General features: G+C 38.5%; 1 protein-coding gene and 1 long non-coding RNA gene across 2 annotated transcripts; one reads left to right on the forward strand and one right to left on the reverse strand.

Moving 5' to 3' along the window:
* Nucleotides 1-3506: 3506 nt before the first annotated feature.
* On the reverse strand, nucleotides 3507-18792 carry LOC122422119 (alcohol dehydrogenase 6-like). The gene is made up of 9 exons (XM_043438384.1): nucleotides 18586-18792; nucleotides 16610-16711; nucleotides 13481-13625; nucleotides 10869-10956; nucleotides 10544-10760; nucleotides 8860-9120; nucleotides 6991-7123; nucleotides 4460-4598; nucleotides 3507-3789 (listed from the first exon to the last, which is right to left on the reverse strand). Exons 1-9 carry the CDS (start codon nucleotides 18601-18603, stop codon nucleotides 3765-3767), a joined length of 1128 nt encoding a protein of 375 aa, XP_043294319.1. The 5' UTR covers nucleotides 18604-18792; the 3' UTR covers nucleotides 3507-3764.
* Nucleotides 18793-31424: 12632 nt separating this feature from the next.
* LOC122422123 lies at nucleotides 31425-47932 on the forward strand. Its single transcript, XR_006263734.1, has 3 exons — nucleotides 31425-31534; nucleotides 32886-33025; nucleotides 47834-47932. It is a non-coding gene; the product is annotated as an uncharacterized LOC122422123 (long non-coding RNA).
* The last annotated feature ends 6572 nt before the right edge of the window (nucleotides 47933-54504 follow it).

Genomic DNA, 54504 nt, shown 5'->3' on the forward strand with positions numbered 1-54504 from the left:
TTCCTCCTTGGATGCCCATTGTTATTATATTGCCCTTCCTAATGGAGCCAGATAGCTCTCATATTATTTTTTCATTTTGAAAAGATGTTTGTTCCCGCTCCTCTTTTACCTGTATCACTTCTAGGTTTCTGTCTTCATGGCCGCTGATTCTCTCATTAGTTTAGTACTTTCTAATGCAGACTTCATCTCATTTATTGAGTTCTTTGGTTCCAGAATTTATTTGATTCTTTATTTGAGAGGTCGAATCTCTTTGGAAAAGTATTCCTTCTGTTTATTAATTTTATTCCTGAGATCACTGAACTTCCTTTCTGAGTTTTCTTATAGCTAATTGAGTTTTTTCATGACAGCTATTTTGAAATTTCTATCAGTAAGATCACAGTATTTGCTGACCCTAAGTTTGATTTTTGGAGACTTATTAATTTCTTTCTGTGATTTCATGTTATCATGGTTTTTCATGGTGCTTGATGGGATGTCCCTCTGTGGGTGCATTTGAAGTAGCAAACATCTGTAAGCTTTTTAATTTTTTTAACTCGAATCTAATAATTTGATAAATTGTAATTAAAGGCCTTTTTTTTTAACCAACAAAACAGATTTATGTTTATGAAATATAACTCTATGGGTGGGAATATAGTCCAACTTTTTTATTTTTCTTACATAAGCTGCCTCTGGCTATATTTGAGAGATTCCCACTCTGCATTGTCCCTGCCAGAGGTGTTGCCCAGTACCCTTGTTGATACTGCTTATGCCTTTGGGGTTGCTGGTGTCACTGGCATCACTGCCTGGGGCACTGGATTGTTTGGGGCCTCCACCACATCTGGGATCACCTGAGTCGCCACCATAGGGAGAGAAGGAGGGTGGGAGGCAGAGCTAAGGTTTGAGGTCCCTCTGCTGCATCTGTGCTTTTGAAGTTCCCAGGAGCTGCCATCGTGGATGATGGTGAGCTGGAGTCACGGGTGCTTTCAGGGACAGAGTCGCGGGCCCCACTGATGCATAGCCAGAAGACTGGGGTCGTCTGTGTCACCTCTCCTGTTGCTACCAGGTTCCCTGCGGCTGCAGGCTGAGCCGCCATAGCTGGTGAGCTAGGGTCACAGGGACTGCCTCCACAGTTTCTTCAGTTCCGCCTCCTCTGTGTGTTCCAGTCTACTGACTTTTAGATGTACAGATGTGGAAATCTCTGACATCCTCGTGAGTTGGGCAGAGGGACTTTTGTTGAGTTATGGATGTTTTACTGGTTGTAGACTGAAGGGGAGAGACGAAGGGATGCTCACGTGATGCTGACATCACTCCTTTCTAAACCTGTTGGCTTCTTCCAAAGCGTTTATGGTATCTTCATTTCATTTATTGTAAGGCCTTATTTTTCCTCCAAGCTTTGAGGAGCCATTCCACTAGCACAGAACTGACTCCAGATGTCCTTCTCAGGGATTAAATCATGAGTTATAAGAGACTGCTCCTATTCCAACAATCTCTCCCTTATAGTCTCTGGTTTAGAATGCTTATGATTGATTTAAACATGTTTTTCTAATTCTTGCTAGTACACGTGAGCCAGATTTTGCAGTTTTTTTAAAAAAATAAACTATTTCCCTAGTCAAACTGAGATTTGAATGCATTTATTGGCCTAGAAATCTTGAGGAGAAGTAAAGATATACCTTTAAGGAGGCAAGCATCATTTTACGAGGCATTCACCTTAGTAAGGCTCCTTGTGGTCTCCAGGCAAGGAGAGGCTACTACCTGTGGCAAGGGGGAGTGGCACCCTTCTTTAGGCCTATAGCATTTAGGAGAATCTGCAGTTCAAAGTTAAGATAGTCCCATTCAGTTTTAAGATATCATCCCTTTCCTATCATTGCCCTGGTTTTAGTGATAGATTTATAGATGAAAACTTCTCTGCAATTTTGCTAATATCATAATTAAATCATTGGCCTGATTTTTCAGCCCAATTTGTCTTCTAGTTGTAGCAGATAAGGGGACATTTAAATGCTGCTATAGAAGTCTTGTGGTTGTTAGTCATACTCTTGGTTGATTGTTGTCTGACTCAAGCCTATCATTTTTTTCCTTCAATGTATTGATGACACTTAATAACCAGATCCACAGTCCTCATAATTACATTACCATCTTATCTCTCAAGTGCTAATCATACTGCACAAGGCAGCACATATCCTATAATCTGTATCCCATCCAAATTAATCATAGGAGACTCACAGTAATTTTATCCCAAGAGCATGCCAAGAGACTCTATCTCACTTGCTGCTGCTGCTAAGTCGCTTCCGTCATGTCCGACTCTATGCGACCCCATAGACGGCAGCCCACCAGGCTCCCCCATCCCTGGGATTCTCCAGGCAAGAACACTGGAGTGGGTTGCCATTTCCTTCTCCAATGCATGAAAGTGAAAAGTGAAAGTGAAGTCGCTCAGTCGTGTCTGACGCTTCGTGACCCCATGGACCACAGCCTACCAGGCTCCTCCATTCATGGGATTTTCCAGGCAAGAGTACTGGAGTGGGGTGCCATTGCCTTCTCCATCTGTCTCACTTACTACCAGTATATTAGTTATCTGTTGCTTAGTGCTTTAAAACAAGCATTTGTGTTCTCAAAGTGTCTATTAGTCAGGAATCAGGGAACAGCTGAGCTGAGTGGTTTGGTTCAGGGTTTCTCACAAAGCTGTAATTGAGGTATTGGCCAGGGCTGGTCATCTCAAAGCTTGGCTCAGAAAGAATGTTCTTCCAGTTTCACTTACATAGTTGTTCACAGGCCTCAGAAGATCCATTTCTAAGCTCAGGCCCTCTCCTCAGGCTGCTTCTTGATGTACCTGCTGACTTCTCCCAGAACAAGCAATCGAAGAGAGACACTCCCCAGATGGAATAGAACTCCATTTCAGAAATGATATCTCATCATTTCTGCTGTGAAAATTGAGTCATTAAGTCCAACCCACATTTAAGGAGAGGGGATCACACAAGGGCATGAATACCAGAAGGTGGGGATCATTGGGGTCCATCTAAAATGGGGTCCAGCTCACAATTGTACTTGCATAACTGATTTTTTTTCACTTAGCATAATGTCTTTCATCCATGTTATCACCCATGTGTCAGAGTTTCCTTCCTTTTAGGGGTGAATATAATTCCATTATGTGTACGTGCACAATTTTTTTTTATCCATCATCTGTTGATGGACACTTGGATTGCCTCCACTTTTTGGCTATTATGAATAATGCTGCTATGCATATGGATGTAAGAGTGTGTTTTTAAAACCGACTATCAAAGTGGACAATTGGAGTTTAATCTTACAGGGATACTCTGTGGACTGTGTGTTTTCTAGCAACTTTTGTCAGTCATTGGCTGAGGGCTTCTTGGGAGGTACAGATTTCCTGGAACTTGTGGCTTATTGAATGTACAATAAGCTCATGAATGGTGAGTTTTGTTTCTTTGGTGTGAAATGAGGCAGAACTCGATGTGGAAGAAAGACAGCGTGCAAGGAAACATGGGCTCAGACATAGAGAAAACGATGAAATGGGAGTATCCTGGGTGAGTCTTGTTTATTTGAAGGGTCTGGGATTGGGTGATTCAAATCAACCTTAATCTAGCTCTAAAAGCGAGGATGTTCCTGGGTGACTCTTGGTCACATAAGAACAATGGTGATGAAGCAGTGACAGCAGAAGCTGTATATGAGCCCATTGCTAAACGAGTCAGAGGCAAGCAGATAGAAACAACGTTGTGTGGATAATTCTTCCACATCGTGAAATTCTGCAAATGGTATTTAGTTGGTGAGCATCATACTTAAAGTAACAGGACACAGCGGACACTGAAAAGAAAGGAAAGGAAAAAAAAAAGTTGAAATGTTTCTAAAGCAACATTTGTTATTTGAATTTCAAATTTTCACTTTGTATACCAATGAATAAATTGGATTCTCTTTCCTTAAGTTTAGGTGAAAATAGGCAGATTAAATCAGTTATGAGATTTTTCAAAATGATGTGACACCCCGAGTAAGGAATATCTAAGTAGGCTTATACTCTCTTGGGGAATATTAATGCCCAGTTTATGGCTAGTGTCTAGTTTGTGGGCCAAAGATAGGTGCTAGAATTTAGAATTCCAGAGATAATTTCTCCTTTGAAATAGAACAACAAAAATAATAATTGTCTTTTTATAAATTATGAACTTAAATTTGGGCTAGAATTTTATGAGCTAACTTCAGTAAGTTAATGTGCATTTAAAGCAATACCAAATTGGAAATAAAATTCTAGTGGTAAGGGTAGGTGATCATTTAAGTATTTTAAGAATTGTGTATTTTATAAAGTAGTAATAAAACAAAATACATAAAGGAAGGAGATTATTTGCAAATTCCTGAAACCTCCTTCAGCTGCCTGTATGTGACTTCTCCAGCCATGACGTCCCTCCCATTGCCTCCCCCACCTCCACACACCCTTTCTCTTGGCCCCAAATACTCAGACATAAAAATTATGTGAGTCACTTGCCATTTTCCAGTTTTCATTAATTCAACTGCTTCATTGATTTTGTCAAAATTCAGAGTATGGGTAATTAGTGCATCTAGGTTAATCTTCTTTGCCATGTAATCAGAAACCAGTTTAGAGGCACCATCTCTGCCTTTCCAGCCTGGAAATACACAGATTAACAATAGATTTTATACATGAGAGCCAGTATACAAGAAAGGCCCTACAATTTGTTGCTGGAGGTGTTAGCTTTGAGGAAATACAAAGATTTCCTGCTAACTTGTCTGGACCATCAGGAGAATGAATGCCTATCCCAGCCATAAACTTTGTGTGGAAGGCTATTATTCTGGAGGAGACCTCTGGGCCTGCAGAAGAGTATTTGTTTACAGCAGCTAGAACGTGGACCTCTTCTTAGAGACGCTTTGTGTGTGTATGTGTGTGTGTGTGTGTGTGTGCGTGTGTGTTGATCTGCAGCTTCATGAAAGAGCCAAATATTTTAAGGGAAGAGAAGAACTTTCACCATGGCAGTGCTCAGTGACAGCTTTTGAAAAATGAATGTTTATAAAGCGAGATAAGAATAAAATGTGCCTTCAGGAAGTAACATTGCACAGGAAAAGATGGGATCAGTTAATATAAAACTTAGCATTGTATTTTCTCTGTTGTTGTGATTCTTTTTTTAAAATTAGTTAATTAATTTATTTTATTTGTGATTCTCAAGAAACGTTGTCTTCATGTTTAGCACTGTGCTGAGCGACATGCCCAGTGAGCCACCGCACAGAATTTGGTGGTCTGCTTATTTCTGCAAAGGGTGAGTGTGTGATTTTGCAAGGAGGCAATAGTGTCCTAAGCAGCTGGTTCTGTGACAGGGTCTTGGCAGTTACTTGCTTTTCTTGGTTCCAGCCCCAGCCAGTTTCTCCAGCCTTCCCAAAACTATTCTCAGCACAATCTAAAACACTTCCAATACATTTATTTTCTGTTTAAGTTGGTTTTAATTATTTGTAATCAAGAATTCTAACTGATGCTCTGTGTTATGACATGAGGCATGGTGTGTTTTTCTATTTGTCTTTATCATTTAAAAAGTTGACGTGTAATTAATATGTAACATATTTGTTTTATATGTATAATATAATGATTATGAAATGATTACTATTAAACTAAGTTTAGTTAACATCCATCACCACACAGTTACCATTTTTTCTTGTGATAACTTTTGATGTCTTTTCTATCTGTTGATTGGTGATCTGATAAAGCATTTTTATACCTATGTAAAGAACACTTTCACTTGTTCTTTGTTTCTTCTTTTAACCAAAAAAACAAACAAACAAAAAAGATGGGTCCAGGAACATAGAACTAGGCTAGATAGTGTTTCTGAACAAGGCCACTAATTTTAGGGGGGTGAATTTTTTCACTGTGTATGTTATAGAAGGTTTAGCAGTCCTGTCATTAGAGGCTATCCTTTAACTGAAAGCCTCTGAAACCAGTGGATTATACTATCTATATAAGGAATTAACTTATGTTCATGACCATTATATGAATGCATAGGTGTTGAGCAAAATAGTTTCCTTGTGAGTTTTGTTTGAAATATTAGTGATCCTATTTTACAAGAGTTAACTGAGTATGTGTATTTGGAATCAACAATTATTGTCTCTGAGGGAAATATTGTCTCTAGAGGAAAATAGCAATGGGTATGTCTAATTATCCCAAATGGGGGAACTGATAATTAAACTGATTTATTTCTTTTTTTTGACTGGCCATGCCATTTATCTACTCTACGCCCATGAATTTGGTAAGATTCCTGATATCTACAGTACACTGCCATAAGTAGTTGGGAGAACACAAGTGGATCACCAGTCCCCAAAATTCAGGTAGCTCCTGGTTCTCATCTCTTTTGTCCAAGAATTCAAATTTCTCCCAAATCTCTGGATAAGCATATTTCTCTTAAGTATCAGTTTTCTTGCTTATGAGCCTACAATCCTACACAGATTTATTTTAGTTTGTTTTCTACTTCCTCAGTAAGAAAACTCTTCTAAAGTCTTTAAAATATATAAGTTCTAAGACAGGTTTAAAGAATGGAAAACCAAGGGATTCTATGAAAAATTTTTTTTCACTTTTATTGGTCATTTCTCTTTTCAATCATGAGTTCATTATGTTTAATGTCTTTGAGTTGTACAATGCCAACTCAATTGTTTTGGGTAAGATTCAACATTAGTTGAACCATTTACTAATAATTCAGTATATTCTCCAAAGAATTCCAGTTGGCCGTCATATAACTGAACTGAATACAGTTATTGATCACAGTATTGCCTTTCCTTTTTGATTTAGAGTTTGCATTAAACTTTGGACACTAATCAATTAAAAAAAACTCTTCCTTTGCATGAGAAAAAAATTACTAAGAAGCAACTGCATACATCAATATTCATCCCCTTATCTTAGATACTTGTGTGTCAAAACAAAAACTATAATCTAAAGCTCTCATTCAAGCATTCATTACACATTTCTCTACTTCCCTCCTCTATAATCCCACACATTTCCATTCTTCCCTGAATCATTCATACCTCCATAAACAGATCCCTTTAAAGTACGTCCTGAGAAGAACAAGTGGCCACTGATGTTGAGTTGGACACCAGTGACCAACCCGATAATCACGCAGACCCCATGGCTCTCATGGCAGGATGCCAGGGCAGCTGCCTGTTGTAAAGCAATGTAAACAACGAGGAGGTTAAAAGGGGTACTGGAGAGCTGGACCTAAGTCTGAATCTCAGCTTGACTGTTCTCTGTGGTCTGTGACTTGCTTTTCTGATGCTCCTTGTCCTCATTTGAAATAACATTTATCTTTTAAGAATGCGCTGAAACATAAATAAGACATATCTGGTGTAATAGATGAAAATCAAAAAATGAAAATAAAGGCACCCATGGTAGTAGTAATAATAATAATGATAGTAATAATTTTTATAAGAACCATTACTGACACTGGTGGTTAGTTAGAGGTGACATATTCATAGGGCTTCCCAGGTAGTCCTAGTGATAAAGAACCCTTCTGCCAATGCAGGAGATGTTAGAGATGAGGGTTCAATCCCTGGGTTGGGAAGATCCCCTGGAGAAGGGAATGGCAACCCACCCCAGTATTTTTGCCTGGAGAATTCCATGCACAGAGGAGCCTGGCAGGCTATAGTCTGTGGGGTTGCAAAGAGTCAGACATGAGTGAAGTGACTTAGCATATTCTTTCAGATACTGAAAAATATAGTTGGCTATTTGTATAGCATCATATATTAGCAAAGTCATATATAAACATGTTCCCATTATTTATTTTCAAATGCTATTTTTTGGAGCAAGACTATCTGCAGGAAAACCTGTGACAAAGATTTTGTTATATCATTTTACAGAGGAGGGGATTTATGTGTAGTGAGGAATGGAAACATTTTGTAAGCTGAGGAAAGGGCCTCAGTTGGAAGAGACAGATCTAGGGTTTTCATGGAGCTGATTAGAAGATGGAGACATGCAACCCAATAGTATGCTATTTCTACAGTCCCAAAGAAATACAGTCTCAAATTGTGAAATAATTTCCTACCCATTTATATTCTTACATAAACCATATTCAGCCAGAAAAATTACCAGTTTTTTCCTTCATTCTTGAAATGAACTCTTTTAATCAAGGTTGGCAAATACTGTTTCTTGGATGATTATCTCAGATCCAACATGAAAGACTGCTGAAAGTGTAGAGCTTTGCAGAGTCATTAATTATTCTTATCACACTTAGATCTTCTGGCTTGGAAGTTATAGTTACTAAGCAGCTCCTTATTATGAAATAATTCAGTTACAATTCCTTACAAAGCTTTTTTTCCCCTGTCTATTGTAGGCTGTCTGCTTATTTGCAGGAATAGTATTGATATAATGGAACAGAGGAAGAAGAAAACTCAGTATGGGAGTTCAGTGCTTGGGATAGTGAATAGATTTATGAGTAGGCAGAAGGGACCAGGTGGGATGTCAGGGGCACAAAGAGAATTAAACAGAAGATTGTGGAGGGAATTTTAGAATTTTCACTCAGTTAAAAATCTAAAATAAAGACTGGGGGCTTCCCTCATGGTCCAATCGATAAGAATCTGCCTTCCAATACAGGGGGCACAGATTCGATACCTGGGCAGGGAAGATCCCACATGCTGTGGCACGACTAAGCCCATGTGCCACAATTTCAGCCCATGTACTGCAACTACTGAAGCCCGGGCGCCTAGAGCCTGTGTTCCACAAGAGAAATCCATGGAAATGAGAAGCCCATGCACCACAATAAAGAGTAGCCCTCACTCACCACAACTAGAGGAAGCCCTATGTGCAGCCATGAAGACCCACCACAGCCAATAAATAAATAAAGTCTAAAAAAAAATGACTGGTAGAAATATTGGTAATTTTCACAATTGGGAATCACATACCACAGTTTCTGGATTTCCAATGACCTCAAAGCTAAAGTCCACACCATCACCTGTCAGGTCAAATAAAACCTCTTGGATGGGTTTCTCATAGTCCTGTGGGTTGATGCACTCCGTGGCACCCACTTCTTTTGCCTTCTCAAATTTGTCTTTGTTGATGTCCACTGCGATGATCCTGGCTGCTCCGGCTGCTTTGCAGCCCATGATAACAGACAGGCCAACCCCTCCCAGGCCAAACACTGCACAGGTGGAGCCTGGGGTCACCTGCAAACCCAAAGGCAGAAAAAAGAGCAAAGGGAACTTATATTGTTACTTAGTTGGACAGACAAGATCTGAATGTACTTTTTCATGAGACATAAACTAAGGCCATTTTCAAATAAAACATGTGACAAGAGAGTTTTAGCTTCTCAACATATTTCTAGATATGGGATACTTTTCCACAGAGGAGCGAAAACTAACCTGTAAAAAGAATTTTAAGTCTCAGGAATTAGGGTAAGTAGAAGAAGTTTAATGAACTTTCATGGACTCTTAAGACTTATTTAACAGAGTATTTAATTTCATATATTTTTGAGTTTTCCACCTTCTTGCAACATTTCCTTTCTCTTTTCTTTTGGATATCCATAAACTTTGCTTCACTTACAATGTCAGTGCCTTACAAAGGTAAAGACTTATTTTTTATTGCATCTAAAATGAGGCTAATTTAAATTGAACCCCATCCTAAGTCTCTGGATAGTATGGGGACTAATGGAGATTGGAAAAAATATAGAACTAAGATTCACTTGGTGCTTCAGCCTGGATGGGAGAGGGCCTTGGGGGAGAGTGGATACATGACCGAGGGCCTTTGCTGTTCACCTAAAACTATCACAACATTGTCAACCGGCTATACTCCAATACAAAATAAGAAATACCAAAAGAAAAAAAAATTAAAAAGGAAATTTATTAGCCACTTAAATAAAGAAGCTAGGCAGGTTTGGGAGATATTCCAGAGACTGTCATTTAACAGTAACCTACTCTAGAGTTCTCCAGTGGCCTAGTGGTTAGGAGTCCAGGCTTTCCCTGCTATGGCTTGTATTCAGTCCCTTGCTGGGAAACTGAGATCCTGCAAGTCAACGTGGCACCACCAAAAAGAAAAAAAAAAAAAATCAAACAAAGCAGTAACCCACTCAACCAGAGTGGGATTACGTGACTAGTCTGTTTTATATACCAACATCTTCTCCATCAATTGGTCTTTTTACTTCCCTTTTGTTTTTATAGGAACTTATCACCATCTGTTATTTGATGCAACGGAATAGAAGCTCAATGGGCACTTTTAGCTGTTGAATCCCAGCACCTGGAGCAGTGAATGGCCCCATAAATGTATGTTGAAAGAAAAAAAGAATTAACTGGAATGTGGAAGGATACATAGTCATTTTTAAACAGTATTATGTTTAACTCCCAGGAATTCCTGATGTCTCCACTTGTGAATGGCATCTAGACTTAATTTACCACATACTACTGACCAAGAGGGAATGGAAAATATGTGCAAGGGAGTATAGGTGACTAAACAATAATAAAGAACTCAAGGATGTTTTGAGGCAGGTTTGCGAGTCTCTCCCAGGCTATATGATCAGACATGGCCCAGATACCTAAGGCCTTCCAACTCCATGTGTCAACAATTACATTCATAATGGATATAAATGCTTCTCACCTTGGCAGTATTGATTGCACCACCATAACCAGTAGAAAAACCACAGCTAACTAGGAATACTTTCTCCAGGGGTGCAGCTGCATCAATCTTGGTGACTGAGATTTCATTTATTACAGTGTATTCAGAGAAAGTGCTTGTATTCGCAAAGTGGTATACTGGTTTCCCCTTGCAGGTAAACCTACTGGTACCATCAGACATCAGGTGGGTTTCTCTCTGTCTTTTATAGACAAAAGCAAACAAGAAACATTTATTTGGAATTAGAAAGTTTAGATTCCTCTTAAGGAAATTGAGTTAATTTTTCAAAAAACTGTTTGTAAAAACTTACTTGAATTTTATACAAAAATTGCCTGCAGAATTAAGGCAAGAGGTGCATTCTCCACACTGTGGTAGAAAGAGTGCGATAACTTTATCTCCTAAAAGAGCAAAATCGTTTATGAAGGCATTATTTTTAAAGTAAAGAGATAGCTGTATCTCAGGAACTCAACAACAAGGCACTCAAGAAAATATAACTAAGAATTAGTTCAACATTTAATTGTGCTTGCTATTGTGGAGAATACTTACAAAAAAGGGGATATCTTTGGCATGTGTGTCTAGCCCTGGGCTCAATGTCTGACTCCCAAGGAGCTGGCCTCAGATTTGCCTCCTTTCCAAGTTCCTCTTGAGGCACCAGAAGACTTTGTCATGTAGCCACCGAGCCAGGTCTTTTCTTACATTTTCTATATAACTTCTGCAGTCAGGAATTGGATTTAAAATTGTACGGATACCACAAACTCACAGAATAAGCTTCTGGATCAGGGAGAAAGGATCGTCTCTGCTACTTTCTGTGTTTTACATCAATCCTTTCTCCAGAGGTAGGCAGTTTTCTCTACTAATGTTCAAAGTATAAGAAGAATATTAGAATAACCTGTCTGTAAGGGACTTACTGACTGCCCCATTGTCTATCCTTGTAAACCAGAGCAATTTCATATTTTCTGTAAAAGTAATTTGTAGAATTTCAGTTATTTTCAGGTTTTTAAAAAAGTAATACATACTCATGGTAAAATTTAAACAGCACAAGTGAAAATTGACATCCAAGTCTCCAGTCTTCCTTATCCCACCCTAAAGACAATTACGTTTATCAATATCCAAGGTATTTTTCAGAGACATAATCCCTTTAGAAATACAAAAACTAGCTGATTCATGTCAGTGTATGGCAAAAACCACTACAATATTGTAAAGTATTTAGCCTCCAACTAATAAAAATAAATGGAAAAAAAAAAACCAAACTAGCATACTATGTTCCCTATCATAGGCCTTGCTTTTTTACTTAACAGTTGATCTTGGAGATTTCTTATCTTAGTATATACAGCATTCTATCATTTATTTAATATTTACATAGTATTCTGTTATATAAATATATCATAATTTATTTAAGCAGCCCCCTGTATACTGACAGACATTTAGGTTGTTTTCTATTTTTATTATTTCTTCCTCCCTGACATGAAAGAGAATAATGCAATAAATATTTTGGGCACACATGGTCTGTGGTAGGCAGAATTTCTAAAATGGCTCACCAAAGATGTCTTATCCTAATTCCCAGAAACTAAACATGTCAAGTTATCATGCCTGTGAATGTTACATGAAAGGAAGAGAGGCTTTGCAGATGTAATTAAGATTACTAAGCAATTGACATTAAAATGGGAGATTATCCTGGGTTATTTAGGTGGACGAAAGATCCATGAAAGGAGACAAGAGGAAAGCAGAAGAGGAAGAAAAAGTGATTCAAAGCATGAGGACTTGATGTGACATTGCTGCTTTGAGGCTAGAAGTGGGTGAAGGGGCCCCATGAGAAGGAATGTGAGCGGCTTCAAGGAGCTGAGGTCTGTAGCCCCAGCTGACAGCCCATCAACTGAGGCTGAGAACTTTGGTCTTAGAACCTTAGAGGTTGTCAGCCCTAAATATTACACTTTCAAGTCTGCTAATTTTTTAGATAAACAGTGTTTTTCTGTTGTTTTTAAAATTTTAATTTATTTAGGGTTTGAGAATAGACATCTTCTCACATGCTTAAAAAGCATTTGTGTGTATATGTGTATGTATCTATATCTCTCTATATATTTCCCTCCAAACTAGATGTATATTTCCTTTGCCAATTTTCATAAGTTAGTGTTAAAGAATTCTTTATAAATTAAAGAAATTTGCCCACTGTCATATTGGCTTGTTGATTTGGGGGGAGGGTATTTTTTTTAACACAGAATTTTAAACTTTATTTTCAAATTTATCGATATGTTATTTTACATCTGAATTTTTTGTGTTGGTTAAAATTTCCTTCCCTTCTCTGAGGTATTTCAAAATGTTCTGTTATAATAATTTATAATACTTCTATTGTTTTTTCACATTTAATTCTTGGATTCATATAACATGTTTCTTTCTATAAAGAATGTAATAGCAACTCAAGTTACTTTTATTCTCCAGAAAACTATCCAGTTGTTTCAATATCATATATTGAAATCCATGTGTCCCCCTCAAATTTGAAAGGCAAACTTAATCCTATATTAAATTCCTATATATATTTGATCCAGTTCTGAACTTCTTCCCTATTTTGTTCACTAATGTGTTCAACTGTTTATCATGGTTGAACTATTTATCATATCCTTCATTTAAACAGTTGTTCAACGGTTTCTCTCAGTTGACTTTTTTGGGGAACTTTTTTGTCTCATTTGCACCTTCTTTCAGGTTCAATTTCAGTGCACTCTGTTTTTTATTTTTATTAATATCAAAATATAAGTATAAAGAATACATTTAGTATTTTTTTGTAATTTATACTTAACCCTCCTTTTCTAAGAAATGAGCAGTATTTTACCTTTTATTTTGCTTAATCTTAACAAAATTTAAGGGATGCTTTTTATTCTTGAGGTGGGTTCCAAGTTGCTGCTATTTCTTCCAGGTTCCAGTTCATACCTGCTTTCACTGTGCTCACTCCTTCTCCCACACTCTCGACTATTCCAGCTCCTTCATGGCCCATAATGATAGGGTAGTATTGATGCTGAAGATTTTTAGTCTTCAACATTTTCATCTCGGTCCCACAGAGCGCCGTGGCCACCATCTGTATGGAAGGCAAAGAGTAATATAGTTTTCTCTGTCTCAGAGATGTTCTAGAATTGTTAACGTTGTAAACTGATTTGGTAGTTTGATATGCTGCATTAATATTAATGCATTCATTTCTTAGTTTTAATTCTGGACAAGGGCCAGTAATGTGTTTCAATCGATGCAATGTTTTTCACTAGCTAGTTTTGGAATCAAATGATGATTTTAAAACTTACTGCAGAGGGTAGGATGGGTTCAGAAGAGATCGTTGTAAAACCACATGTGCTTCACTGGAGCTTGTAAGTGGGAGTGTGGAGGAGCAAGACCAATTATAGAAATGAAGGAATTGGAATACAGGAAGGAGAGGGATAATGCCTCCTATTATAATTGAGGCTTTAATTTATTTCACAGGAGGGCCTTACAGTTGTGTTGTTGGTACAAGTTGTAATTCCACTTTTTGTTGTAAATCAGCCAGATAAAGTGGAGGCACTCAGAGCAGTGGTTACTAAAGAGTTCAGAGCTGAAATCTTGGCTCTGCACCCCCGTTTAACTGTGTGATCAGGAGATAAATTGTCCTTCTGAGTCTCAGTTTCTTCACCTCTAAAATGGGTATGGGGTTGGAATGTATGTGCACACGCACACACACATACACACACATGGCTAACTCAAGAATTGAAATCTATTGAAATTTGACCATGCAAAAGGAGGATAATTTGAAGGCTATAATAAAATTGCTTGTAACCTTACTGTAAGCAGTGCAGTTAGAACTAATGGATCTAGAAATCCATCAAGCAGCCTTTGTCTTCATCTGTCTACTTTGACTCAGTGTGTGTATGGCTGCATTTTCCTATCATTCTCTGCAGACAGGCTTTTTCTTATTTATCATGATCACCTGGTTAAAAATGACTGCCAGCCCTGAGCCCCTCCAGCCTCTCTAGGTCTGTCCATCGCCTGTCTTGCTCAGACTCTGTATCTTGTTCAAATTCTTGAGTGAGAGATTCAGATTTGTAGCTTATCAGATAATGGCTGGATGTCCTTGAGTTCATATCCGTTCACATCTCTCTGTATGAGTTGTGATCCTGTGGGTGGAGAGTGACTAGAGATAGCCAAATGACCTTCTGTGCACTCCATGGATCATATAGGCCAGAGAAAACTTTTTGAAAAGAGGGCATGGATTGCACAGGCAAGGTAACTTAGAAAATGATGATCACTCTGTGATCCATTAATAAACAATACTTATTCATCATTATTAACATTAAATGGTGAAAATTCAAAAGAAACTGAACTAGACGTCAGGTGAACTACCTTCTGGCCTGGTAGCCTCTTATTAGAATCACCTAGCGGAGATTTAAAAACTCTCATGATCAGACTGCGTGCATGCTAAGCTGCTTCAGTCGTGTCCGATACTTTGCAACCCTATAGACTGTAGCCTGCCAAACTCCTCTGTCCAGGGGATTCTCCAGGCAAGAATACTGAGTGGATTGCCATGCCCTCCTCCAGGGAATCTTCCCAACCCAGGGATCAAACCCAGGTCTCCTGCTTGGCAGGAGGGTTCTTTACCACTAGTGCCCCTTGGGAAGCCTGATCAGACTGCACTCCACACCAGATAAATCACAAATTCAAAATGTGTAAGGGTGGGATTCAGTTTTCAGCATTTTTCAGAGCTCCCAAATGATTCCAGACATATAAGCAAGGTTGAGAAAAGCAGCTGAAGTCTCTGTTCTTATTTAACTGCTTGAACAGTCCTGTACATTATTGATTTCAATCTTATTTTTAAAATAACAGGTATCCGTAAGCCCCTTCCAGCTCTAACCTGAATTCCAAAGACTGACTCTTGATTTATCTATAATCAAACAAGATTACATAAAACATACAGTCAGTCCTTCTTATCCATGGGTTTTTCATCCATGGATTCAACCAATAAGGGATTGAAATTATTTTAAAAAATCCAGAAAGTCTCCCAAACAAAACTTGAATTTGCTGCATGCTGGCAACTATTTACATGTCATTTACATTGTATTTACAACAATTTGTATAGCATTTATCGTGTATTAGGTATTTTAAGTAACCTAGGTGCTAGCGGTAAAGAACCCTTCTGCCAATGCAGGAGATATAAGAGACGTGGGTTCGACCCCTGGGTCAGGAAGATCCCCTGGAGGAGGGCACAACAACCTATTCCAGTATTCTTGCCCAGAGAATCCTATGGACAGAGGAGACTGGTGGACTATAGTCCATAGGGTCGCAAAGAGTCAGACACAACTGAAGTGACTTAGCAGAGATGATTTAAAGTATACAGGAGAGTTTCACTTCTTCTTTTCCTATCTGGATTCCTTTTACTTCTTTTTCTGCTCTGATTGCTGTGGCCAAAACTTCCAACACTATGTTGAATAGTAGTGGTGAGAGTGGGCACCCTTGTCTTGTTCCTGATTTCAGGGGAAATGCTTTCAATTTTTCACCATTGAGGGTGATGCTTGCTGTGGGTTTGTCATATATAGCTTTTATTGTGTTGAGGTATGTTCCTTCTATTCCTGCTTTTTGGAGAGTTTTAATCATAAATGAGAGAATGTGTGTAAGTTATATGCAAATACCACACCATTTTATATAAGGAACTTGAGCCTCCTAGGATTTGCTATGGAGTGGGGGAGTCTTAGTACCAAACCCCTGCAGATATAGGGGGAGGACTGTATTTCAAGGTAACTTAAATATCATGAAGAATATCATAAAGAAAATCGAAAGTACGGATTAAAGTATGGTTTGTGGGTAGAAACTTCTTTTAATTAGTAATAGTTAAAAGTAAGTGTCCATTGGGTATGTAGTCTATGCTATACCTTCCTAACTGTTTCTCTGGCTGGATTTGAAGACTAATGGAAATGTTTAATAAAAAAGAAATAGGAGAGTGTGCAGTTTTCTTTCTGAATTGAACATTGTGAAAAGAACCTATAACCTACAGTGAACAGCTCTGAGTTTTGGTGTGGAAATACCATGGATTTTTTTTTTTTTTACCTTTACGCGAACTTCTTTTGCCTTTGGTGGAGCCACTTCTACCTCCTCAATGGAAAATGATCCACCAGGCTTCCAGACTATGGCTGCTCTGCACCTGATAACCTGGGAAGAAGAATGTGGAGGCAGAAAGGGAGACTCCTTAGGCTTGGGAGTTAGAGAATTCCTATATTAATGATTATTAGAAGGTTGTATCCAATTCTTTCACACGCAAGCCTAGATTAAAAAAAAAAAAAGGAAGAAATCTTTGCTTAAATATACTCAGAATGTAGCCTCTTGACCTCAGTTCAACTTTTCTTGTACTATCAGTCCCTGCATTCACATCAGTCTTGCAATTCTGTCTTTACATACTGCTACACAACCAAGAGGATAGATGTCATGCTTTTGATCTTATGATGAACGAGGTCGTTCAGTTTCAGGGTAGAAATGACTTTGCAACGTGAGAGTTATTTGTGGTCCGAGGTATGGGAGAGAATCAGTTTTGGGGTGCAGGCAGGAATGGAGACCATCTAGTTGTGGCATTTCATCCAGTGGTGGTGGTCACTGGCAGACTGAGATTGGAAAGGTTGTTGGTGGTAAGGTAGTCCTTCAAGGGTTCTCACTATAAATTATTGTCCTATGTGATTTCACCTAGCTTTTATAAGATCAACTATTACTTTTATGTAGATGATCTTAGTAACAGACTTGTTACTAAACTTTAGATTCTATTCATTGGCTATTCAAATGTACTGTGTTTATTTTCTCAGTTATGTCCAACTCTTTGTGATCCTTTGGACTGTCCTACAGGTATCTCAAATTCAACATGATAAAACGTGAAGACACTGTTATTTCTTTCTTCCACCCCCCTCACCCTGCCCCCCACCACTTCCTTTGACCGGTGGTGGACACAGCACACAATTTGTTCTTTGCTTTCTCTATTTCAATGAGTTGCCATGGAATCTATTCAATAATACAAGAAAGAAACCTGGAAAGAACCTTGATTTGTCTCTTTCCCTCAACCTCCACAATGTGAAAATTTCTGTGATCTGACCCCTCTTCTCCATTTCTGCTGCCACTGTGTGGTCCAGTCCTCATTGTCTTTCACCTGGCTTGGTTCATCACCTTGAAGTCCATCTTTTATAGCATTGCTGTGCTTAGCTGCTCAGCTGTGTCTGACTCTTTGTGACCCCATGGACTGTAGCACGCTAGGCTCCTCTGTCCATGGGGATTCTCCAGACAAGAATACTGGAGTGGGTTGCCATGCCCCCCTCTAGGGGATCTTCCTAACCCAGACCTGAATTGAACACAGGTCTCCCAATTGCAGGCAGTTTCTTTACTGTCTGAGCCACAGGGAAGCCCTGAACTATAATCCTTTTCATGCTAATTCCCTACCTAAAAATGATATTGTCACCAATTGTTTGTCAGGATCTGTTGACATGGTCTACAAAGCTTTTCATGATCTTCCTGTCAGTCTTTCCAACCTTATTTCTCATCATTTCCTGCCCTCAGGAGCAACAGAAAAATTCTGGATAATTTTCTTCTGTTTTTCCTCATATTTTGTCTACCTGCACAACTGTCTCCTCCTTTCCCTGGTGAATTCTTACATCCATAAATTTTCTTAGATGTCACTTTCTCTGGGAAGCCAGGCAAGATTGGGGGCGATGCCCCTCTCTTTTTTACTACCCTTGGACTCTCTTTCATAGTTACTATGTCTCTCTATGAGATCCTTTAAGGAGAGGATCTATCTTTAACTTTGGAAAGTTTGATATATGGCTTGATATATTACCTATTAAAGGACTGAAAAAAAAAAAAACTGAAGAAAGGCAAGGCACATAAAAGGAATAAAAGAAAAGGGGAAGGAGAAGGAGAGAGATTAAGATTAAGATTGTCTTCCACCTTTAGGAGTATAGAGAGTAGCTGAGTGATGAGGTATTGGTAAATAGACAAGCACCCAGGTTGACACATTTATGATATGACATAAAAAAGAATGCTATACTTACTTTCCCTGTAGTACTCATGCTGATTTTCTCTGTGTTCTTCTGGCCACAGATGAATATACTGAGAAAAGGAGATTCTGGTTACAACTTTCAAAGTCCAAGAGAGTAGAGGTTACTGTTTGATCAAGAGGCTGAGTCCTGTCCTTTGTGTATTAATCAGGTAATTAATAGACCTCATAGCTGTAAACATATTTTCCTGTTCCTTGACGGAACTTCTTAATTATAATATGAAAAAGATTTAGCTCAGTGCAAAAGCACAAAAGGTGAAATTGTGCAAAGTTTTTCTTCTCTTAGTCATGAGGTTCCCCTCTTAGTATCTATTCTGTTGAATTTTAAATTTGGTCTTCTAAATGTCCCAGTTTAAAATTTCTAATAACATGTATAAAATTGTGTCTGTGTTGTTTTTCTAATGCAGATATGGTATCTATGAGTCTAAATTTGAGTAATCTATTGGTTTTCCAAGCTTGTGTCCCATTGTTGAGGAGTTAGGATGTTACTAGCTAGTTTTATCTGGTAGTTTAGCATAAACTCATCTCTTGGTGTGCTGAGCTGGTTACTCAGAGAAATTGAAACCAATTTGGGTAAGAAGCCTAGCAATCAGGATTTGAAGTTGAGCAAATCTCTGTATGTGGATTAAGAGACTTGACCAGGACCCTGATGAACATGAGGAAAAGGAAATACATTCCCAATGAAAGACAACACCAGTAGGCAGGTTTTAGCTAGAAGGCAAGAAAAGATTAAATGCTCTTTCTGTGTCATGATATGAGCATATGATTTCCTTCCTTAGCCTGTGAGATTACAGTGGATTATATTGATTGGTTTTCAAATATTGAACCAGCTTTACATATCTGGAACAAATTCTACTTGGTGTATTAGTTTTCTTTCTTTGCACTGTCTGTCTGATTTTGGTTTCATAGTAAAAATAATTTCATAAAATTATTTCCTCCTCTTCTATTTTCTGGGAGAGATTGTGTAGAATTGATATTAATTCCTTAAATGTTTGGTTGAATTCTTTAGTGAAACCATCTGGGTCTAGAGATTTCTATTTTGGGCTGTTTAAAATTGTGAATTCAATTACCTTCATATTTGTTGGTTGGTTGGTTTGGTTTAGTCTCTAAGTCGTGTCCGACTCTTGCAACTCCATGGACTCTAGCCCACCAGGTTCCTCTGTCCATAGGATTTTCCAGGCAAGAATATATAAACAGCTGAGCCACAGAACTGTTAATAGTATTCCCTTATTACTCTTTTGATGTTTGCAGTGTCTGTAATAATATACTCTGTTTGATTCCTTATTATTGATAATTTGTGTCTTTTTTCTCTTTTCCTTTGTCAGAAGCCACTCTTATATTTCAGGCATTCATCTGATGCTGGGCTAATGATGATGAACGTGGTATTCAGAGTCCACAGTCTCATAGTGTGAATAATAATCAGACAGTTACAATACAGTGTTTGACATGGTATAATGGGGGGAGTAGAGGGTGCAATAGAAACAGAGAGGAAGTATATGTAACCTATATTTCTGGGAGCCCAAGAGTCTTGCTATAATGTGATTTGGACAATGGCTGGGAGTTAGGAATATAGAATTTGGTGGGGATGGGGTTTGGGCATGGATGAGTTCCAGAACAGAGAACTACATGTGTGAAGGCTCACAGACAAGGACTCTGGTATCTTTTGAAGGACAGGAACTGCGGGAAGACTGAAAGAAGTTCAATGTAACTGAGGCATAAGGAATGAAATGAAAGATGTGAGGATATCATGGAAGATTCATGTAGAGAAAGGAATGGTGAGAATGCCAGATTTACTCAGCTGATAATTGGCTATGGAATTCTGGTAAGTCTCTACACTGAACTTCCCTTGGTCTTGATTTTCTTCCCCATAAAATGAAGGTGACTGCCAAATAATCTCAGAAATTACCTCTGCCCACCCCCCAACAAAGCTAAGTCCAATAGGTCCCTTTGCAGAAAGGTTCTACAAATGGCTTCTGATAGTGAGATTGGGAAGGGTTAATAATATTCTAGTCCAGGAATCTGTATAACAACCAGAGCTTGGTCTGCATTTGATTTTTCTCATGAAGGTTCATCCCAGTTTCTTTGCACTCTATTTTGTTCTGTTATCACATGCACTGTTAATACTACAAAGAGTAATGTTATTTACTTCAATGTTTTGTGCCAAAGTCTGATGTTGCTAAATCATAGATAATTATTAAGCCAATTTCAAAAAAGAAAATGTAAAGAAAAGTAACATTTCCTCATACTCCAATTCAGTAATGTAAATTGCTTGAGGACTTTATGAATGAGTTGGGGAAAAACTAACATTTTTCTAGGGTCAAATTCTGAAATAAGGTTTCAGGGTAGGGAAGATGACTATATTAAATTAATACCTATGGCTTCTTTATAGCTACTACCTGTTCAGTTTAGTTCAGTTCAGTCACTCAGTCGTGTCTGACTCTTTGCGACCCCATGAATCACAGCACGCCAGGCCTCCCTGTCCATCACCAACTCCCTGAGTCTACTCAAACCCATGTCCATCGAGTTGGTGATGCCATCCAGCCATCTCATCCTCTGTCGTCCCCTTTTCCTCCTGCCCTCAATCCCTCCCAGCATCAGGGTTTTTCCAATGAGTCAACTCTTTGCATGAGGTGGCCAAAGTACTGGAGTTTCAGCTTCAGCATCAATGCTTCCAATGAACACCCAGGACTGATCTCCTTTAGGATGGACTGGTTGGATCTCCTTGAGTCCAAGGGACTCTCAAGAGTATTCTCCAACACCACAGTTCAAAAGCATCAATTCTTTGGTGCTCAGCTTTCTTCACAGTCCAACTCTCACATCCATACATGACCACTGGAAAAACCATAGCCTTGACTAGACAGATTTTTGCTGGCAAAGCAATGCCTCTGCTTTTTAATATGCTATCCAGGTTGGTCATAACTTTCCTTCCAAGGAGAAAGCATTTTTTAATTTCATGGCTCAATCACCATCTGCAGTGATTTTGGAGCCCCCCAAAATAAAGTCTGACACTGTTTCCACTGTCTCCCCATCTATTTGCCATGAAGTGATGGGACCAGATGCCATGATCTTAGTTTTCTGAATGTTAAGCTTTAAGCCAACTTTTTCACTCTCCTCTTTCACTTTCATTTAGTAATATTTAATGTGAAGAGCAGAAATAGCAATTGTTCTGACTTTTTATGTGCTTGTAAACTCTGCAAAAGTGGCCAATTCAGCATATTCTCTATCAAATTAGCATCAATACCTATTTCATCTCGGTTCGTTTCCAAGGCAAAGCATTCAATATCACAGTAATCCAAACCTATGCCCCAACCACTAATGCCGAAGAAGCTGAAGTAGAACAGTTCTATGAAGGCCTACAAGACCTTCTAAAACTAACACCAAAAATATATGCCCTTCTCATCCCAGGCGATTGGAATGCAAATGTAGGAAGTCAAGAGGTAACCTGGAGTAACAGGCAAGTTTGGCCTTGGAGTACAAAATGAAGCAGAGCAAAGGTTAACAGAGTTTTGCCAGGAGAACACACCGATCATAACAAACACCCTCTTCCAACAACACAAGAGATGACTCTATAAATGGACACCCCAGATGGTCAGTACCAAAATCAGACTGACTCTGTTCTTTTCAGCTAAAGGTAGAGAAACTATACAGTCAGCAAAAATAAGACCAGGAAGCTGACTGTGGCTCAGATCATGAACTCATCTTTGCAAAATTCAGGCTTAAACTGAAGAAATGAGGGAAAACCTCTAGGTAATTCAGTATAACCTAAATCAAATCCCTTATAATTATACAGTAAAAGTGACAAATAGATTCAAGGGGTTAGATCTGTTAGACAGACTACCTGAAGATCTATGGATGGAGGTTCATAACATTGTATAGGAGGCAAGGATCAAAACCACCCCAAAGAAAAAGAAATGCAAGAAGACAAAATGGTTGTCTGAGGAGGCCTTACAAATAGCTGACAAAAGAAGAGAAGTGAAAGGCAAAAGAGAAAAGGAAAGATATATCCATCTGAATGCAGAGTTCCAAAGAATAGTAAGGAGAGATAAGAAAGTCTTCTTAAGTCAACAGTTCAAAGAAAAAGAGGAAAACAATAGAATGGGAATGACTAGAGACCTCTTCAAGAAAATTAGACATATCAAGGAAACATTTCATGCAAAGATGGGCACAATAAAGGAGAGAAATGGCAAGGACCTAATAGAAGCAGAAGAGATAAAAGATGGCAAGAATACACAGAAGAACTATACAAAAAAGTCTTAATGACCCGATAACCATGATGATGGGATCACTCACCTAGAGCCAGACATTATGGAATGTGAAGTCAAGTGGGCCTTAGGAAGCCTTACTACAAGCAAAGCTAGTGGAGGTGACAAAATTCCATTTGAGCTATTTCAAATCCTAAAAGATAATGCTGTGAAAGTGCTGCACTCAATATACCAGCAAATTTGGAAAATTCAGCAATGGCCACAGGACTGGAAAAGGTCAGTCTTCATTCCAATTGCAAAGAAGAGCAATGACAAAGAATGTTCAAACAACCAGACAATTGCACTCATTTCATATGCTAGGAGGAGAAGGCAATGGCAAGCCACTCCAGTACTCTTGTCTGGAGAATCCCGTGGATGGAGGAGCCTGGTAGGCTGCAGTCAGTGGGGTCACTTAGAGTCGGACACGACAGAGCGACTTCATTTTCACTTTTCACTTTCATGCATTGGAGAAGGAAATGGCAACCCACTTCACTGTTCTTGCCTGGAGAATCCCAGGGAAGGGGAAGCCTGGTGGGCTGCCGTCTATGGGGTTGCACAGAGTCGGACACGGTTGAAGTGACTTAGCAGCAGCAACAGCATATGCTAGGAAGATAATGCTCAAAATCTTTCAAGTTAGGCTTCAACAGTACATGAACCAAGAACTGCCAGACATACAAGCTTGATTTAGAAAAGGCAGAGGAACCAGAGATCAAATTGCCAACATCTGTTGGATCATAGAAAAAACAATATAATTCCAGAAAAACATCTACTTCTACTTCATTGTCTGCTCTAAACCCTTTGACTGTGTGGATCACAACAGGCTGTGGAAAATTCTTCAAGAGATGGGAATAACAGGCCATCTTACCTGCCTCCTGAGAAACCTGGATGCAGGTCAAGAAGCAACAGTTAGAACTGAACATGGAACAGTGGAATGGTTCCAAATTGGGAAAGGAGTTCATCACGGTTGTATATTGTTACCCTGTTTATTTATCTTATATGTGGAGTAGATAATGCAAAATGCCAGGCTGGATGAATTACAAGCTGGAACCAAGAGGCCAGGAGAAATAGCAACAACCTCAGATATGCAGATGATACCACACTAATGGTAGAAAGTGAAGAGAAACTAAAGACCTCTTGGTGAAGGTGAAAGAGGAGAATGAAAAAGATGGCTTAAAACTCAACATTCAAAAAAAGAAGATCATGGCAGCTGGTCCTATCTCTTCATGGCAAATAGATGGGGAAAAAATGGACACAGTGGTAAATTTTGTTTTCTTGGGCTCCAAAATCACTGTGGATGGTGACTGCAGCCACAAAATTAAAGGACACTTGCTCCTTGAAAGAAAAGCTATGACAAAACTCAGTTCTGTTCAGTTGAGATGTTCAGTCGTGTCTGACTCTTTGCGATTCCATCAACAGGCATGCCAGGCTTCCCTGTCCATCATCAAATCCCAGAGCTTTCTCAAACTCATGTCCATCGAGTTGGTGATGCAATCCAACCATCTCATCCTCTATCGTCCCCTTTTCCTTATGCCTTCAGTCTTTCCCAGCATCAGAGTCTTCTCTAATGAGTCAGTTCTTTACATCAGGGGGCCAAAATATTGGAGCTTCAGCTTCAGCATCAGTCTTTCCAGTGGATGTTCAGGACTGATTTCCTTTAGGATTGTCTGGTTTAATCTCCTTGAGGTCCAAGAGACTCTCAAGAGTCTTCCCCAACACCATAGTTCAAAAGCATCAATTCTTCAGCACTTAACTTTCCTTATGGTCCAACCCTCACATCCATACATGACTACTGGAAAAACCATAGCTTTGACTAGATGGACTTTTGTCAGGAAAGTAATGCCTCTGCTTCTTAATATGCTGTCTGGGTTTGTCATAGTTTTTCTTCTAAGGAATAAGCATCTTTTAATTTCATGGCTTTGGTCACCACTTGCAGTGATTTTGGAGCTCAAGAAAATAAAATTTGTCACTGTTTCCATTTTCCCCCAACTATTTGCCATGAAGTGATGGGACTGAATGCCATGGTCTTCTGCTGGGAGCCAGCACACGAGATCCCACCCATGACAAGGTCATGAGGAGAAAACCTGATAAGCAAGGCAGATCAGGATCCCAGGGATTTCAAAAAGCTGCCCCCGGCCCTCACCCTAAAGATGATATCTGTCTTTCTGATGTTAGCTTTAATAGACTACTTAATAGATCGGGGAAGAAGGCCTTCCCCGATTTCTTTCCAATTAGAACTTTAACCAATATGTCTCCCGGGTGGTGGTATCTTATGAGATTATCCAGGATGAAAGGAGTGTTTCAATTCAAACTCCTTCGCTGGCATTCTAGTTTGTTTAGCAAATGCGTCCATTCCCTTGGTACTAATATGCGTGATTGCTCATAATACCTTAATCATAAAACAGCATAAAGAACCTGATCATATAAAGGCTCTAATAGACATAGAGCCCTTTGGGGGGGTGAGGAAGCCCTATTAGAAAACACAAGAAAAATTATTCTAAAAGTGGTTATTGGGTTAACGTTTGCTTGCTGTGTTTTTGCTCTTAATGTGCTAAGGTTGTGTTATGGAAACCATTGTTAATATAGTTAAAGATCTAGAAAAATAAGAGCTCAGCCCTAGTGTGGTAACAATGAGACGGTTGTTAATTGTTAGCCAGGAGTGCTAGGCAGAGGCTGCCTCACTGAAGCTGCAGAGTCTGTGTGGGATAAACCTCATAGATACATTTAACTGACAGCTTCTGGAGAAAAATTGACCTTTGTATTAACAAGGTTATCCTTCTACTATGTTGTGACATGCTGTACTGTTGCCTTGTGAGACTGCAACTTTTCTGTTAAGATCACCACAGAAACGGAAAATAGGTTTACATTCACCTGACTTGCATAAAATGTTAATAGGCCCCAAGGTCAGAAGATACTGTGCAAAAATTTATTATAGAAATAGAATGCAGAAAACAACCTAGTTTCATGACAGACAAGCTGATGTAATGTTAAACTATCTTCCCCTCAGAAATGTACTAACTTAGGGTATAAAAGCTACGGTAAAGAATAAAGCATTGCCAGACTCTGCTGCACACCCCCAGTCTGGTCTCTCTCTCTTTCTCTTTCTCTCTCTCTCTCGCTGATGCCATTCATCCTGAGGGTACCCCTGGATCCTGCCGAGGCTGGACCTCGGCAGTCTTCATTTCTTGAATGTTGCATTTTAAGACAGGTTTTCACTCTCCTTTTTCACCTGCATCAAGAGGTCTATAGTTCTTCTTCACTTTCTGCCTAATGGTGGTGTCATCTGCATATCTGAGTTTATTGGTATTTCTCCCAGCAGTCTTGATTCCAGTTGTGTTTCATCAAGCCCAGCATTTCTCAAGATGTACTCTGCATATAAGTTAAATAAGCAGGGTGACAATATACAGACTTGATGTACTCCTTTTCCGATTTGGAACCAGTCTGTTTTTCCATGTCCAGTTCTAACTGTTGCTTCTTGACCTGCATACAGATTTCTCAGGAGGCAGATCAGTTGGTCTGGTATTCCCAACTCTTGAAGAATTTTCCACAGTTTGTTGTGATCCACACAGTTAAAGGCTTTAGTATAGTCAATGAAGCAGAAGAAGATATTTTTCTGGAACTCTTTTGCTGTTTCAATGATCCAATGGATGTTGGCAATTTGATCTCTGGTTCCTCTGCCTTTTCTAAATCCAACTTGAACATCTGGCAGTTCTTGGTTCATGTACTGTTGAAGCCTAGCTTAGAGAATTTTCAGTATTACTTTGCTAATGTGTGAGATGAGTGCAGTTGTGGGGTAGTTTGAACATTCTTTGACATTGCCTGTCTTTGGGATTGGAATGAAAACTGACCTTTTCCAGTCCCGTGGCCATTGCTGAGCTTTCCAAATTTGCTGGCATATTGAGTGCAGCACTTCCACAGCATTATCTTTTAGGATTTGAAATAGTTCAAATGGAATTTCATCACCTCCACTAGCTTTGTTCATAGTGATGCTTCCTAAGGCCTACTTGACTTCACTCTCCGTGATGTCTGGCTATAGGTGAGTGAACACACCATTGTGGTTATCTGGATCATTAAGATCTTTTTTGTACAGTTCTTTTGTGTATTCTTGCCACCTTTTCTTAATATTTTCTACTTCTGTTTGGTCCTTGCCATTTGTATCTTTAATTGTGCCCATCTTTGCATGAAATGTTCTCTTGAGAGCTCTAATTTTCTTGAAGAAATTTCTAGTCTTTCCCATTTCACATTTAATATGATGACAAACCTAGACATCATATTAGGTTTAAAACTTACATTCTTCTCCATTTGAGGCATGAGGCTAATGCAATGTTTCATACAATGGTGTATGCAAGAAAATATAAACTGAAGGTTAAATAACAAAGATTTTCAAGCATTGTAAATTTAGTGTTCTCAAAAAATTTAAAGGCCAACGTCTCCATATTGTGGGTGAAAATGCAAAAGGTGAATCTAATTTCTTGTCCTTGTTGTTGCTGTTCAGTCGCTAAGTTGTGTCTGACTTTTGCAACCCCAAGGACTGCAGCATGCCAGGCTTAAGACATTGTATTAAAAAGCAGACATCACTTTGCCAATGAAGGTCCATGTTGTCAAAGCTATGGTTTTCCCAGTAGTCATGAACAGATGTGAAATTTGTACCATAAAGAATGCTGAGTACCAATGAATTGATGCTTTCAAACTGTTGTGCTGGAGAAGACTCTTGAGAGTCCCTTGGACAGCAAGGAGACCAAACTAGTTAATCTTAAAGGAAATCAACCCTGAATATTCATTGGAAAGACATACAAAGCTGAAGCTCCAGTTTTTTGCCATCAGATGCTGACTTATAGAAAAGATCCTTATACTGGGAAAGACTGAGGGCAGGAGAAGGGGACAACAGAGGATTTGATTATTGGATAGCATCACCGACTCAGTTGACATGAGCTTGAGCAAACTCAGGGAGATAGTGATGGACAGGGAAGCCTGGCATGCTGCAGTCCTTGGGGTAGCAAAAGTCAGACACAACTTACTGACTAAACAGCAACAACAAGAAATTAAACTTTTGCATTTTCACCCACAATATGGTGATGTTGGTCTTTAAATTTTTTGAGAACACTAAATTTAAAATGCTTGAAAATCTATGTGTTATTTAATTTTCAGATTATATTTTCTTGCATGCACCATTGTATATAACATTGCATTAGCCTTATGCTTCAAATGGAGAAGAATGTAAGTTTTAAATTCTCAGCATGCTTATCTTTTCTTATCAAAGTGAAGCTTCAGTCCACCGTCAATAATGTAGGCACTATTGTTTTTCTAGGCTAATGATGAGTGAATTTTGGTACTCTCTTACTACTAATAACCAATAGGATACTTTTATTTGAATACTGCCTGTGGATAGGAGTGAGCTATTCGTTAAAGAATTTTACAGGGGACCTATTTAAGGGTCAGTTTCAGAATTCTATAAAAATTATTTGGGTCATGTTGTTTCAGAACCCATAACCCTAGTCCCATCAGCTCTGCACTCATTGAACAGAGATGCACGGATGGACTCATAGAGCTAGAAAGTGGCTTCAAGGTCAAACACTACAATACTGTTTTTCAGATGCTTTGTAACTGACTGATTTTAGTCAGTCTACCAATCACGCTTTAATAATTTCAACCAAACTTATTGTTAGTTTATATCAGTCACCACTATTGCTATGCAATATCATATAGTCAGGCTCAGGAAAGGGAATACAGTATCCTAGGAAAACCCAGTTCTCTTTAAATGTAAACATTCTTGCACTCTTACTTGTTTACATGGAAAATATTTTGCAGTCAAGACCTTTAAACTCACTCATTACTCTACACAAACACAACCTGGCCCTTGCAAAATAAATTTTTCCTGCTTACTATATGGAAGGTTTTTTCTCTCTTTTATGGGTTCCTATGCACAGTTCCAATTCCTACAATGTCTTTTACCCCGTTGTTCATGTTGTAGTTAAACAGTCTCCCAAGGCCCAACTTGGGACTGACCTGCTCTCAGAGGGCTTCCCCAGTCTTCCAGTCAGAAATGAGGTCTCTCTGCCTTGGATCTATAGTCTTTTGGATTGTCTGACCAGACGTTACATCCAGTCCTGTATTGTAGTTCTTTTTGTACGAGTATCTTATAGTGCTGAACCATCAGTGACCCGAAGGCAGTGGTTACTTTTATATCTTTTTCCACTTTGTCTACCACAGTGTTGTTATTAAATGTTTAGTAAATGTATGCTGAAGAGAAATACTACTGAAGTATCAAATCGTAAGCTATTGATTAAAAATAAACCCATAAAAGCAGCACAAATTGTACTTTGTAAATAAATAAATAACTCTCTGGAGGAATTTAGATCATTTCAAAAGTGTGTTAGTTATAAGTGGGTTGTTAATTAAGTTGTACTGTAATTTAATTTAACTTATGACATGACTGAACGACTAACCCTTGACTTTGACTTCAGGGTCACACAATGACTGCTTAAAGGGTTCGTCACAACTGATTTAAAGCTCTTGTATCTACATGGTTTCCTACAACCACTCTCTTTTATACTTGATTGGAGACCTCTCATTTTTCATAAAATTTTGGATGTAAGAGTCATATGTATAAGATATCACACAGAGCTACATTACATAAACATACACACATACACACAAACACCAGTTTTCATCTTGGAGCAATTCAAATGCCTTATTCATTTCTTGCAAAAGGCAAGTTATAGGTTATAAGTAGGTCTATGTTATTTATTTTTTTATCTGCAAGTAGTCAGTTACCAATTTTGGAGAAGGAAATGGCAACCTACTCCAGTATTCTTGCTTGGAGGATCACATGGATAGAGGGGACTGGTAGGCTACAGTCCATGGGGTCGCTAAGAGTCGGACATGACTGAGCAACTTCACTTTCACTTTTCCCTTTCTTGCATTGGAGAAGGAAATGGCAACCCACTCCAGTATTCTTGCCTGGAGAATCCCACGGACAGAGGAGCCTGGTGGGCTGCTGTCTATGGGGTCGCACAGATTTGGACATGACTGAAGCGACTTAGCAGCAGCAGCAGTTGCCAGTTTAGTAATAGAATCTCTGGTTTTAAATTCTGTAGAAGGAAATGTCAATAATAAAATGGCTTAAATTAAAAAAACCTAATCAAAGAATCAAATGAACTGTTTATGTATAAAATTGGAAAAAGCATTCATGGGGATAGCAAACCATTTACTTTTTGACTCTTTTCCTCCTCATCAAAAGCAAGGTAATTTAATTCATCGTAGAGTGCAGTTACACTCATAGTACCTAGATTACCAATATGGTAGATGAGCCCTACATGGGCCATAGGGGACTGTTGGAATAGATTCAGTACAGCCATGATCACAGACCATCGGCCTGCAGCTCTCCTTTGTGCCTAGGACACCCATAATTTCCTGTAGCAGCTTACCCTCCAGCTAGTATGATTTGAGCTACCACATACCTACTCCCTCCCTCTCAGGCTCTAGATATGTCTCCTTCACAAACCAAATGTCTCAACCTCAAAAATAAATTTCTGCACTTTAGTTATATTTTGAGAGAAATGTAGTCAAGTAGTTGCAGAATATGCTAGTGGCACCCTGCCTAGACCCCATTTATTAGGTGATCACTGTGAGTAGGACAAAAACAGACATTATTTTCCCCATTTTTATAACTTTGAGAGAACTGAGGTTTCAGGAAGTTAAGTATTTGTCACTGATTGTATTTATTATGTTTTTCATTTTTTTTTAATACTTTACACTTTGATATCTTGGGACCTTGCAGACCCAGGGAGAGACTGCCTCTCCCAGGATTACTTAATTTCTAGAGATAGCAAATAGCTTGCTTCAGTATCTCTTTGATATGCAAGCCAACCAACCTCAGGTTCGTATCCCCCAACCACCTCCTTTTATTGTTGCCAACTGTCTGGGATGTTATCCTCCTGCCCTAAATCACTCCAAGGCCAGTTACCAGATAACTGGAGACCACCCTTATGGCTCAGAATCCACTGAAGCTCACTTAGCCTTGCCTATCCCACCTTGCCTACTCCTTTTCCTGAAATCCACAATAAAGGCTCTGGTCCATGCTTTTCCCTACCCCTTTCTGTCTTCTTGACTGACCCTGCATAGCATAGCATGCTCCTTCCTTTGGGGGGAACTGTGAGTAATAAATTCTTTTAAGGCAGTTGTCTATATGTCTGTCACCATCCATATCTGATTAAGTTAAATCCTGGGTATATTTTAAGACACTAATGCATACCTATAAATTTGCAGAGCTGAACCTAGAACCTAGGTCTTTATATTCCTAGCAAGGTTTTGTTTCTACAACATTAGGTTATTTGTAAGTGTCATGTTAAATTGCATTTAAGGCTTTTTTGAAAAGTTAGGATATGGTTACAGGCATTATTTTAGGAAAAAGGTTGTGTTCTCTTTATAAAAGATGGCTAATATTCTTTATCAGATCCTTGACCTCAAATATTTTGTTGCTTAACAGGACAAGTTTCACTAAAATATTTGAGTATTAGGTAATTGTTAGGCAAGATTTTGAGTGACTTAGAAACTTGTCAGCATGGAATTGAATGATAGGAAAAGCCCATCACAGATTTTTTTCCATCCAGAACAAGAATCTTAAGGGTGATTTCCTCAATGTGCTTGCTGCACGTAGTGAGGGAGGAAGAAAACGTGGTGGATAGAGAAGCAGTGTTAGAAAATGTGAGTAGATTCCTTCAATGAAGCCAAGGACTAGAATTGAGAGAAAATGTTAGTGTTGATTATGCTTAGTGATTCCAAGTACCAGCCTAATCACTTTTGAAACAGTTTAATTTTTAAAGTGTGTTTTTATTCAAATTGGAAATTCAGACATCTAGAGTCCCTGGAAAAAGAAACTTTCAGAATGGGAGGTTGGTAAATGGTAAAGTTTTCCCTAATATTTTGCATTGAAATACTAATACAGTCTTATTTACGTCTAATCAACTCATGCAAAACCACACCAATGAAAAAATAAAAGAGCTCCCAGATATCTAAAAGGGCAAAAAAATTCCTTCAGTTATCTTCTGCAACATTTATCTTTTGTAACATTTGTCTTTTGTATAGTTATAAATGCCTTCCTTCTCATCTTTTGTTAGGGCCATTAAGCTACTATTATTGTTGTCATTGTTGTTTCTGCTACAATTAAACATTAATTATAGGGTTTTAATGACTAATATGTGTCAGCACTTGTTTGCCAAGTGCTTTACCTGCATTTTCTCATTTAGTTTTCACTACTCTGGGTAATAAAGAATCTATTGTTCACCCTATTTTTCAGATGCTGGGACTGGCAATTAAGGGCTTTAAATTACTTGCTAAGGTCACTAATGTCTAGTAAGTGATCTGAAAGCAAAGCTCATGTGTTTAAGTTCTACACCATATTTTCCTCAAGCATCCTAGCAAAAGCCAGAGAACAAAATAATCTCAACTATGCTGCTGGCCACATGTACCACATTAAATTTAAATTTAAATTTAAATTAATTGAAATTAAATATAATTAAAAAGTGAGTTTTCTGGTTGCAGTAGCATACTTCACATGTTCAGTGGCTATGTATGGCTTGTGGCTAATAAGTTGGACAATAAACCAAAGAAAAATTTCATCCTTGAAGAAAATTTTCTTGAACACAGCTAGTCTGGAATCATACTGGGTGTGGGAGTGAGGGCTGGTGAGAGTGGGAATGGGAGATGTTGTCTGGAGAAGACAGATTTAAATAACACAACACATTAGAACTGTCTGCTTTGTTCTTAAATGGCAAATTAGAGTGACAGTTAAGGCGGGAATTTAGGGTCAAAACAGTGAGATTTTCTTCTGGTCTTATCCTTTGCTGGGCAGTGGCCCAGAGATGTAAGATGACTTCCCAAAATTATGAAATGTTTGGGTGCCAATGAGTGCATTGAAGTGTGCCTATTCTATATCATTGATAATGTCAGGATATTAATCTATTTTTGTTCATATAGGACAGGTAAGAGATACCTATGGGGAAGGTAAAGGTGTGCTGTTTGATTTTAACTTATTATTTTCTATTTTCTTTCATAGAGGAATATTTTTCCTCTATGAAACTTTTTGATACCTCCATTTCCTGCAAAGAAGAATTCAAGGTATCCAGATTTCCGGAAAAGACAATGTGACGTCAAAGACCTACCTCCTATGACATCACGTCTATGGTTCTCCCAGAGGTAATCAGCCTTGGGTCAAAGGAAGGCTGTGCATTTGACAGATCACATGTACTCCATAGCTCAGAGGGTGTGACTCCAGAGCCATGACCTAATTTCAGAGACAGACTGATTAGCTTCTCAGTGACCCCAATTCACACCTCTTCTGACTTAGTCTAAAATATATTTTCTAGGTAGCTATATGAGAGACCTAATATAGAATAGAGCATATGGTACATCCCTGTGAGATATTAGGCAATTAATTACAATTAAGTTTTTCAGTCTTTAAAATGAGGATGTTAGTACTTAATTCATAAAATGACATTAAGATGAAATGGGATAAATTCTGTAGATATCTCAGCATAGTGCAAGGCACACAAATTCGGTTTACAGAGTCTAAATTTCTGCATTACAAGTTCTAATATTAAGATTTTATTTAGAATAGAGAAAATTATAATTTATCATGTGAAGAATGCAGTGTTCCAAAGAATAGCAAGAAGAGAAAATAAAGTCTTCCTCAGTGATCAATGCAAAGAAATAGAGGAAAACAATAGAATGGAGAAGACTAGAGGTCTCTTCAAGAAAGTTAGAGATACCAAGGAAACATTTCATGTAAAGATAGACACAATAAAGGACAGAAACGGTATGGACCTAACAGAAGCAGAAGATATTAAGAAGAGGTGGCAAGAACACACAGAAGAGCTATACAAAAAACATCTTCATGACCCAGAAAATCACAATGGTGTGATCATTCATGTAGAGCCAGACATCCTGGAATGCAAAGTCAAGTGAGCCTTAGGAACCATCACACGAACAAAGCTAGCGGAGGTGATGGAATTCCAGAGGAATGATTTCAAATCCTAAAAGATGATGCTGCTGTGAAAGTGCTGCACTGAATATGCCAGCAAATTTGGAAAACTCGGCAGTGGTCACAGGACTGGAAAAGGTCAGTTTTAATTCCAATCCCAAAGAAAGGCAATGCCAAAGGATGCTTAAACTACCACACACAGTTGCACTCATTTCACACGCTAGCAAAGTAATGCTCAAAATTCTCCAAGCCAGGCTTCAGCAATATGTGAACCGTGAACTTTCAGATGTTTAAGCTGGATTTAGAAAAGGCAGAGGAACCAGAGATTAAATTGCCAACATCCGTTGGATCATCGAAAGAGTAAGAGAGTTCCAGAAAAACATCTATTTCTACTTTATTGACTGTGCTAAAGCCTTTGTGGATCACAATAAACTGTGGAGAATTCTTAGAGAGATGGGAATACCAGACCACCTGACCTGCCTCCTGAGAAATCTGTATGCATGTCAAGAAGCAACAGTTAGAACTGGACATGGAACAACAGACTGGTTCCAAATTGGGAAAGGAGTACATCAAGGCTGTATATTGTCACCCTGCTTATTTAACTTATATGCAGAGTACATCATGAGAAATGCTGGACTGGATGAAGCACAAGCTGGAATCAAGATTGCCAGGAAAAAATATCAATAACCTCAGATATGCAGATGACAGTGCCTTTATGGCAGAAAGTGAAGAACTAAAGAGCCTCTTGATGAAAGTGAAAGAGGAGAGTGAAAAAGTTGGCTTAAAGCTCAACACTCGGAAAACTAAGATCATGGCATCTGGTCCCATCACTTCATGGCAAACAGATGAGGAAACAGTGGAAACAGTGACAGACGTAATTTTTTGAGGCTCCAAAATCACTGCTGATGGTGATTGCAGCCATGAAATTAAAAGACACTTGCTCCTTGGAAGAAAAGTTATGACCAACCTAGACAGGTTACTAAAAAGCAGAGACATTACTTTGCCAACAAAGGTCCATCTAGTCAAAGCTATGGTTTTTCCAGTAGTTATGTATGGATATGAGAGTTGGCCTATAAAGAAAGGTGAGTCCCGAAGAATTGCTGCTTTTGAACTGTGGTGTTGGAGAAGACTCTTGAGAGTCCCTTGGACTATAAAGAGATCCAACCAGTCCATCCTAAAGGTGATCAATCCTGGATGTTCATTGGAAGGACTGATGCTGAAGCTGAAACTCCAATACTGTGGCCACCTGATGCCAAGAACTGACTCATTTGAAAAGACCCTGCTGCTGGGAAAGATTGAAGGTGGGAGGAGAAGGGGATGACAGAGGATGAGATGATTGGATGGCATCACTGACTCAAAGGACATGAGTTTGAGTAAACTCCAGGAGTTGGTGATGGACAGGGAGGCCTGGCATGCTGCAGTCCATGGGATCACAAAGAGTCAGACATGACTAAGCGAGTGAACTGAACTGATGTGAAGAAAATGATAAGAAAAGTGGGATGTTATTTTGATTGCTGGACAAAAGAAACTATTAATTTTTCTTCTTTAGTCAAATTCATGCTTATAAAACATCATGCAGAGCATTTTTTTAAATCTTGGTATCTAGTTCTTATGTCTTACAACTCATATTCATTTAGTGCATTTTTATCTTCAAATACCTATACAGCTCAAGCTTAGATATTATCTACTGATTTTTTCCCTGTGTTAGTAGATGACTGCAGTTGGAGGTTGATTTTAGCTTTATAAAAGAATTTTTTACTTTATAGAATGATTGATTAAGATATTTCTTTAAATAATAATTATTCTTTTATCATAATTATGATCTTATTTCTTAAAACTTGACTTACAAATTACCAGGAATACTTCATTGTGTAAAACATGGTTCATGGGGATCCCCATGGCAACTTCAACACAGTCTTAAATAACAAAGTTCCACCCACTAGGAAGATCATACATGGACTACATTTCAACAGCAAACCGTGCGTTTCTTCGCTAGCTGTTTCTGTGGAGAGTCCAGCTTTCTTCATCATTCCTTTTGCGTGGTGCAAGAGTGAGAGTTTTTCTGTCTCTTCCTATCACCAGTCTAGATAGAGAATTACTGTGTTCTTAGACCTGAGTGATTCATAGCCCCTACACACCAGTCAGGGATGGAGGGGTGAAGGGCAGGGAGAAATTAAAACTGAGGGAGATGAGGAGAAGGAAAATGGAAGATAGAAAATGGGGAGATGAAGGATGAGGATGAGAAAACTTTAAGAGGAAGGGGGATATTTGAAAGGAAAAAAGGAAAGTAAATGAGGGGTTTAGAAGGAAAAGAGATAAAAATAAACTCTTCTACAATGTATGTAGTGCTTTCTGGTTTGGAAATGTGGTATCCATAATCTCATTTTATTCTTAAGCCAATGTCCAAACTAACTGTTCATATAGTCTCTTTATTAGTAAGGAGACTGAATTTCATGAAGACTAATTTTAGCTCAAATGAAATGTTTGATTTAAAATTCCATGATTTGGCTCTTGTGCGCATGCTCAGTCATGTCTGACTTTTTTGCAATTCCATAGACTGCCCCGTCAGGCTCCTCTGTCCATGGGATTTTCCAGGCAAGAATACTGGAGTGAGTTGCCATACCCTCCTCCAGGGGATCTTCCCAACCCAAGGATTGAACCCAGGTCTCTTGCATTGCAGGTGATTCTTTACTGTCTGAGCCACCATGGAAGTTACCTCAGCAATTCTAGGGAAATATGTCCTTTTTGTTGATTTATCCACATTGACAGGCAACCTCAAATTAAATAGCTGACTGTATGATGGATTGTATGAGGCCTCCAAACATGGACAGAAGAAAAATCAAAGTCCTATTCTCTGGAAACCATACACATACTGCTTACACTGAACCAAGGGCAATAGAAATGACCCAGTGAGCATTCTTCTCAGTTCTCCAAGATTATTTAAATTCTACCTCAAACATCGTCTCCTCTACCAAGCTTCCTGAGCCCTCCACTCAGAGAGAATACAGTTGAATCAGTTCTAATGAGGTGGATGAAACTGGAGCCTATTATATAGAGTGAAGTAAGCCAGAAAGAAAAATACCAATACAGTATACTAACACATATATATGGAATTTAGAAAGATGGTAACGATAACCCTATAGGTGAGACAGCAAAAGAGACACAGATGTATAGAACTGTCTTTTGGACTCTGTGGGAGAAGGCGAGGGTGGGATGATCTGAGAGAATAGCATTGAAACATGTATATTATCATATGTGAAACAGATTGCCAGTCCAGGTTTGATGCATGAGACAGGGCGCTCAGGGCTGGTGCACTGGGATGACCCAGAGGGATGGGATGGGGAGGGAAGCAGGAGGGGGGTTCAAGATGGGGAACACATGTACACCCATGGCTGATTCATGTCAATGTATGGCAAAAACCACTACAATATTGTAAAGTAATTAGCCTCCAACTAAGGTAAATAAATAAAAAAAAAAGAAAAAAAAGAATGCCACCTCCTTCTCTGCTTCCAAGGCACTAGTTTATACCCAAGACACAGCACTTCCCAGACAGCCTGATACATACAAGACTTGATTGTCTGTCTGTCTTCCCTCCCATAGATTATAAGCTTGTTTTTATGGATAATCACTGTAGCTAATGTTTATTTAGGGTTGTCCTATCTGTCAGCCTCCCTGATAAGTGCTTTAAAAGGATTACCTCATTTGTTCACCCCTCTTTTTGTAGATTAAAAACGGACAAAGATAGTTAATACTTCCAAGTTCACATAGATAGTAAGGATAGGATCTCCCTGAGTCTATATCCGTGTTACAACCACTGCCCCATGCTGACTCCTGGCACAGGTAGAGGTCAACTGTTATCCATCATTGTCACTCTACTGAACCCACCTGAGTGCCTGGAATGAGGAGGTGCTCAGTCAATGCTGATTGGTATTGGGTGGAGGAGAAATGCCAGGGATGGTGGGACCTCCCTGGTGGTTCAGTGGTTAAGAACACAGCTTGCAATGCAGAGGACATGGGTTCAATCCCTGGTCTAAGATCCCACATGTTCCAGAGCAACTACGAAGCCCAGGTACCACAACTAGAGAGTGCATGCTGCAACAAAAGATCTCGCATGACACAGTGAAGATCCCCAGTGCCACAACTAAGACCCAATGCAGCCTAATTAATTAATTAATATTTTAAAAAATGAATGAAATACTGGGGAAGGTGAGCATCTTTGCTGACTGATTGGTGTCTGACTGCTGTGCTGTGAAGAGGAGGAGAGTGCTGGAACAAACGCCAGTCTCTCTACAGAAATGTTTTGACAGATAGCAGCTCTACAAGATGAAATAGAGATTGATATGAAAGAAAGATTGATAAAGATAGAATTGAATAGAAATCAACTTAATTCAATACTGATGTTCAAGACTAAAAATAAGCAAATTTAACCCCTATAAAATAACCATCATTGAACTGCCCTTGATAGAGAGTCAAACCCAGTTCTCCTATACAGAAGAGGAAGAGGAGGAAGAAAAAGGGAAGAAGAAGAAGAAGAAAAGTTTTACTCTACAGTTTTGACTTCTGGATTTGTTGACTCAAATCTAATCTAAAGAGTACTCTCCACCCATAAAAGAGACAACAAAAAAGAGTGTATGTGCTAAGTTCCAATTGAATTATACAAACAAAATTCCTTTTTAGTCATGTGGATATAAAGGGAAACAAGGATGAAGTACAAATGGTGACTTCCCTGGTGGTCCAGTAGTTAAGAATCCTCCTGCCAATACATGGAATTCAATTCCTGGTACTGAAAGATTCCACATGGTGAGGGGCAACTATGTATGCACCACAAGTACTGAAGCCCACACACTCTAGAGTCCTTGCTCTGAAATAAGAGAAGCCACCACAATGAGAAGCCTGAGCACTGCAACTAGAGAGTAGTTCCCCTCACCCCAACTAGAGAAATTGTAGAAGAAATATAATTATGGATGAAACACAATAAAGCCACTAAAAGCTATGCTTTAGAAGAATAGTTAAAAACACGGGAAATTGTCAAAATGTAATTTTAGACTTTTAAGATGCAAAATACAATATATATATGTATATATTTACGGGCTTCCCTGATGATTCAGACAGTAAAGAATTCACCTGCAATGCAGGAGACCTGGGTTTGATCACTGGGTCAGGAAGATCCCCTGGAGAAGGGAATGGCAACCTACTCCAGTATTCTTGCCTGGAGAATTTCATGGACAGAGGAGCCTGGAGGGCTACAATATATGGTGTCACAAAGAGTTGGACATGACTGAGTGACTAACACTTTCACTTTCACACATACATACATATACATATATATATATACACACACACACACATATATATATACATATATATATATATGGAGAGAGAGAGAGTCAACTAAAGGACTCCCCAGGTGGTACAAGTGGTAAAGAACCTGCCTGCCAATGCAGGAGAGGTAGGAGACTCTGGTTCGATCCCTGGGTCGGGAAGGTCCCCTGGAGGAAGGCATGGCAACCCACTCCAGTATTCTTGCCTGGAGAATCTTACGGACAGAGGAGACTGGCAGGTTACAATCCATGGTGTTGCAAAGAGTCAGACATGACTGAAGCAATGTAGCACACAGTCAACTATATATATAAGATAGTCAACTTTGAAAAAATAAAATTTATATATGTGTAGAAAAAGTTCCAAAACATTTATAGTAATTAATAAGTGATGAGATTATAAGAATGTTATTTTTTCCTTTGTGCTTCCTATATTTTATAAATAGTCTAAAGTGAACATATATCACTTATAAGGAAAAGTATTACTTTAATAAAGAGAAATAATAAGCATCTTGTTTAAAAGTTATTTATATACACAGAAGATAATGGTTTAGAAAGAGAAAGAACAATCCCAAGGGAAACATTTCATTTCTAATCTCCTTAAGTTGGAGGGCAGACCATAGCTGAGATTGAGGTCTAGGACTTAGTAACAGAGGTACTGCAGCTCCACAGAAGGATGAATTCTCAAGTTTAGCAAGGCTGCTCTGCCAAGTCGGGAATCTTGATGGGAACACTTAATGGTCAAGAAGAGAAGGATGAAACATTAAAGAAAAAAAAAGTCAGAAAAGGACAAATACGATAGAAAAAATTCAGGAGAGTGTTGAGGCAAGAATTCAAAGGAAGAGTTTCAAGGAGTGATCAGTCGTACTGAACTGTCAGGATGACTGCTGAAAAAGTTCCTTGGCTTCAGTAAAATGGACAGCACTAATAAGAGTAAATAATGGCTCTTTCAGGGGAGTGTTAGGGATATAAAACACAGAGGCATGGTTGAAGGACTGAGAGGAAGGTGAGGAAAAGGAGACAATGAAAGTAAAGGGTCTTTTTCTTAAATTGTATCTTTTCCTAGACAATATGACCCTGGTATATTGCTGGCCATAAAGTAACTGCCTGACACCACTATAGAAACTCCCCAAAGCTGCAAAGTCCAAATTACAAAGTCAAGTTATACATGGGCATCCTTTTATAAATCAAATTCAAGTTATTCAAATTTAAAAGTCAATCCACTATTTAGTCAGATTGAGAAGTTCCAATTGCTACAATTGTACTTTCTCAAGGCCAGTCAACAGAAGCCCAGAGTAGTAGTGCTTGGCCTAGAATTCTTCACCCTCACTTCAGAGAGCCACATACACATCCATCTTGATTCCCAGTGGCAGCTGGAAAGAGATTCCGGGCAATGGAAAGTTTGTTTCTGCTTTGCTTTTCAGTGGTAGAGTGTGTTAAAAAGCTGACAAGCCACACTGAGAGAAGACATGGATAACATCACGCTTCATAAGTGGAGACAGGAGACGAGGGAGGAGAATGGGATGGGTGGAGATGCAGACACATGACTAGTAACTAGTAACACTAGTTCCATGACTAGTAACTCTCCCTACAAGGGAGGTCCCCTCTGATAACATCCACTTTAATTCATTTAATCAATACTTATGTATCAGGCACCATTCCAGATACTTGGGGTAGAGAAAAATAACAAGAGATTCAAAGCCTCTGTTCTTCTAGGAACTGTAGGGATATAGACGTTAGACACTCACAAATGAGGGAAATACATCAGAGACAGAGCTGGCAGAGCTTTAGTAGATTGGGTATAAGGAGGGAAAGGTTTTTGCCTGAAGCAACTGGGTGACTTTTCAGGATATTGTAAGCTTTCTCACGAGAGAAATGGGGTGGAGGAAAATGGGCAGGGATGTGGGGGGTGATGGTCAGATGTTTGGTACAAGTTTTGAAAGAGAGGCAGTTATCTCAGGAAACTGGACAACAAGTTGGTTAGGGAAAAGCTGGATTGCCCAGCAATGCTGACATCTCATTTGTCTTGGTGATCATACTTCACAATGGAACCAATCTGCCCTGTGATTTTCCCTGGTGATCTTCTCTGTTCACCCTCAGCTGCTCAGGAATGTCAGCATGGCTGTGGTCATAGCTACCAAATTCTTTTCCAACCTACAACTCTGGCTAGTTTTCCTAGGTCTAGGAGTGAATACCTGACCCAAGCTAAGTGAAAAGTACCTTTCTTTCATTTTTGGACTTAAGAGAGAAATCTGAACTCTCTCATTGCAGTTGTTAGATTTCATAATCATGTGTGCCTTTTTTGTAGCATATTCCACAAAAGCAAGGCAGTGGTGAGAAAATGAAATAATATCCTGGGAGACACTGTAATAATAATGGATAGCACTTACAGAAAGGCAGTACTGTGTGCCCACCACAGTTCTAAACATTTGTCACATGTTGACTCTCTTAACGTTTAAAGCAAACCTATGAAGTAGGAGCTACTATGATCATTTTCATTTTATTTATGGGGAAACTGAAGGACAGAGAAGTTGGATTTCTTACTGACATAAGGCAGGTAAGACATGGAACTAAGATTGGAATGTAAGTCTGCTAGTGCTAGCATCCATGCTTTTAACCACTGCACTATACTGCCTCATGTAACAGAGAGGGAAAATCCTACTGAAGTTGAATTGATCTGAGTTTCTGCTCCCAGTTGCAGTCCTACCCTTGACGTTGTTTGGCTGTTTGCTTAGGGCTCAGAAAGATCTAGGCCCAGTAAAGATCTAGATTTAGGTAACAGGATAGGAGAAAATGACTATTGTTTTGATCTTTAGCAAGATTGCTATGGGAAAGACAAGCCTAAACTGGACCTTCTGCTTGTTCATGCCAGACTTCATTTCACGTCTGTCAGCCCAAGCATTGCTGAATAAGAATAATGTATACATTCTAACAGTAGATGCATTGGTGCACAAAGCTTAGAGATCAGGGTATTATTTAAAAAGAGAGAAGTGAACAAGACTAAGTCCCTTCAATCCCATTCAAACACCTCCACTCCCATACCTTCTTGCCTATATGGGTGATAGCTCCCTAAATAAAGCATAGGCACCTGGAATTCCTCCTAAGAGCATTCTCCTGAGTGTATAAGCCAGCCCTCTCTGCCCTAGCCCAGTTTCTCACCCAAGTCTTGAGATAAAAGCCTCAATAATTCCTAGGGAGAACAAGAGAGAAGCATTATTAGGACAAGACCCTGAGAAAATTAAATGACAGTTACGAAACTTTTATGAAAGAAAACAAAAAGTTATGAACAAGTGGTTAGGGAGTTAAGAGAGTTCTTTTGCTAGAAATGCTCCAAGCCTAGAGACATGTAATTACTGAATCTAGTTTCAAACTATATTCTCACACCTACTGCTACCTAAATTACTCACACCTCATGGTTTCTGTGAACTATAAAGGTTTTCATCAAAGAAGCTGTTTCACTGACTTGCTCGAGGGAAGCTTTGAAGGACAGTGAATAAAGCATGTCTAAGCAATGTGAATCAGGGAAGCCAGAGTGGCCAGCCAAGAACTCACATTCTTACACTGCAAGTTAATAAACAGTGCACTTGGTGTTTTCTGATCTAATATTTGCCTCTATCAGAAGCCAAATATCAAGGGGATAGGGTCCAGAATTATAAATTTTAAACAATATTTCTCAAGAGATTCTTATGTGGTCTGACTTGGAGAAACACTGCATTAGGCAAATAATAAAAGGTAAATATGATGATGGTCATCATCCTTATTAACAGGAGCAGCAGCTCTGCCATCATCATCTTTACCCCAAGCCCACATTACAGAGTTTTACTTTACCTTGATTGAGTTAACCCCTATTTGGACTATGTTACCCACTCTTTTATATTACATAAATTTCTTCTTCAAAATGTAGCTGAAGTGAAAAAATTTTAGTGGCTCAGTCATATCCAATTCTATGTGATCCCAGCAGGCTCCTCTGTTCATGGAATTCTCTAGGCAAGAATACTGGAGTGGGTTACCATGCCCTCCTCCAGGGGATCTTCCCAACCCAAGTATCGAACCCAGGTTTCCTGCATTGCATGTGGACTCTTTACCATCTGAGCCATCAGGGAAGCCCAAAAGAGCCTGTTTCCTTCCCACCAGGGAACCTCAGTCTCCCAAGTGACAGGCAGGGATACCCACCACGATAGTAACAAGGACGGCAAGTCTCATCTGAATCTCATCTCTCATCATTCATAATGACCTCACATTGTCTTTGTCATCTATCATCTTTATCACTTATCTCTCAGCTTTTTAATAGTACTTTGTATTATTACTTGTGCTTTTCCATCTCTTCGTCTCTTGGAGACCCAGTGTTATACTGTATCACCTGCAATATACCAGGTATCACCTGGTATCTAGCAATACCTGGCATTAATTGATACTCCAGAAATTCTTAACTAATTGTGAGCTGATCTTTCTTTTAGTTTATTCACTTTTTTATAACCACTTCATTGCCTTTTCACCTGTTGCTTCTCTTCAAACCGCTTCTCCCCTAATAGAGCATCTTTGTTGTTGATACCCTCCTGAATCATTCTCTCATATTCCTTTCTGTCCTTCACTTTCAGATATTTGCCAACCATTCACCTCTCTGGTTTCCCCATGTTAATGTGTGATTACTGATTATTTCTAATTACTCTCAGCACATAGGCAATCTAGTTCCCTCAGGAGCAGAATCAAAGAATTGATACTCTTTTGGGCATTATAAGACACCGAGGGAAACAGAAAACTCATCATGGACACTTTGGGCAAGAAAAGTGCTACTTTTGAAATAGGTCTACATCATTTTTATTAAAATGTGCAAAATCACTGCAGATGGTGACTGCAGCCATGAAATTAAAAGAAGCTAGCTCCTTGGAAGGAAAGTTATGATCAATCTAAACAGCATATTAAACAGTAGTTCAGTTCAGTTCAGTCACTCAGTCGTGTCCGACTATTTGCAACCCCATGAACCACAGCACGCCAGGCCTCCAAGTCCATCACCAACTCCTGGAGTTCACCCAAACCCATGTCCATTGAGTCAGTGATGCCATCCAACCATCTCGTCTTCTGTTGTCCCCGTCTCCTCCCGCCCTCAATCTTTCCCAGCCTCAGGGTCTTTTCCAATGAGTCAGCTTTTAGCATCAGGTGGACAAAGTATTGGAGTTTCAGCTTCAAGAACAATGAATACTCAGGACTGATCTCCTTTAGGATGAACTGGTTGGATCTCCTTGCAGTCCAAGGGACTCTCAAGATTCTTCTTCAACACCACAGTTCAAAAGCATCAACTCTTTGGCGCTCAGCTTTCTTTATAGTCCAACTCTCACATCCATACATGACCACTGGAAAAACCATAGCCTTGACCAGACAGACCTTTGTTGGCAAAGTAATGTCTCTGCTTTTTAATATGCTATCTAGGTTGGTCATAACTTTCCTTCCAAGGAGCAAATATCTTTTAATTTCATGGCTGCAATCACCATCTGCAGTGATTTTGAAGCCCAAAAAATAAAGTCAGCCACTGTTTTCACTGTTTCCTCATCTGTTTGCCATGAAGTGATGGGACCAGATGCCATGATCTTCGTTTTCTGAATGTTGAGCTTTAAGCCAACTTTTTCACTCTCCTCTTTCACTTTCATCAAGAGGCTCTTTAGTTCCTTTTCACTTTCTGCCATAAGGGTGGTGTCATCTGCATATCTGAGGTTATTGATATTTTTCCTGGCAATCTTGATTCCAGCTTGTGCTTCGTGCAGCCCAGTGTTTCTCATGATGTACTCTGCGTATAAGTTAAATAAGCAGTAGACACATTGCTTTGCCAACAAAGGTCTGTCTAGTTAAAGTTATGGTTTTTCCAGTGGTCACGAATGGATGTGAGAGTTGGACTATAAAGAAAACTGAGCACCAAAGAATTGATGCTTTTGAACCGTGGGGTTGGGGAAGTCTCTTGAGAGTCCTTTGGACTGCAAGGAGATCCAACCAGTCCATCCTAAAGGAAATCAGTCTTGAATATTCATTGGAAGGGCTGATGCTGAAGCTGAATATTCAATAGTTTGGCCACCTGATGGGAAGAACTGAGTCTCTCATGAGAAGGCTCTGATGCTGGGAAAGATTCAATGTGGGAGGAGAAGGGGACTGCAGAGGGTGAAATGGTTAGATGTCATCACCGACTCAATGGACATGAGTTTGAGCAAGAAACTAGTTGATGACATAGGGTATACAGAGTAGATTTGAAAAGGCCTAGTTTATTTCCAGGTCTGAACATGCACCATGAGAGTGAGTGAGTCATTTTAAGTCTTCGAGTCTCCCTTTCCACATCTTTAAATCACTGTTGGTGATGGACGGAGAGGCCTGGTGTGCTGCAGGCCATGGGGTTGCAAAGAGTAGGACATGACTGACTGACTGAACTGAACCAAAATGAAAAAGTACACATTGGAAATAAATTAAGACACTTTCTCCAAGCAGGTTATCACAGATTTCTATGGATAATACTCAATGTTTTCCCACCCATGGAAACTCATGCACCACTGTTAGGAAAGTAAACTGATAGAAACTGATAGAAAGCTGGGTGATAGTTTGATAATGTTGTACTAAATGCCTTAAAAATGTGCCTATCATTTACCAAAGAAATTTATTCCAAGGAAATAATTATGCTGTTTTTATTTATTTATTTAATCAGTTTCCTAGTGTTAGACATTATGTTCCTTCCAGTGTTATACTCTTAAAAACAATGCTTCATTTTCTCCACATCCTCAAGAGCATTTACTGTTTATAGATTTCTTATTATGGCCATTCTGACCGGTATGAGATGGGGTGGGAGGTGAGAGGGAAGTTCAACAGGGAGGGACATATGTATACTTGTGGCTGATTCATGTTGGTGTTTGACAGAAGCCAGCACAATGCTGTAAAGCAATTATTCTCCAATAAAATTTTAAAAAAAATGCTTCAGTTAATCTGTTTATAAAATCTTAAAAATGCTGATAGTTGGGTACTGGACTTGAAGTTTTCCCTCCTTTACACTTACCTGAGTTTTCCAAGTTTTTGCCTTGAGTGTGTATCGCTTCTGAAATAGGAGAAGTTTTCCATAAAGTATATAATTTTACTTGCTTTTATTTGAACTTCTTTTGTGGCATTTTCCCCTTTTCTTTGTGTTACAAGGCATGTATTATCTCCTCGATTGATTTCTAAGTTTCTCGAAGACATAATTTACTCAGCTCATAATGTCTTACAGTTACTAGTGCAGTAAACTTGAAAATGAAACACCAATAAAATTATGAAGGACTCTAGTACCACCAGATATTAAAAAATATCAAAAAGTTATTCACTGAGGTGTCAGTGCAAGAATAGACAGTAAGATAGATTTATGTTTCCAAAAAGAAACTTGTAAATTGAAGAACTTATATAGTAAAGGTGCTAATTTAAGTATAAATGAAAGAAAAATTCATCAGGAGTTCATGCTGAGACAATTCATTTAGATTCTACAAATTTATATTACCCAAAATAATTTGAGGTAGATTTAAGAGTTATATATTTAAAAATCAAACTATAAAACTCTAGAAATAGGGTGACAAGTGTTTATTTGGTCTCTATATGGAGAGAAAGTGAAGGACAGGGAAGCCTGGTGTGCTGCCGTTCACAGGGTCGCAAAGAACCAACACGACTGAGTGACTAAACGACAAGAATGGAGAGAATTCTCAAAGCACAGAAATGGATTAAATAATAAAGGAAAACATATTTTTATGAATCAAAATTTTAATATGTATGTTATGCATGTATATATGAACATATAGCTTCATAAAAAATAAAGGTCAAAAATCAAGACGGAAAAATCATATATGACAAGTTGGTAGACTGCCAGTCACTCCTTTTATGTGTAAACAGATCAAATGATTAGTAAAAAAAACACCAAGATGCAAGTGGATACTTATGCAAAATATAGGACCAAACATTCCACACACACAAAAAATATGTATGACTAACATAAACATAAAAAATTTCAACATTCTTAATATTGAAAAATACTAATAAAAATAAATAGCTAGCTTTTTCTGACAGTCACTTTGTTTTTAATGACCACAGTCAATGCTAATGAGAGTAGGAAAAATGATGACATAGATTTTGCTTTATAGTTCAAGGAGTTGTGCCAAATCATTCAAACTTTCTGGAGAGTTAGTTAGAAATCAGTTTCACTCTAACCATGTCTCTATCCTTCCCCTAGTAATTCTTACTTAAGGAAACCAGGCAAGTCAAAGTTATAAACAATATACATTATAATATTCAGAACAATGGAAACAATTGTTTTGATTAAGGTAGTTGCTGATTAAGGATATTTGGACATATTCAAATGATGAAATATAAAACAGCTATTTAAAATTATAAAGCATTTTGAAATCATGAGAAGACATTTTAGAACAAGCAAACAGTAAATGTTCAGTATATGGTGGCTTTCACTGGCAAAAAACACAACCCTAAAATGTGAAACTGCTTATATGACATGATCTCTACCATATAAAAATTATTTTAAGAGACTCAAAAGAAATATGCTAAAATTTTACCAGCTTATGTCTGAAATTGCAATGATCTTTTTTCTTTTTTGTGTGATTTTCTTATTGGTACAAATTACAGCAAGTTAGTGTCATTTGTATGATCAGAAGTTAAATGTTATTGCTAAATGATGTCATCTTATTGTCCTTGTGTCAACAGACAATCACATGCCTGGCAGCCATTGCCTGGAAAAAGAACTCTCTTTCACTTGAGAAAGTGGAGGTTGAGCCACCAAAGGCTGGGGAAGTTCGTATTAAGGTAAATTTAAATCTTTGAACTTGTACTTGTGAAGGCAAGTGTAAGGAAATCTTATTTCATGTATCAAAGTTGTTCCCAGTGTTCCAGCACTCCCACTACTGATACTGAAACAGCTAGTCAGTATCCCTGCCTGTATGCTTTCTGGCTGAATTCCAGGCAGAGCAGTAATACAGTGGCTATGCTAGAGGAAATGTTTCATTTCTATGATCAATATGAGTGGATTGAGTCTATCCACAGACAAGAAAACTTAGGCCATTAACTGAGAAGTTTTCAAACTTCTCAATGCCAATTAAATCTTGCAGCAGTTCAACTCATTTTACATTACTAACTTAATGTTTTCAATATGCTAGTTTAAAATCAATTTTCCCAGAGGACTGGGAAAACATTCCACAATACTGGGCTAAAATGTTTGGTTTCTCAATGGTGATGCTATGGATACGTGGTCAAAAATCCTACATTGGATAGAATAGACTCTAATATTGCAAACTAGTTGATGACATAGGGTGTACAGAGTCGATTTCAAAAGACCTAGTTTATTTCCAGATCTGAACATGCACCATGAGAGTGGGTGAGTCATTTTAGTCTTCGAGTCTCCCTTTCTACATCTCAAATTAGGGGTAATTAGACCTGCCCTGTGTTTCTCTGAGTACTATTATCAATAATCAAATGAGATTATTCATGTAAAAAATTATTCATAATAAGTCTCAGACAAAAGAAAAATTCCAAACTAATTTATCCTTGGCCACTTAATTCCTACCCAGATGATATCTACAGGGATCTGTGGTTCTGATGATCATGCTATAAAAGGAATAATCCCAGTGAAGTGTCCCTTCACCCCAGGCCATGAAGGATCTGGAATTGTGGAGAGTGTTGGCAAAGGAGTGAGCTCAGTGAAACCAGGTGGAAATGGGCCACAAAAATCTCTGCACAAACAGCCCACCACCAAAATGCATTAGCGTATTTACAGGAGAAATAAGTTGGTTTGCTTCTAAATTGTTTTACCTAATTACATATCTTGGTAGTAAATGTATCCAGTGATTCCAAGGGTCACACTGTTTCTCCACTGTCAGCGCTAGCAATCCAGAGTGGCAGTGCCTGAGACAAGTAACTAGGTGAGATAGGACCAGTGTACTTCTAAATCTCCTAAGGAGATCATAATCTCCTTAGGAACTGGGTCTGATTCTTTTTTTTTCCAAACAAACAATAAAACTATATTATAAACATTAAACTTGCTGAGTGACTAGATTTTAATTGTTACTGAAACTAAAAGAAATTATAATTACATGACACAATAGAAGGGTTAGCTAATATGAAAATCGCAATCATATGCAATATAAATGTATCAAAGCAATATAAACTTACACATAGTTTTGTTGGTCAAACATATGTCAGTAAAAACATTTTTCTAATGAATTATTTGTCAGCAGAAAGGGAAATTTTATAATCTGGCAAGTTAATTTATTCTGACATAGCTGCAGAAGAATTTACTGTTTCCTTTTTTATTGAAATACAGTTGACACACACACAATACTACACTACAAGAATTCCCTAGCAGTCCAGTGGTTAGGACTCCATGCTGTCCTGTCAACAGCTTGGGTTCAAAGCCTGACTGGGGAACAAAGATCTTACAAGCTGCATAGTGTGGCCTATAAAAATATGTGTGTGTGTGTGTGTGTGTGTGTGTGTGAGTTCAGTTCAGTCGCTCAGTTGTGTCCAACTTTTTGGGACCCCATGGACTGCAGCATTCCAGGCTTCCCTGTCCATCACCAACTCCTGGAGTTTACTCAAACTCATGTCCATTGAGTTGGAGATGTCATCCAACCATAACATTCTCTGTCATCCTCTTCTCCTCCTGCCTTCAAACTTTCCAGCATCAGGGTCTTTTCCAATCAGTCACTTTTTTGCATCAGGTGGCCAAAGTATTGGAGTTTTGGCTTCAGCATCAGTCTTTCAATGAATATTCAGGACTGATTTCCTTTAGGATTAACTGGTTTGATCTCCTAGCAGTCCAGGAACTCTCAAGAGTCTTCTCCAACACAACAGTTCAAAAGCATCAATTCTTCAGCACTCAGCTTTCTTTATATTCCAACTCTCACATCCATATGTGACTACTGAAAGAACCATAGCTTTGACTAGATGGACCTTTGTTGGCAAAGTAATGTCTCTGCTTTTTAGTATGCTGAATAGTGTGGTCATAGTTTTTCATCCAAGGAACAAGCGTCTTTTAATTTCATGACTATGGTCACCATCTGCATTGATTTTGGAGCCCAAGAAAATAAAGTCTGTCACTGTTTTAATCATTTCTCCATCTCTTTGCCATGGAGTGATGGGACCAGATGCCATGATCTGGTTCACATAATGAACAATAATGTAAGATATGCTGAGGCAAGAGAAAAGTTTAGAAAGAATGGCAAAGATTGGTGAAAGGTAGCTGGAAAGAACATAAAAGAAGGAACAAAAATTTAGAAAAGAATTGTGTTAGGACAGAAACCTAAGTCAAACTGCAAAATGGGTATTCAGTGGCTCAGGTTGCCAAATAATACATGTCATCTGGTTTTAGAAAGAGAAGTATCTAGAGCAAGCTTTCCCAACCTTGCCAGTCAGTCTGTAATAGGTATTTACTGATTGCCTGCTGTTCCTCAGGTACTTTCTGTGTTGATGGAAACAATGATGAGTAAAAATGGTAGAAATAAGACAGTGCCTCTCCATCTCTGATGGAGACCTGCCTTTATTTTAAAACTCATTTATCTTATCTTGTTTTTTAATTTACCATTTTGTCTTTCTGCCTCCATACTTTCATTTAATATTTTCAATCTGTTCTTTTTGTTTAAGCTTACTCTTTTCAGGGAAGAATTTTAAAAATTAAATATTACATCATTGGTTTTTGGGAAATTATGTATAATTATTGCTTAAAAACATTACATAATCATATAACTATGAGGTAAGAATTAGTTGAAACTTCACAATGATAGCAATAGACACTATTAACTTTTGAGTAAACATCCTTTCAGAACACTTTCTTTTCTATTCTTTTCCACTCCATTCCATTATCTGTCTGTGGAATCTATCTACACATTATTTATAAAAAAGGTATATAGCCTTATGCAAATGAGATTATACTTAAATCAGTGTTTTTCAAAATGTAGTTTGGCAAGATCACCAGCATCAAACCACCCAGAGTTCCTGGGATCTGCCTCTGAGCGAATGAATAGAACCCCCCTGTCTGGGGTTTTAGACAGTTTGACTTCCCATTTTTACCTTATTTTCCATTTTTGATTAAGTAATGTAAATGCTTATAAGGACCTATAATGAGAAAACAATTTATCATTCCCAACTTCATTAAACAGAGGTGTACACACTTAAAATTTCCTGTTTTTAGATCTTTTGGTAGTTACTCCATGGGATGAGGTTATATGCCTATGCCTTATTTATCAATTTTAAACAAAATATATTAATACATTGCATAAGTAACAGCCAACTCTACCTTTCTTCCTCTTCCTTAAAACTTATTATTATTTGTAGTTCTATTGGTTACATTTATAATTTTAAATTGAAATGATGGAAGTAAGATAATTAGTATTTAGTTCTCTCATATTAAAATTCATATCCTAAGATAAGATGTCATATTTTTCAAGAAAAAGCAATAATAAGAATGAAAAATGAAAAGACATGATAGAAAATAGGAAAAGCTTCGGGAAGTAATAGGTAGATCAGGTACGAGAAGAAGGGACCAAAAGGGTCAGGAGTGGTTTCTGCCTTGCTCTGGCCACTTAGCATGATCCTGTCTTCAGATATGGAAGTGCGAAATCCTACCAATAAGGACAGTACAGCTTATATTTATTACTTCTATCACACTTCTTGAGTACAATCTCAAAAATGACCAAATGATATTGGTTCCTTTCCAAAGCAAAGCATTCAGTGTCACGATAATCCAAGTCTGTGCCCCAGCCATTAATGCTGAGGAAGCTGAACGGTTCTATGAAGACCTACAAGACCGTCAAGAACTAATACCAAAAAAAGATGTCCTTTTCATCATAGAGGACTGGAATGAAAAAGTAGGAACTCAAGAGATGCCTGGAGTAACAGGCAAGTTTGGCCTTGGAGTACAAAATGAATAGGGTAAAGGCTAACAGAGTTTTGCCAAGAGAACACGGGTCATAGCAAGCAGTCTCTTCCAACAACACAAGAGACAACTCCACACATGGACCTCCCAGATGGTCAATACTGAAATCCGATTGATTATAGTCTTTGCAGCTGAAGATGGAGAAGCTCTATACAGTCAGCAAAAACAAGACCAGGAGCTGACTGTGGCTTAGATCATGAACCCCTTATTGCAAAATTCAGACTTAAATTGAAAAAAGCAGGGAAAACTCCTAGACCATTCAGGTATGACCTAAATCAAATCCCTTATGATTATACAGTAAAAGTGGCAAATAGATTGAAGGGATTAGTTCTGATAGACGGAGTGCCTGAAGAACTATGGAAGGAGGTTCAAAACATGATACAGGAGGCGGTGATCAAAACCATACCCAAGAAAAATAAAGACAAAATGGTTATCTGAGGAGGCCTTACAAAGAGCAGAGAAGAGAAGAGAAGTGAAAGGCAAAGGAGAAAAGGAAAGTTATACCCATCTGAATGCAGAGTTCCAAAGAGTAGCAAGGAGAGAGAGATAAGAAAGACTTCCTCAGTGATCAATGCAAAGAAATAGAGGAAAACAATAGAATGGGAAAGACTAGGGATCTCTTCAAGAAAATTGAGATACCAAGGGAACGTTTCATGCAAAGATGGGCACAATAAAGGACAGAAATGGTATGGACCTAATAGAAGCAGAAGATATTAGGAAGAGGTGGCAAGAATACAAGAACTATACAAAAAGGTCTTAATGAACGAGATAACCACGATGGTGTGGTCACTTATCTAGAGTCACATTTCCTGGAGTGTGAAATCCAGTGGGACTTAGGAAGGATCACTACAAACAAGGCTAGTGGAGATGATGGAATTCAAGGTGAGCTATTCCAAATCCTAAAAGATGATGCTGTGAAAGTGCTGCACTCAATATACCAGCAAATGTGAAAAACTCAGCAGTGGCCACAGGACTGGAAAAGGTCAGTTTTCATTCCAATCCCAAAGAAGGGCAATGACAAAGAATGTTCAAACTACCTCACAATTGCACTCATTTCACATGCTAGGAAGATAATGCTCAAAATCCTTCAAACTAGGCTTCAACAGTATATGAACTAAGAACTTCCAAATGTACAAGCTAGATTTAGAAAAGGCAGAGGAACCAAAGATCAAACTACCAATATCTGTTGTATCATAGAAAAAGCAAGGGAATTCCAGAAAAATATCTACTTCTGCTTCATTGATTACGCTAAAGCCTTTGGCTATGTGGATCACAACATATAACTTGTGAATTATATTTCATGGAAAGAAAGAAAGAAGGAAGGAAGGAAGGAAGAAAAAGAAAGAAAGAAAAAGCCACTCAGTCGTGTCTGACTCTTTGCAATCCCATGGACTGTAGCCTGCCAGGCTCCTCTGTTCATGGAATTTTCCAGGTAAGGATACTGAAGTGGATTGCCATTTCATTCTCCAGGAGATCTTGACCCAGGTTTTGACCTGGGTCTCCTGCACTGCAGGCAGCCTCTTTACCATCTGAGCCAGTCTTAGGTAATTAAGATAGTTGAAATCATAGGATCAGGGACTTAGACACAGAAAGGAATGGTGTAAAAAAATACTATAAATTATTTGTATATCATTAGCAGTCCACAGTCAAATCTGACCAAGTTTTATTCTCTAGATGTTTTAATAATGTTACAAAAAGTGTTGAGACAAATGAGATCACAGGGCAGAGAGTTACCATCTCTATTTACTGACCATAGGCGTTTAATAGGCATACCACACTCTAAAGAAAAATCCTCTAGGCCTGAACAGAGAGTTTCTATCCCTAGGGTTGTTAATAGTGATGCCTTTTACTCTAGGTTTATTTTTTAATCTGTTTAAAGATGCTTGAGTCAGCTTTCAATTATATTAGATCCTTGAAGAGTAGGATCTTGCTTTCTATCAAAGCAAGAGCATATTAATTAGCAGCAAGGGAAATTATTTAGTCATGGAATTGATAGTGAAACTTTATTTTATGAAAATTCCCAGTTGATTCCCCAAATTGACTTTGCCACATTGATAGGATAGTCCTCTCACAACTGACTGCCACAGCTGAGAAGTGAAGACTTTTTCCCAGGTAGCTTTCCTTGTCAGCTTTAATTTTAACATTGGAAACTTCAGGAGAGATAATTAGAAAATTAATTAACATTGGAAGTAAAAAGCACATTTTAACAAATTGAAGCTATTTGGGGAATTAAGAAGATGGGACCAGAACAAAACCACGCTAGATATGTATTTTATTTTTTCCCAGTAAGATAGCAGACATTTTGTTTATACTGCCATGTAGCCTTTCACTTATTAACCTATTCATTTTCTATTTCTTTTCTTTTCTGTTTTTTCTTCTTTTTAGTCAGGGAGGCTCAGTACCTTAGTGTCACTTCAAACTCCTCCCTTTCTGCTGCTTTTCATGTAAT

This window comes from Cervus canadensis, chromosome 19 (genome assembly GCF_019320065.1).
Source record: "Cervus canadensis isolate Bull #8, Minnesota chromosome 19, ASM1932006v1, whole genome shotgun sequence".
In the NCBI taxonomy this organism is placed as follows: Eukaryota; Metazoa; Chordata; class Mammalia; order Artiodactyla; family Cervidae; genus Cervus; species Cervus canadensis.

Bases quoted from the DNA above. Each gene is read 5' to 3' on its own strand.
- LOC122422119 (XM_043438384.1), bottom strand. The intron at 10,957-13,480 runs GTATGAACTGGA...TTGCTCTTTTAG, and splicing joins AGTGAGCACAGTGAAAGCAG to GAGATAAAGTTATCGCACTC. The intron at 10,761-10,868 runs GTAAGTTTTTAC...TGTCTATAAAAG, and splicing joins AATTTTTGTATAAAATTCAA to ACAGAGAGAAACCCACCTGA.